At 47.8% G+C, this 70,848-nt stretch overlaps 2 protein-coding genes and 1 long non-coding RNA gene across 5 annotated transcripts in view; 2 read left to right on the forward strand and 1 right to left on the reverse strand.

The window, feature by feature from the left end:
* Positions 1 to 2,547, forward strand: part of DLX5 (distal-less homeobox 5) — a 2,904-nt gene extending 357 nt beyond the window's left edge. Inside the window, exons 1-3 of the mRNA XM_075746131.1 lie at positions 1 to 239; positions 1,427 to 1,611; positions 1,848 to 2,547. The exon at positions 1 to 239 is cut by the window's left edge and continues 357 nt beyond it. Coding sequence (XP_075602246.1) covers positions 1 to 239; positions 1,427 to 1,611; positions 1,848 to 2,180 — 757 coding nt within the window. The 3' untranslated portion in view covers positions 2,181 to 2,547. The remainder of the gene's footprint in view (positions 240 to 1,426; positions 1,612 to 1,847) is intronic.
* A 5,161-nt stretch (positions 2,548 to 7,708) lies between these two features.
* LOC142600795 (uncharacterized) lies at positions 7,709 to 49,143 on the forward strand. 3 transcript variants are annotated; one of them, XR_012834356.1, is made up of 3 exons: positions 7,709 to 7,832; positions 44,885 to 44,961; positions 45,337 to 49,143. It is a non-coding gene; the product is annotated as an uncharacterized LOC142600795 (long non-coding RNA). The 3 variants fall into 3 exon arrangements; XR_012834354.1 differs by lacking the exon at positions 7,709 to 7,832 and adding an exon at positions 9,372 to 9,603; XR_012834355.1 differs by lacking the exon at positions 7,709 to 7,832 and adding an exon at positions 16,210 to 16,378.
* Positions 10,762 to 15,262, reverse strand: DLX6 (distal-less homeobox 6). The gene is made up of 3 exons (XM_075747148.1): positions 14,413 to 15,262; positions 13,276 to 13,469; positions 10,762 to 11,495 (listed from the first exon to the last, which is right to left on the reverse strand). Exons 1-3 carry the CDS (start codon positions 14,771 to 14,773, stop codon positions 11,244 to 11,246), a joined length of 807 nt encoding a protein of 268 aa, XP_075603263.1. The 5' UTR covers positions 14,774 to 15,262; the 3' UTR covers positions 10,762 to 11,243.
* Positions 49,144 to 70,848: the final 21,705 nt, after the last annotated feature.

A 70,848-nucleotide genomic window follows, 5' to 3' on the forward strand; every position in this document is an offset into this window, starting at 1 on the left:
GTCCTCGGCTACGGATTCCGACTACTACAGCCCGGCGGGGGGAGCCCCGCACGGCTACTGCTCGCCTACCTCGGCTTCCTACGGCAAAGCTCTCAACCCTTACCAGTATCAGTACCACGGCATGAACGGATCTGCTGGGAACTATCCTGCCAAAGCCTATGCAGAGTACAGCTACGCCAGCCCCTACCACCAGTACAGCGGGGCTTACAACCGCGTACAGAGCTCCGCCAGCCAGCCAGGTGAGAGCCGGGGGCCGGGGGCGTGCGGGGAGCTTCCGCGGCGGTGGGGAGGCTGCGAGAGCGCTCCCCGGCAGATCCCTGCCCCGTGGATCGCGGGGATGCAGCTAGCCTTGAACCACAGGGAGAAATAAAGACATTTTTAAAAATTTAAAAAGGAAAACAAAATTTTAAATTAAATTTAAAGAAAGTTTCAAAAAAAAAAAAAAAAGGTGGAAAGATGTTTTAGTTTTCTTGACCAGCCCGCACGATCTAAAACACAAATCCTAGGACCAATGCTTTAGCGAAGCAAACGTCGGTCAGCTGCCCCCAGGCCCCCGCGGCTGCCTCCCTCCTCCTTCCCCCCGCAGGAAAAGGGGGAAAAATAGCCGAGCCTTGTTGCGTGTCTCAAACTCAGGTTCGCGGTGGCAAAGAAAGTTTCCTTCCCCCTGTGCTGGAGGGGCGGGGGAGGAGACTGGGAGGGGGAGCCCAGCCGTGGCGGGGCTGCGAAGCCGGGAGGGATTTTTACCAGAAAGCGCCGCGTTTTTAGCGTTTTCCATTTACTTCTTTGTAAGTTGTTGTGGAAAAGAAAGAAAGGAGGAAAAAAAAAAAAAAAAAAAGAGACGGGAAGGAAAATAAAGGAAGCCCGTAGCCAAGCCAAGCGGCTGGGGCTTGGCTGGGACCATCGCGGCCGCGGCGGCGCTTGGGGACACGCCGGCGGCGGCGGGGGGGAAGGCGCGGGCGTGCGGGGGAAGCGGTCGGTGCCCTGGGTAGGTCTCCGCTCCGGGCCGGCCTCTTCCCAGCAGGGCACCAATAATCCTCCTAATTCCCGCGGCCGGGCGCGCATGCCCCGCGCTCCCGCCCGCACCCGCGCAGCGCTACGCGCCCGGCGCCGCCGCCCTCCGCGGAGGATGCCCGGGGCGGTCGCGGGAGGCGGAGGAGAGCCGGGGGTGGCCAAGGCCCGGCGCGGAGGGAGCGGGGCCCCCCTGTCCTCACGGGGCCGGCGGCGGGTTCGCGGGGCCGCCTCCCGGCGGCGGGAGCCCCGGGGGGAGCCGCGGGGGCCCGTCGGGCCGGCGCCGCTGCCCTACCCGGCCCGGCCCGGCCCGCGGGCGGGACGCCGCCGGCGGCGGTGCATGCTGCGCGGAGCGGAGCCGTGACCCGCGCCTTAACGTCTGCGTCTGTGTCTCTCTCCCGCCCTTGCGCCCGTGCAGAGAAGGAGGTGGCGGAGCCCGAGGTGAGGATGGTGAACGGCAAACCAAAGAAAGTGCGCAAACCCCGGACTATTTATTCCAGCTTTCAGCTGGCGGCGTTGCAGAGGAGGTTTCAGAAGACCCAGTACCTCGCCCTGCCCGAGCGGGCCGAGCTGGCCGCCTCCCTGGGGCTCACGCAGACACAGGTACCGCGCTCGGCTCGGCTCGGCTCGGCTCAGCTAGGCCCGGCCCGGCAGGGCGCAGAGCCCTGGGACTCCCTTGGCGCGGATCTGGCCCCGCGGGGGGGGGGGGGCAGAGGGCGGCGGGGAGCGGGTCCCTCGCAGCCGCGGAGCGAGGCTTGCCAGGCGGGCATTAATGGTGTCGGTTTCCCTCCCCCCTCCCTCTTTCCTGCCCTCTCCTTTCCTCCCGCCCCCCCTTCCAGGTGAAAATTTGGTTTCAGAATAAAAGATCCAAGATCAAGAAGATCATGAAGAACGGGGAGATGCCTCCGGAACACAGCCCCAGCTCCAGCGACCCCATGGCCTGCAACTCTCCACAGTCGCCTGCAGTTTGGGAACCTCAGGGCTCGTCCCGCTCCCTCAGCCACCATGCCCACGCACACGCTCACCCTCCAAACTCCAACCCGTCCCCTGCATCCAGCTACCTGGAGAGCTCCGCTTCCTGGTACCCCGCTGCCAACTCCATCAACTCCCACCTCCAACCCCACGGCTCCCTACAGCACCCGTTAGCGCTGGCCTCTGGGACAATTTATTAGAATCTGACCTTTTTTTTTTTTTTTTTTTTTTTGGTTGTTCCTTGGACTCCTGTGTTTTACTGTTAAGGAATAATAACGAAAGGAATGCATATGGGGGATTTTTAAAAGGGAAAAGAAACAAACAAAAAGATTAAAAATGTGTAAAGCTTGTGCATGTAACTTATTGCATTTCAAAGGAAACCCTTTTTTATACAATACGGACATTTTTTGGCTCAGCTGTGGACACTATCAATGGTGCCTTGAAATCTATGACCTCAACTTTTCCAGAGACTTTTTTTCAATGTTATTTTAACCCTGTAAATAATTGTAGATAGAGGAATTAAACTGTATATTCTGAATAAAATAAAATTATTTCGACCACGAGAAACGTTTCCAAATTACCCCTTCTTCTATTAGTAAGAGGGAAAAAAAAAACAATGGCCATTTGCTTGCAGAGAGTGAGCGAGGAAAAAGGGATTTTTTTGAGGGGCCCGATCCTGGGGGCTGATATTCGGTCGCTGTGCCGTGCCACCGCAGCCGGGGCGTGTTGGCAGGATCTGACCCTTGTAGGTCTCCACGGGCGAGCCGAGGTGCAGCGATGCTCTCTCCTCGCTGGAAAAGGGGCTTTTGCAAGACCACGTACACCTTACCGCACAGTCATTTAAGCTGAAGCGAAAGCTGCCCATCCTAACGCTAGAAAGCCAATCTGTCGCCTTAAGCCGCCCTGAATCCTTCCCTGAGAGCAATTAGCGTCGAGAGCTGCACACTCCACAGCCCATCAGTCGCCCGTGTGCGCTCGGCTAATTATACAAATTACGTTTCCGTCAAAGGGAGCCACTAAATATGAGAAAAGGATAAAATGAGGGCCCCGCTCCCCTTGCTCCTGGTAAAAGCCTGCGGCGGCTCCGGCTGAAGAAGGGACTTCACGGAGGTACTTTTTTTTATCTCTATCTACACGATTTAGGGGGAAAGCCGGGCGGCAGAGCCATCACTAGCGCTGCCCGGTGCATCGGGGAGGGGATGGAGGCACAGCTTCAGCAAGGTGGCCGGAGCGATGCCCACGGGCGCGGAGCACCCGCGTGGGGGCACGTACTGAGCGTGGGCCCCTCTCCCAGCAGAAACCCCGGGGTTTTCCCCGGCAGCAACCGGCCCGAGGGGCCTCCACGCCGGCACACGTTCCCGCGGGCCCCCCACCACCACCTTTTCCCCCGCTGTCACGGGGGGGGGGAGCAGGGAGCCGCCCCGAGAATTCACGACCACGTGGGGAAAGGCGGCAGCAATTCATGTGACAAAGGGGTCGCTTGAAGGGTCCCCGAGATTAAAAAATTACCCCCTGTCACCCGAGGATGGCGGGCAGAGCGCTGGCAGGGCCGGGAGAGGAGGCCTGAAAAGGCACGCTCCTGCCCTGCGGCGCACTTACCTGTCTCTAGTCTTCCTCCCCGCTGCCCTCCCCCTCCTTTCTTCTCCCTCCGCTCCTGCCTGCCATGTTTTGTGCGTGTGCGTGAGTGTGAGTGCGTGTGTGAGTGTGCGTGTTCTTCTTCCCAAAGAAAGAAGCCCGGGGTTGCTGTTTTGTAACAGGTTTGGGGGTTGGTAAATGGCTTGCAGTACAATAGACCAGTTTGTTCGGTAAAGCTGCTCCCTGCACGCCGCGGAGGGGTGCGTGGGTGCCGGAGACAGGGCGTCGGGGGCCGCCGCCGGCTGCCCACCCGTGCCCGCTGCCGGGCGGGCGCTGCTGGCTAGCGGGCCGCCCTGCCGCCGCTGCCCCGCCGCTCCCCGCGTCCTCTCAGTGGCTCTGGGGACCGGCTCCTGCTGATTTCACTTGCAAGATTTCAGGCGCTTTCCGCGACTGCTGAAAAGCTCGGCTTTGTCTCTTCTGCTAAGTTCCACCCTGTGCAAAAAAAAAAAAACAAATCACCACACAACAAAAAAAACCCCGACCTTTCATTTTCTTCCGTTCTTTTCCTCGTTTCCCTCTAGACAAGCATTAATAATTTTTTCAACCTGCAGTAAGAGATTCTCCACTCCCCGGGGTCCCTTCCCTTTGCAGAAAGACTTGGACACAAGAGGTGGAAGTCTATTTCCCAGGTCGGTCCACCCACCCTTTTCTTTGAGGAGCTGCCGCGGGGCTGTTCGGTTACGGTAACCTGCAGGGGCCGGGAGGGCTCGGGCGGACAGCGCAGGAACAGCTCCGGGGAGGCGGGATGCCGGCAGGCAGGATGCCGGGCAGGGATGGGAATTCACACTGCTGGCGCTGGCCGGGCAGCCTGGGCTCTGGCACTGGTCCCCTCTCCGAACCAGCCGAGTCAGCTCGGCTTGGTTTCCACGTCGCTCCCTCTCCCCTGCTTAATTTCTCCTCCTCCCAGCTCAGGGTGGTGTTGGGCAGGTCGGAGAGAGCCTGGCACCTTTTCACAGGAGAAGGTAGCCAGACCCGGTTAGGAAATGCCCCTCGCCGGGGCTCCCCGTCACCGTGGCCCCGGCCCAAATACACACCCAGGGTCGACGGCTGCCCGCCCCTTCGTGAGAGCCCTGGGCCGAGGGGATGCTCCTGTCCGCCCCATCCCCGTACACCCAGGCAGGCACACCCCGGCGCCTCTCTCCCCGCCCGGGCGCACCCCCGAGGCTCTGGCGGCGGCCGGAGGGAGCCTGACTCGTCAGGGCCTCCCCGGGAAAGGGATGGGATGAACTGTCCTTTGTCTGACGCTGGGTTTGGGCTCGGCGGATTGCTGGCTCGGGGCTTTTTTTTTTTTTTTTTTTCCCCTTTTTTTTTTTACTACCACACACTTCCCCTCCCTTATCTTTTCCTGGCGGCCACTTCCATGTGGAGCCAGGGCAGCTCGGGGAGCCGAGAGGAGCCACATTCCTGTGGGTGCCGAGCGGCTCCAGGGCTGAGCCACAGGCCCTGACACACACACACACACACACAGAGACACACACACACACACAGAGCAGCCTGCAGCCCCAGCTCGAAAGCTCCTGACACTGCCTGCACCCCCGGGGCTCTCCCACCCACAGCAGATCCACCACTCCCCCCCGCCCCCCCGCTCGCCCCCGGATGGGGCGCACACCCACAACGCGCACACCCACAGCACCCACACCCAGACACACACAGCTCACTGCCCGCGCCAACCCCCAGCTACGGACACCGAGGGAACACCTTCTTCCGTCCCCCCAAAGAGCCCCCGCTGCTCCCTGCCCGGGCATCTCCGCATCGCTCGGTGGGGAAGAGCCTTCATCCGGGGGAGCGCTGCCTCCTCGCCAAGCGATTCGGTTTCCCTCCCCCTCCTCCCCGGGGAATAAAATACCCACCCCCTCCAACCTGTCACCGCGTCAAGGCAGCCCGCTCGTCAGGCATTTCTGTCGCCCTCTCGCTCCCCTCGGTCTCCCCCCATAAATTCGTTCCCCTGCGGCTCGCGCTGCCTGCGCGGGCCCCCGGGCGCTGCCCGCTCCGCCGCAGGCAGCGCTGTATCCCAAACCTGCATCGCACATGTGGCATCGATTAAAGATTTCTACCACGCAATTTTGCGACTGACAGACTTTAGGTGGTTCGGTTGTGGATTACGGAAAGGAGATCTATTGCTTCAGGAAAGTTGGGGCGGGGGGGGGGGGGAGAGAGAAGCCCCTCTTCTTGCTTTTAGTCATTTGAGCAGTTGCCTGCAGTAACGCAATAACCTGTTTTATAGCTTATACAAGAGCCGTGAAAATAGGAACCGCGGAGTTTACATCAAGCCTCCATTTCTCTCCTTTTTTTTTTTTTTTTTTTTTTTAGGGAGAATCTGTGTTGCATCAATTAAATGTTTCTGCTCTTTGCTCGGCGGTGCCTCTATTTACACGCTATTTGGGAGGATAAACAATGGTTTATCTGCCAGGAATACAGACCCGATAAATCCCGACACATATCCACGCCCCGGGTGTCTATATGAACACCTTCCACGGACTTGACCTCCCAGGCCGCGGGAAAACCTCCCTCGCCTCCTTATTTCCCTTTAGGTGAGGGCCCGGGCAGCCGGGCCCGGCCAGAAGCTGCGACTGATTCAGCACTTGGCAAGGAGGAGCCTGGGGATGGCTCCTCTCACTCCTCCCGCAGCTGCCTGCCCCTCGGCAGTCCCGGAGAGGTTGCCTAAACCTCAGCCTGGGCTTTGCAGCAGGGATCAGCGAGCCTCGCCGGGCCGGATCCTGACTTGGCTCCGTGCTCTGCAGCGGCATGGTCTGCCTGGCTGCGCAGCTGGCCCTCCATCCCAGGAAAGCTTTACAGTCTCCTCGACATGCACCATATAACGCGTTTTATAGGGCTTTCGCCTCGCGGTATCCACTGAGCTTTCCTTTCCCTTTCTTCGCGTTATTTTTATTAATTCCCGTGGAGAAAAGCGCGCAGAGGAAGGCTGCGGGCTGCCGGGTGCGGCTGCGGACGGGGGAGGCCAGCAAGGGCCGGGGACGGTACCCCTCCCGCCGGGCGCTGCCCCCAGCCCCCCGCACCCGGACCCTGCCGGTACCTGCCGGCGGGGCAGCAACCGCGCTTTGATGATTTGGCCCATTAAAAATGAAGCTGGTTTGTGTATTTCGTGTCCAGGGTTAATAAAAGCTAATCAGGAGTCGAAAGCGAACTAGCCCGATGAGTTAACCTCGCTAGCTGCAGGTAGTCCTGTTAGCCAGGCTCTTTTGGTTAATTAATTACAATTACAATCGGTTCTGTGATAATTTCCTTAAGGACCCCTGACGACTGGTCCAGCGGGTATGCGGGAGCGCAAAGGGCCGCGGGGTCCGCAGCCTCCCGCGGAGATCGTCCGGCCCGGGCGTCCCGCATCCCGCACACCCATCACCCCACCCCCCGCCCGGTTACGAGACTCCCGAGGCTTCTTGCCCGAAAGTGACGTTCAGTCACCTGAGAGGAGGCACACGACAAGGGCAAGCCCGCTTTTGGGGGGTGGGTGGGGAGCCCGGGGATCCTTCGGGTACCGGGGCGAGACTGCCGGGAAGAGCCGAGCCGAGAGGCGGACTGATGCGGGCGGGAGCCAGAAGCATCAGCCCCTGCCTGCACATCAGGCTCGCACTCGTTGAGATTTGGACACGTAACGCTGCAGACCACTGATTTGCTATTTTCTTAATTCCCGCTCTTCTCATTCCCTATGAATCAAACAGTCTTTTGTCCTTCAGAGTTTGATTTGATCGCTACTGTTCACATTTCACTTTTGTATTTTTCTCTCCCTATACCATTACTCATTGAGTGCCCCGTGAAATTACAATCGTACATTTTCAACTCAGCAACCCATTTGCAGTGCAAAAATAGGGTCTAAATAATGGCTGAATTAGCCCTACTGGACAGTTTCAGATGTAACACTCTGTAATAATTATATTGCAGGCTGGATTAGGATGCTATTATCATAATCTGGACGTTTACAATTATCTGTAATTTGCAAAGATGCGCCAGGTCTTGATTACAGCAGGTTTTTTTTATCAAGCTAACCATCACTAAACAGTGACAGTAATAACAGCTAATTTTGCTGGCAATATAAGAGGTGCTGGGGTGTGCAAACAATTTCACACCTGGATGTGCTCACTCAACCAAGAATATAGAGAAAGAGCTTCTGCCCTGAGACTCAGAAAAATATTCTCCACTGCTTCTGTTCAGTATAGATTTCTAGACCCCGATCCTTGCTTAGCAGATTTTCACAGGGGGTAAGTTTTGGGGCTCGCTTGGGTTTGGGGTCGGTTCGTGACTGCTTCGCGCCTTCCCCTTCGAGGCACGCTCCGTCTTAGCTCGTTCCCCCACTGTCGCGGTCACTCTTGCGCCGGTGGTTTCCCTCACCGGGCCGGACCTCGGCAGCTCCGCGTCCCCTTCCCCCCCCCCCCCCCCCCGGTGCTGCCGGGGGCGCCGGGCTGCGCGGGGCGGGGGGCTGGGGGGGGGGGCGGGGGCGCCGGGGCCCCCCAGGGCTCCCGGAGGGGCGGCGCGGGGCTCGGCGACCGGCGGAAAAAACCGCTCAAGCCTCTGGGCCAGCCCCGGCCGCCCGGCCCCGCAGCGGGGCGGCGACAGCGCGCCTTTCCGCGGCTCTCCGCGGCGCCCAGCCCGGCGGCCCCGAGGCGGCGGAGCCCGGCGGCGGGCGGGCGGTGGCGGAGCCGGCGCTGGCAGCCCGGCGGCGGGAGGTCTGGCGGCTGGCGTGGGGAGCTGCTGCCGCTCCATCCATAGATGACGCTGTTTCACGAGAGTCTCCCGGGGCGGCAGCCGCGCGAGTGGGAGCCGGCGCTGCCGCCGCTGCCATTCGCTCCCACCCCGCTCTCGGGAAGGCCTGCCTCTCGCACCTTCTCCCACTCTGTTAAGCTGTCGGGCTTTTTTACTCTTATTTATTTGTTTGCTTGCTTGCTTGCTTGTTGTCCGGGCTTTCTTTAAGCCTACCTGAGAAATCACTCGTGGGGGAGGAGGGCACGACGCACCGAGAGGCTTTCCGTGCCGGCCCCCACGCTGGCAGCGGCGAGGCGTGCGGGCGAAGACGAGCCCCCCGAAAGCCCACGAGAAGCAGCAAGCCTCCTCTACCACCCCCCGGGCCCGCCCGCTGCCGTTCCCACTCGGGGGCTGCAGCGAAAGGGTTAAGGCGGCTGCGGGGGCCGTGGGGGCCGGGACCCGCCAGGCTGGGCTCAGCTGGGCTCGGCTTGGCTGGGCCGGGCTCCCCGGCCTACGAGACTCGCTCACGGGGGCATCCACCGCCCTTCTGCGGGGGCGAGGGTGAGCCCGCACGGGGACCGGCTTGTGGAGGTGTAGAGCGGGGTTTTCTGAGAGATGCACACACTCGCGCACACACACACACACACACACACACAAATGCTGTTGGTTTAAATGTATGGTAGCTTTCTCTCCAGTGTCATTTGAATAATTCAGTGAGCCCCACTACCAGCTGTACTTCTGAAGCCTCTTCCATTCTTTTCAGCATTATAATTTTGGTTAATTTTCAATTTTAGGCCCTACGTCTCTGCAATTTGTGTATGAATAACAGAATAATTTTCCTCTTTTGTTTCGCCTTTCCTGTTCCTGAATCTAAATAAAGATGGCTTTTTAGTATTAAAAGTGGAAGAAAATTACAGGTAATTATCTTTGACGGTAAAAACGCTGTAATCAGCGGGCTACATGAAAAATTACTCTAATTATGGCTGCATTTAAGAGAATGGAAAAAAACCTTCTTGTGGATAAAAACCTTAAATTGTCCCCAATGTCTGCTTCAAATTGGATGGCACTGCAGCTGGAGGCTTTGTTCAGAATTGATCCTGGGGAGCTCTGAACCCAAAGTTTCACAGTGGGAAGGGGAAAAAAAGAAAAGAAAACATTTTTCCTAATGTAACAATACGAATGGTAGAAAATGACAAGACTGATCGGTTTTAAACCACTCTGAAGACTGACTGAGCGTGGAAGTTGCTCAAAAAAAAACAAAAAAACACCCCCCAAAAAACTGGTATATTGGTAAGTAGTCTTTGCTTTGTGTCTAATTATAGTGACTGTCCTTTTGCACGACTGTATGTAGCTGTCATTATATGGAGCACTCTGAGGATCTCTATTGACTTCTGATAAATGGCTCAGTGGTTTCAAGGTTCATAATTTGAAGGATGCCCAGGTCTCTAGCCATTAATTCTCGCAGTATGGGGCACCCAGCTTGGATGAGGAAAGGGCTTTTCATTGTCAGTAGTTGCTGTGCTTTCCACAAGCTGGTGAGGCTGGAGCTGGCTGGACAGCGTGTTGTGTGCCTGGGCACCTCTCAGGGCTTTGCAAAACATTCCTCAGCTTGCATTGTCTGCTCTTTTAAAAACAAAGGAGGGCGCCTCCTTTCTTAATAATTTGGAGTCTCCAACCTTTGGGAAGAAAGGCAGGGCTCTGAGCTCTGCCTTGGCGAGAAAGCTCAGCTCAGCTGAGCAGCGGAGCAGTGAAATCGCAGCAGAAATGGCCGGGTTATTAGAAACTTCTTCTAGGCTTATCTTTGCGGTCTACGATATCTCCTGTCTTAGTCGGAGCCTTAAAACTAAACAAACCACCCGCCTCCCCCCCCCCCCCCCCCCCAATCTTTTCTGTCTTTGCTCGCCGATATATGTTCAGGTGGCGGTGTCTGTGCGTGCAGGCAAGCGGGGGGACAGCGTCCGGCTGCCTAGGCTGAACTCGGGGGGCAGGTGGGGATCCGCTAAGGCAGAGAGAAATAGGAGCCAAGCGGGCGTTTTGTGGCTTTTACTCTATATATGAAAGAAGACAAAAACATACAAAGTATATGTACAACTAAAATTCAACAATATATACAGAAAGGTTGCTCGGGGGAAAGGTCCCTCTCGCTCGGTGGGGGAGACTGCCGTCGGGCAGCGCGGAACCTTCCTTCCCCGGACCGCGGCGGCGGGAGGTTGCCGCGGATCCCTCGCTCTGTCTTTCCTGCTCGTCTCCGGGAGTCTGTCCGGCTGCGTGCGGGTGTGTGCGGGTGCGGGTGAGGGGGCTCTTCGCGGGAGAGACGGTGGTTTCTTCTGAGCCGCAGCCCATTGCATTTTGAGAAAGCATGCAGGTTTTGCTTCGTGGTAATGTTCTAATCTTACAGTATATTTTCATTTCTTCAACCAGTTCTCCTTTTTTTTTTTCCCCTCTTCATTTCTTTCTTTTTTTTTAATCCCTTCTTCTCTCTTTTATATTTTTTTTTTCCCCATCCGGATTTGGTGAATAAAAATGAAGGAGCTTTGACTAGTCTCTCTTTCATCATGTAATGTCTTTAGCTCATTAAACAAGTAAAAACGGCTGCCATGGTAGATTCAGGTTCTTCTTGTGGGCAAAGTCTGTAAAAAGTTTGTTTTGACGTATACTCCACAGAGAAAGAGGCTGGTGCCTTGGAGTCCAAAGGAAAATATCCTAAAGAGAAGTGTCTTCTGTGCGCCAGAATGAAAATTGTGTCTTTCTGTTCAAGATCAATCGCTGAGGTTACTTAAAAAAAATAAAATAAAATAAAGCCACTCTGTCTCTTTGCCGCATCTACAAGTTCACACAGAGCCTGTTAGCTGGCACGGCTTGGCAAAGCAGGGGAACTTCTTGCCATGTCGAGACGAGGCGTTCTTGGGAGATTATTTCTCTTGGACAATTCACATCATTTGTGGTCTCTGCATTGTGTCTTGATGTGGAGAAGAATACCAGTGAGAATAGCCAGGCATGTAGCTGTTGGGAGGCATATTGACTCCCTTGGCAGAAGCTGAAACGTCCCAGACCGGAGGCAGAGCTGGAGAGCGAGGGGAGAGGGCGGCGGAGCCGGGCAGAGGGTCGCTCTCGTGGGGGTTGCTGCCCTGCTTCAGCAGCTTCTTGAATTTGGAGCGTTTGTTCTGAAACCAGATCTTCACCTGTAAACCAAAACGCAGCAGATATTAGGCTGCCGTCAGCACCCCCAGGGCACGGCAGGGGAGACCCCGGGGGCCGTGGGTTTGCTCTAGAGAATGTCTGAGAGCCCACGCCAGTCGGGTGTGGGGTTGGGGATGGGGAGAGGGGAAGGAGGGGAGCAGCTAGTGCTGCTCTCGGGCTCTGGATGCAAATGGAGAGGATGGGAGAGGCAGAGCTGAGCTGGAAAGCGAGAGGGATGCAGGTTTTAACCTGGAACCTTATTTTCCCCGGGCAGGCCAGATTGATCGAGCTGAAACAGAGTACGTGTTCTGAGCTCTCCTGCTTTAACGCCTCATTCAGAATTTTGGAGGTCATTTGATCATTTGGGCAAACTGTTGTCAAACACGGGCAATCATATGATTTTGTGCCAGGAGACAGGAGCCAATAGACAAAGGGCATCTTACGAGAAATCGTGCATCCAAAAACATGCACGATCGAGCGGTCCTTGCTGATGTGACGGGGGAGGAGGCACAATAGAACCAGGATTGTGGCTTTATTCTTAAAGTTATTTTTAAAGAAAGGAAAATTCTCTTCTCTCGGAGAGTAATTGCCTGTCAGGATTGCTTTAGGTCTCATCCTGCTCCTAATCCAGCGGAACTCCCGAGGAGGGAGCCTGAGATGTGCAAGGATCGGGCCCACCCTGGCAGATCAGAATTGTTATAGGCATGCTATATATGAAAGGCATACATCTACACATATTTCTTAAAATCAGACAAACAAAGAAAACAACTCCCACGTGTATTTGACCTTGCAAACTTCTCAGATGTAATGTTAGGGCATGAGCAGGGATGCTTGTCTAGTTGCATGCTCAGGATCGGGCCCCTAAATCTATGCGTGAGAGAGAGAAAGCGAGACAGCAAAGGAGAGACAGAGCATGCATGCTAAGGATACTAAAATCCCCTTTGTAAAACCATCAGGTCTATTCCCGTGATTAATGTTTGCCGAGTACTTAAAAATCGCTGGCTGGAAGCGACTGTTATCTATGACAATGACAAAATCCTGAACTTATTTGTTAAGCTCATAAATTCATATGATTACATTTTACCCGAATTGATCCCATCTATCCATGCACTTCTCCGCAAACCCCAGCCTGGGAAGCCTGTAATGCTTCATGTGTCTTTCAAGCTTAAATTAGCAGAATGGCACAGCTACTCCAACCACACTTAACTATGGCTTAACCTGCTATAATTTTGTACACGGCTGTCTTTGATCTTCAGATCTATTATCACCTTTTGTACATTTTGCCCAAGGGTAACCACTGCATTTGCGTTAGTCATCCATGATGAATTAACTATTGATTTTACAGGTATTTCCTAACGTGTTCCTGCTTCCTCTCTACCTATAGGTTGCTACGAGGCAGCTTTGCCTTGCTTTTAGCTCTGCCTCAGGCCCAGCGACTCCTTGCCTTTGTTTTGTTCTCCTTTCCACAGCTGGGCAATTGCAACTCGGTGCTGGAATTATCCGAAAATACAGGCAATTTTAAAATTGTATGTGCGGCATCAAAAAGGAGCTTTTGCTCGCCGGGCGGCTGAGGGAGGGAAGGGCGCATTCGGCTCCTTCTGCGGTAGAGCGGTCTCTCCCGTCGTGCGTTAGATAAGCGCTGCCGCATATAGATGGGGGACCGTGTGCGTTACCTTTTCTACCGCTCCCGTCCAGAGGCCAAAACGCCTAGGGAGCATCGTACTTCGCTTGGCCTTTATTGCTCGCGCAGGATTTCAGTGATTTGGGATTCCCAGTAATTACCTGTGTCTGGGTAAGTCCTAATGAAGCTGCCAGTTCAGCTCTCTCTGGAAGTGCCAGGTACTGAGTCTGCTGAAAGCGGTGATTTAAAGCCTGGAGTTGTAGACTAGAGTAAATGGTTCGAGGCTTCCGAATCTTTTTCCCTTTTCCATTGAATCTGATTTCACCGTTTTCAATCACCGTGGTTTTTTGCTGATCTGCAAGCAAAACAACACAGCTGAAACATCACTCTCCTTAGCTATTTAACGGGGGGGGGGGGGGGGTTTTGGCTGCCACGGCTTCTAAAAACCCGGCAGCCTGCCCCGACACCGGTTCAACACCACCGCGTACACACAGGCTCCGGCTCCTGAAAGGCACGCTGCTGCCTGGGAGCTACCGGGAGGAACAACAGCTGTCCGGACATCGTGGGCACGCTGCCTTTCCCCCGGGAAAAAAATAATTAAAAATAATAATAATAATAACAGAGTGCAGCGCTGGCTTCGTGAAGGGATGCCTGGTTCCAGGACCATCCAGGTTTTACCGAGCTAATTGACTTTGCGTCGCCAGTTTGGTGGTCGGTGAACCACCAGTCCGAGACTTTTAACAATGCTTTCCCCCCCCCCCCCCTTTACCCCCCCCCCCCTCCGTACCCCTCTGGATGAATACGTACAAATGAGCGGCTCCCTGAAAAAAAAAAAATACATAAATCAGACGGCCCCCGAGCGGAATGCGACCCGCTCGCCTGGAAACTTTCACTCCTCAGGTGTTAGCAGGAATTTTGCCTGAAACCGGTCCCGCCGTAACAAAGGAGCGCCGAGCGCAGCCCCCTGCCCGCCGGCCGCGGGGCGAGCGGGGAGGCGCCGGTGCCCAGAGCCGCGGTACCGGCGGCAGCCGTCGCCGGCCAGGGGGAGCGCGGCGGCCCCGCCGCCCGGTACCGGAGCAGTAGGCCCGCGGAGCGGCCGCAGGAACAAGCGACCCCTCCTTCTCTCCTCGCCGCCCCGCGCACCCCGCGGCCGGCATCTCCCTCGGCAGGAGCGGGGGGCAACGGCGGGGGTCGTTACACAGATGCCCGGGGGTGGCCGGGAAGAGGCCCGGGGATGGAGGGGGGTGGGTAGGGGGGGGACAAGCTGGCAGCGGGTTAGGGAAGCGGTGCCGGCTCACCTGCATCGTCCGCCCGCGTCTGGCTGGCCGCGCTGCTGTTGTGGTAGGACTGGAGGTAAGGGCTGTGCTGCGAGTGGCTCACGTAGGGGTAGGCGGCCAGCGAGCGGTGGTTGTAGGAGCCGGCGCTGCCGGAGTAGGGCGAGCTGTGGTGGTGATGCTGGTGGTGCGGGTGCGAGCCGGCGGCGGAGTGCAGGCAGTGCAGCGGGTAGTGGGCGCCGGCCATGGCCGGCGAGCTCTGCTGGGAGTGGGGCGGCGGCGGCGGCTGCGGCGGCGGCGGCTGCTGCTGCCCGAACTCCATGAAGGCGGATTTGGAGGAGTCTTGCGCGTCCAGCCCGTCAGCCATCGTAGTCATGGTCATCATCAAAGTTTGGGAGGGAGAGCGCGGCGCTCCCCGGCTCGCCCCCCGCGCTCTGCCTCCTCTCTGCCCAGCCACCGCCGCTCCCCTTACCCGCCGCGGCACCGCTGGAGAGGCGGCGGTGATTTAATTTAATTTCTTTTCTTTTTTTTTTTTTTTTTTTTTTCCGCCTTTTTTTTTTTTTTTCTTCCCCCCCCCCCTCCTCTCCAAGGAGCCGTTGTGCGAGGGGCCTCGTTCACTGAGGGAGGGGAGGAAGGGGAGGGCGGTGTGCGGGGTGTGTGGAGGGGGAGGGCGGGCTACTCCCGGCGCTTTTTTACGCCGCTGTTTCCCTTCATCCCCCCGGCGCGTGGGGTGGTTTTTTTTTTTTGGGGGGGGGGGGGAGGGGAAGGGGGGGCGGGCCGGGCGTGGGGGGGGGGGGGGGTTTAAGGTGGGGAGCCGGGAAAGTTGGGGCTCCGGCGCTTCGACTTGAAGGGCAGGGACGCGCACAAGTCGAATGGTTCGTCTCCGGAGGGCAGCGCCTCCCTCATTGGTCACTCAACCCCCTGACGTCACCGCCCCGCCGCGCCGGCAGCGCGCGCTGCCCGCGCCCGCCCCCCCTTCTTTCCCCCCCCCTTTTTTCCCCACCCGCGCGCGGGGCGCGGAGCGCGCCTTGCGCGCTCCGCGCCCCGCGCGCGGGTGGGGAAAAGGGGAGCGCCTGCCCCCATCCCCCCTCACCCCCCCCCAAAAAACCCCCCATGCATCCCCACACTACATGACCCCCTCCTCCCCCCCCCCACCACCCCCCCCTTGCGCGGTATTTTCGCTGGGGCGAAGCGACGCGCAGCGCATTTTGCCCCCGCTGAAAGCAACGGCAGCAGCTCCCGTAATCGCTTTCAAATATATGCAAATGGCTACGTGCGGTTGGCGGTTTTGGCAAAAGCTTGATTAGGATATAAACGACCCAAGGAAAAAAAAAAGTGCCTGCGCCCTAAATTTGTCTTTAGATTACAATTCCAGTTGATTTTATTTTATTGTCAACATTGTTAATGATAAAAATAGAGTCGTTTTACAGTTATTTTTACTTTCTGGAAGGAGGCAATTAGACTTCTAATCAGGAATACACAAAAATCTCCCATGATTAACTGCAGTACTTTGTTCAAATTGCTGCTATAAAATTCAGAACAATTTGCCTGTAATGATTATGGACTGGGTTTATTTTGGGAGGTGGAATAAAAGTGGATATAGCATAAATTATCCTCTAATTATACACCAGTGTCGCCTCAATTATCCTCTTATCAAAATGGTTGTCTAACTGCCGCATTTAGTTTCAATTCTCTCCTTTTTTCTATAAAAAGAACTTCATACCTTGTTATTATTAATCCATTTATTATTTGCAAGGGGATTTATATCCGAACATCCAGGTGGTATTACCACTTCTCTTTCAAAGATGGACTGGGGAAAGACATTAAGTTTGATCCAGCACGGCGGAGGATCTCTCTCTCTCCCCTCTCCTCTCTCTCCCCTCTCTCTCTCTCACTCCCTCTCTCTTTTTTTCCCCTTTCCCTCGCTTAAATCTCCTCGCGTCCAGCTAAGCATGAACTCCAGAGACAGACCCCACCGGAGAGTACTGAGGTAGGAAGGACTCGGCGGAACTCGCTAAGCCTAGAGAAATCCGAAAGTTGCTCTAGATGGGGAAACGGGCTTGGAGGCTTCGGGCTTTGAAAATCAACACCGGCACCAGCAGCCGCCGCTTGCAAAACCCCGCACAGCCCAGAGACATCCCCAGACCGAGCACAGGTCCTGACACTGCCTCTCACAGCGACATTGCATGAGGATTGGTTTCTAGATTTTACAGATTTTTTAAATTTTTTTTTTTTTTAATCGCGTCGCTTTTGGGAATACTTAGAGGGTTTTTATTTTTCTTTCTGGGATCTTTTTTTCTTCCTTTCTTCATTTATTTTTTTGGGTTTTGTTTCTCCACTGCCCGTTAGCTCTGGGAAGTTGGGGGATGCGAGCCCCCTGTTTGCATACCGCACCGTCATGGGGGGGTGGGGGGATGCGATGCTCGATCGGTGGCAGGGCATAACCCATCGTCTCTCGGCGCTTATAGTTCAGCTGCTTTATTTCAGGGGGGCACGGGGTGCGTGTGTGGGTTTTTTTCCCGGGCGGCTGGGATGTTTCGTGCCCCCTTACCCACTCCCCCATCGTTGTTTCACTTCTTGAGCCCTTGGAGTCGGTTCAGTAACTCTGAATGCAGTTGTAAGTGTCTTGCCTTGTTCTCCCGCTTTTAACAAGAGTTCCACTTTAACACGCGAAAGGGTAACCCGATCCAGGCGTTTACAAATCTACAATGAATAAAAATATAGAGCAAGGGGAAGAGAAGGGAAACAATTCCTACTGGGACTCTTTATTCATGGGTGTAGGTAATGTACTCAATAGGAACAGGTACATTTGGCAGTTTTATTGCTTTATACCCTCCAGCTTGCTGTTAACATCATGAAGGCGTTTTTTCCGCAGGTGCACATACTAGCATTTTCTCCAGCAGCAAGAGCATGCATAACAAAAGGTGTCAGAAAATGGGCTGGGGAGTGTTTGCAACACGGTGCTTTCTTATTTCGATCTAATTCCTGCCGCATAATGGATGTTAACCCGGGAATGGAGGAAAGTTGGGCAGGAGAGGAGACCGGTTTGAATTAATACCTAGATGCCGCCTTAGCGAGGGGAATAAGGCGTCTGAGTCGGGCAACGCGAAACAAAAAGGAGAAGACGAAAAGGCAGGGAGAGTCTTCAGGAGCTGCTCCCTTCGATAGGCAGCACACGGAGTTACATGTGCATCCCTCGCTCAGTCTCGCTGACGGACGAACTTACGGCGGGGCGAGCGGGTGTCGCACCCGCGGGACAGGCTCCGGGTGCGGGCCGGGGGGAGCGGCGGTGCCGCGGGGGTGCGGGAGCCCCCGCCGAGCCGTCGGTGGGCGCCAGGGAAGCGGTGGGCACCCGGCGTTGCTCTTCCCCGCTGTGCTCAGACATCCTCGTCTGTCGTCAGGACAGTTGACTCCATCCAGCCTCACACCGATAATTTTCCCCAATTTAATTAGGCAAATCTCTCGGTATGGAGCTGCCGGTGATTGGTCGATGTTAATGACTCGGCTGCAGAGAGGCACGCTGCTTGTCAATATTTATTGTTTTCTTTTCTTTTTCTCGCCCCCATCCCCCTTTTCCCCGTGGCCTCTGGCACGAAAGATCCGCGCCTGCGGGGAGGGGGAGCGCGGCGGGGCCGGGGCACGGCGGGTGGCGGGGCCGGACTGCGCGGCACGGCTCGGCATGGCATGGCATGGCACGGCACGGTTTATAACGGCACGGCTCGGCACGGGTCCGCTGCCTGCCCGACGGAGCTGCCCCACGCACCGTTGCCCCGCCGCCCTGGTCCCCTCCCGTTACCCGCACCGGGGGGCGGAGGGTAAAGGGGCCCGGGGCGGGAGGAGGGGAAGCAATAAGGGCCCGAGCCGTGCCCTGGGGGGGTAGCAGCTGCAGGGGTATTTCTTCTCCGAGGGCAGGCAGGCCCCGGGCCCACGCTCCGGCGGCGGGGCGGGGGGTGCCGGGGCGGCTGATAGGTCCCTGCCCGCCGGGAACCCGTGCTGTCGGGCAGCGGCCCTCCCCCGCTCCGGCTTGCGTGCAGCCGAGCTCCGTTACCGGCCTCCTTCTGAGGAAATTAGACCTGAATCAATAGCTCTGGACGCACCGGAGTAGTGGGGTGCTCATTTCCACGGTGGGTGACTCATGAACAGGGAGGGAGGGGTGTGGACACCCCGCACCTCCTTGTCCCTTCGCACTGAAGCGCCTCCGAAAGCGAGCAGGCAGCAGTCACGAGTGGGGCGCGGAGCAGCGGGGGCGGGAGCCCACGGGAGGAGCTGCCTGGCCTCGACCAAGCTCCCCGGGAGCTGCGCGGCGCAGGGCGGGCCGGGAGCCGGGCTGGCTGGGGCAAGGTGAGACTCAGGGGCGGCTGGGGACTGCCCCGTGGTGACAGCCGCACCGCCGCTTGGGAGCACCCGTCGTCCCACGGGGAAAGGCAGCAGGAGCTCATTGCCTGCGACCCCCCCGCCTGGCTTCTCCGCTCCTTCCGCGGCCAGACCCGAGAGGAAGGCTGCAGCCCTGGCCGAGGGTGATAGGGATGCGTCCTGCGCCTTGCTCCGCGCCCTGCCCGCTCCGGACCGCGCACAACACCGCGCTCTGCCCGCGCATCCCCGGCCGCGCTTCTCTTCCCCTCACCCCCCCCGGTTTAATCTTCCCTGGGGGTGCGCACCGTAAGTCACCCTCGCTCGCCTGGAGGGCAGGGAGGCCTCTGCACCCCGAGCGGGAGTAGGGCCAGTCCCTCTCCTCCCCCAGTCTGGCTGAGTGCCTTCCCCCCCCCCCCCCCCCCCCGGTGCTCCCCCGCTCCGCTGCCGCGGTGACGGGCGGAAAGCGTGACACCTCGCACCGGGCTCTCTGTGCCCCAGGACTGGGTGACTTCGTGTCACCTTAAACCGCGTCGCTTTAATGATGTTTGCGGGTAGTACTTGCAAAAGACCGAAGCGTGTGCGCGTGGTTTAAAGTCACATTTGGGAGTCGAAAGATGTCACACAACAGACACAACAGTTAGAAGGAGCTGACGAACAACAGGAAACGGGGTTCTATTTTTAGGGTATAATAGGAAGTTAATATAAGCGGCCAGAGGCTTCCTATATGCCTTCGAGCACCTTCTGTTCCATTCATTCATTCATTCATTCATGCGTTCAACAATAACAACAGGGGAAAACAAACATTCCCGTTCCGTCTCTCATCCCCTCCTGCCCGGGAAGTCCTGCTCTGGTGTTTGCCCGGGTGGGCTCTGCGAGCGGAGTCCCTCCTTGGGGTTGCTTTGCTTGTTTGTTGGTTTGTTGGGGGGTGTGTGATAGCTGGTGGCGTTCATCAGGCGAGGCCCCCCCCCCCCCCAAGGTGCTCTCGTTGGGGGGTTCCTGCCCGCAAAAAGAGTGCGCAGGGGCTGACGGCTGCTCTCCCGGACTATATATCCCCCCTCCCCAATTCACACCAGAGTCCCGGAGCGTGTTTTCTGTCCCACCCCGACCAGTGTGGCTGGGAAAGTCCGAGAGAAGCTCATTTCAGGAATTATGTTAGTGCTTGTGTTTTCCCTCGGGAAGCCCATGTACATGCATGAAGCGGATCTTGCAATAGGATTTTTTAAAGGGGCAGAGAAATGCTGGGGGGGGGGGGAGTGGGGGAGGGGCGGGGGAGGCAAAGGTTAGTGCGGGATACCCTGGTTTTTTAAGCGACAGAACGGAATGCACAAAGCAATCGAAAGGCACTCGGGAGAGAGTGGGGGTCTCCTGCAGAGTGGTGGTGGTGGGAAAATCTCGAGAGAAGTGGAAAGCCGGAGAATATTCCCGCTGGCGGCGATCCGCTCCGGATGCATTTTTGCGGAGAGGCTCCCTCCGCAGAGGCACGGGACTCTCCCCGGCTGGAGCCCGGCTTCGGCCGCCGCCGAACTTGCGCCCCCGCCCCGCGCGGCCGTGGCGCTCCGCGGGTGTCCGCGGCCACACGGCGCGGGTGTGTAAGGCGGCTGCCCGGCACGGCTCGGTAGCCGCCGTCCTGCCCTGGCAGCGCGGCTCTGCCCGCGTTATTTACAGCTCCCAGAGAGGCTACAACCAGCTATCTCGCCTTACATCTGCCGATGGCGTTTTTTCCCCCCGGTCTCTCAAGCCTGTTTACCCCAAAACACATGGCTCCTTTCTTTCTGCCAGCATGTCATATTGCCATCGTCTTAATAGCAGCTGAGTGGTGAGCAAAGGTTCCCGCAAAAGGAGGTCACCTCCTCAAGCTGGAAGCGAGCTATTTTAAGGAGAGACTGGGGAATTTGAGCGCTGCCAATGCGAGAGCAAGAGCGGAGCGGAGGCTCCTCTGGATTTCAACCCACTAACATTATAACAGACAGGCAGGCGTCAATGGCTTTCCATACCGCGAGTGTGAAGGAAGTGGCAGGGAGGCGGGGGGGGGGGGGGTAAACCCCAGCCCAGCCTCGCAGATGGATCACACACGCCGCTCTCTATTTTGTAGCGTGGGTCAAAATAATAGGAGTCAGAAGGGGAAAGATCCAGAGGGAACCAGCCACTGTCTCTTGTACAGATTTGTAGAGAAGCCTTCGCTGTAATTAAAACCTTACAGCCAGATTCATTCAATGTGTGGCTCTGCAGAGGGTCGGGGGCTGGGGCTTTTTGTTTAATGTTTTGTCGTGTTGTTGTCGTTGGTTGTTTTCCCTGATGGGGGGTGGGGGGCTGGATATCTGCTGTAAAATGGAATTAGGCTTCAGGCGAGCGGCTGCCCGGCTGTGGGACGGGCTCCCCGCGGAGGGGCCTGGCCGCCCGCCTCTCCCCGCACCTGGCCAGGTGTGCATCCACACCTCCTTACCGAAACCTCGGGGACAGCTCTCTCCCGCTCTGCCCTCACGGCGAACCTAGCCCCGGCATGCGGGATCCCCGTAAGGAGTCTGAGCCGTGTGGATTTGCCTCCTTCGCCCATCCGCTGGGAGCCTTACGTGGGAGCGGCGTGGGGGGACCTTCCCCTCCGTGGGTCAGGGGGAGCCTCCCCGAACGCAGCCGTAGTTTTGCAGACCTCCGCCTGTGAGGCTTTTACTTGGCAGGCGTCCCCGCCTGCTCGGGTGCTGCTGAAATAGAGATGTTGGTTTTAGCGGAGACTTTTGTTGTTTTGTTTTCTTTTCAAATGAAAGAAAAAACAACAACAATTTAAAAAAAAAAAAACCACCCTTCTTCTGGCAGAAGAAGAAGACGCCATCCAATTAAAACAAAAACAAAAAAACACCGCTCTTAAGTGCCCATCTTGGAAGGGCTCAGAGGCGGATGGAAACTCGAGGCTCTTTCAAGTCAGCGGAGAGGCTGCAATTTCTCCTGCGGTAGCGGCCAGTTTCTCTCCGGAGCCAAGCGCCGCGCCGAGCCCTCCCGAGCCCGGCCCCGCCGGGTCGAGCCGCGGCTCCCCGCCTCCCCACGGCCGCTCGGGTCCTGTCCCGGTGACACCCGCCGGGAACGTGTCACCCCGGCTGCGCTCGGGAAGCCTCGGATTCCGGCGAGCGAAAGCAGAGGCTTTAATTGCGGCGAACGAGCGCGATGTCCCCTCTCTTCAGTCTGTTTCGCCTTCGTTTATTTTTAGTACACTTCAAATGCCTACACATTTCCCTTGTTGAGATCAGTGCAATTATTTACTCTACCTTTAGGGATGCATTTACCCAAGCATTGAATGGAAATGTAGTAAACACTGCGCAAAGTCAATGCAGTTATTGAGGTTTATTTAATAGGAAAAGAAGTAAATATCTCGGCTTTACTTGTTTCTTCAGGCAGCCTCGTTATCTAGAGTAGATTGCAAGGAGAGTTCTTCACTCATTCCCGTGTAATGAGATTGCCTTATGTGTTTATCTCGTATCTATATCTAGCTACAGCCTCTTTTGTCAGGGTCTCAACGGACTATAAAAACAAATCTAAAAGTTAATTTAGAAAGGTAATCCGGAGGGATCCATTATCTGATCTCTCTATAGAAACTCAGCTAGGCGAGGTCCCGTATCCGAGGGCGTAAAAAGAAACAGGCAAACAGAGCATCGCCCCCAGGAACGTGAATTCCGCATGCATCCACCGTCCGGAGCGGGAAAGCTCTTGACACCGAGCGCGATTTCACTGGCGGAGTGAAACTGCTATGCCCGATTAACTGCTCACCACGACGCTATCCTCCACCTCCACTCCGTCAAGAATTATTTTCATTTTTCGCGAGTGGAGATCGTTACCTTTCTCCACCTGTTTGCCCTGACCCCTCTCTCTTCCTCCCCCCCCCTCCCCCCCGAGCATCCTTCGCAGGGAATCAACGCAGGAGGAAGGGACGGAGTGGAGGAGGCGGTAGGAGCACATGAGGTATCTGCAGCATGAGACGCGGGAGGTATCCCGGGGTTCTGACAGCTGGATCTGAAACAAATCAGATCTGGATTAACTTGCCGGTTTTGTGAATTGTCTGAATTTGAGCGAGCAGCTCTCGCCCACTCCGCTTCTGGCAGGTTTTGTTACACGTGCCTCTATAAATATATTATCCCAACCCTCTTTCCTCGTTGGAGCTCTCTCTTCAACAAAACAGAAACCAGAACGAGGAGAAGCGATTTTCTTTTTTAAATGAAGACATTTATAAGTAACCTAATTTCGTATCGTGGAAGTAAATTTCATGCTAGGATATATTTTGCACAACATGTAATCTTTTAGAGCCGGAAGACATTTAATTAAAGCCATATTCGGAGAAGTACAGCTTAAAAGCAGTCATACGACCACATACCTCATTCATATTCAGGATCCGACCGCGAATTCATATTGTTTTAATGTGGGACATCGCCTTTACGGCATAACTCTGCGAGGCCTGGGCAGCATGAGAGATAACACAAAGGAGAGCAGACAAGGAACAGCACGGGGGGTTTTACCAGGGGGAGAGGTGTCTGTTTAACTTAAAGACCACCGCTTGCTGCTTCCCAGCTCCCGTCTTGCGATCGGAGGAACTCCCAGCAATGTACATGCTGTAGCTGGGGCTGGGGGGGGAAGCCCACCGAAGATGGGCCGGGGTTAAGCATCCCGAGCTGGGTGCTCCCGCTTCATTTCCGCACGCTGCTGCCCACTGCACGTCGCCTTGGGAAACACGTGCGTGGGGCAAGGTTTGATCACGTCCTTTTGCGATCCCCCTAAGAGAAGGTCGGGGGGATTTCCTCGGCAGCCCCATTTCCTAGCACTTCGGGCTGTGCCTGGGAGCGGGTAGGCAGTCCCACACACCCTACGGCTGAAAGGGGATCTTTGGAGAAGAGGGGGTGGCACCCTACCGGCACCATTCACGGGCGCCTCTGAACTTTTGATCGCACCCGTGCCGTTTGAACAGAAAACACACTTTCTGTTCAAGTTTTTGCCTCATCTCCTGCTCGGCTGTTCGATTATTCAAATGGCGATCAGGGATCCCCGCGGCAATGAGGGTGCAGGGAGGGAACAGCCCAGCCCCGAGGTGAGCGCGGAGCCGTCCCACGGTCTGCGGGGCTCGGGTGCCGCCTGCCCCCGGTCGTTCCCGGCTCCACCGGCGGCGAACTCGCTCTTTCGTTGAAATAACTCGTAAAAACTGCCCTGAACTCGGTGCGAGTCGGATCGGGCTCCCCCTGCACTAATTCTCCCTATGGTAACTTTTGTGCAAGCGGTAGCTTGCTCCCTTCAGCCTTTCCCCCGCCGTCCCCGGGGCCGCCGGTGCGGGAGGCTGCTTTTCGGGGAGCCGGGGGACTTGTGCGCTCCGGGGTCCTGTCAGCAAGCGCTTTTATTTTCTTCTTCTCGAAAGGGATGGCAAAATACTTCCAAAGGCGCGGGGGGGGGGGGGGGGGGGAAGCGAAGAGAAATAAACCGAAAACAAATTTTCCCTCCAAACAAATACACACCCCCCCCCCGCCCGAGGCAAAATAAACGCGCAGAAACACCAGGCCCCCCCCTCCGGCTGCCCTGCCTCGCATTGGGGCTGCTCCGTTTCAGAGGGGATAAAATTCAGCGGCTAAATCAAATCAGAAAGGTTCTGGTTAGTTTCCTTGTAGCGGTAATTAAAAGTATTAATTGGTTGTGTCGACAGCTTAAAAAGACAGGTGTTGCTAAAAAAGCCTCATTAATCTTCTAGTCATTACTAAGCGGCGGTGGGAACCGGGCTGGGAGAAGGAGCCGATTGTTTACAAGGGTCTTTCAAGGTTTAAGAATGAAGATTATAATACTACCACTGCTAATCGGACGACTTTCTCCATTCTTTTGAAAAATAAAAATAAATCAAATGGTCTGCCTGCAGCCCTCAGCTAGAATAGGGCAAGAAGTCTTTCATGGACCTCGCCGCATTTAAAATAAACTTTAAAGGCTTCGCCTCATTTTATATATGCACCTATCTGGATTAAAAAATGAGGAAAATTATTCATACTTAGTGTCTTCGGGCTTCTTTTCGCCAGGTGGCCAGCGACCCGTGGATAAAATAAGTTTTAGACAAGTTCTCGGGACACTGATCTAAACTTCAAAGGCTAACCGAGTCGGGACTGATTGTTGTTCCTCTTACACCGTGCAAAGCAAGAGCCGGAGGTATTGTAGCCCACGTTTGAGAGAAAAAGACAAGGAGGAAAATCAAGGCCCGCGGCATGAGACCCGACCCCGGCTTCTTAAATGGGCTCTTTTGGGGTCTTTGGTGTTTGTTTCTGGAGGGCTGCTTGGCCATACCCGGCGAAGAGACCACCGCGAGTGGCTTCCCCGAGGGAAGCAGAGCTGCGGGTGCGGCGTCCGGAGCGGCGTGCCCCTGGCCCCGTGTGCACGTCGAGGGCACGGGCAGCGGCATGGGAGACCCCGGGGAGCCCACAGCCACCCTCTGAAGGCGATGCCCAGGGCTCCGGCCGGATACCCCTCTCGGGAGGGGAAACCCGCCCACCCTGCCGCCACCGGGCGCTTCGGGGCCGGGTCCCCTCCCTTCGCACCGGGCAGCGCGGCCGGGCCGTGTGCCGGGACTCGTCCGACGGTCTCCCCTGGGGGCCCTGCCTCCTCTTGCGCCCGCTTCCCGCAGCGCGGGTTGGCGCAGAGGCGGCTGCTCGGCAGAGGCCCGGCGGCCTCTCCTCATGGCCGTTACCGCCGCCCGCGCGGCACGTGACAGCGGCGCGGGGCATGCGCGCGGCGATGGGCCTCAACGGCCCTAACGGCCGCGCGCGAGGGGTATCTGCGGCGGGCGGGGGCGAAGCGCCTCGGGGTACCCCGCGGCTGGCTGTGCCCGCTCGGGGGGCACGGTGCTTCCAGCCCCCCGCGCTTCGGGGCCCTCCGCCGCCCGCCCGATCCCCGGCCTGCAGCCTGCCCGCCGAGGCGTTACGTCTTCACGCTGAGCAAAGCCCCGAAACGATGAAGCACCCTATGAAGTCATCCCCCCTCGACGGATTATTTGTAACCCTCCCAGTCGGGCCGTTCCCGTCCGCCAACCGGCGCAGGTGCCGGGGTGCGGAGTGTTAGCGGCGGCCCTCGCTCCTTCCCTCCTCTCCTAGCCCGTCGGGTACGCGGGAGAGGGCCAGTGCTGCCTCCCCGCCGCTCGGGCCGTGGCGGGTCCTGCCGCCCCCTGCCTCTCCCCGCGGGGCCTGTGTCACCTCACGGTGTGTCCGCCTCTTACTGCCATGCTGTCCCTGGTCCTTGAGCACGGCGGGCGGGGGGGTTCTCGCCACAGCTCCATACACTGTAATTCCCCCCCCCCCTTCCCCAAAATATCCCACATCGGGATTCCTGCAGTTTCATTTATTATCGAGGGTCTTTCCATAGCCAGACAGCGTCAGCTCCCCGGCGCTGGCACCCACCGGGGACGCGCGAGCGCTGGCAGCGTGTTCGCCCCCGTGTTGCCGGGGCGAGGAGCCGAAGCCCAGCGGCGGTTCCGGCACGGGGTGCACCGACAGAGCCCCGCGACCCCAGCGAAGCACCCCATTCCCAGCGCAGCCTCCCCTGACAGGCTTCTTGTGGGTCCTGGGGCTTAACCCCCTGCGGAACCGCAAAGACAGCACATGCCCAGCCTCTTCCTACTGCGTATCGGTAATGACTTTTTTCCTCCCCCCTTGCTCTAAAACAACAAAACACAGACTTACCTGAAGTGGTTTTTATTTTCACAACAAGGGATATTCCCTGCGTTACACACATACACACAACGCATGCACACGCACACGCACACAAACACACATATTAACCAATAGAAAAGCAAGATACGAGGGTTTGATGCTCTGCTGTGACATGAATAATTGTTGCATCGTGTAACTTCCTACATCTTGGTTTTAATTTGCAGTGAACCAAACAAAGATATTTGCAATTTTTAAATAAGCACTCTGTGTAATAAATGGGAACATTGTGCATGAATGCTGTTTCTTCCCCTTTTCTTTAGAAGACATTATTAGCTCTGACAGCATGCAGCTCAGGTTTGGAGGAGAGGATTTTGTAAAGGGATGACAGACAGGAAGGGCAGCAATCATGGGCTTCTTGGGCTAAAGCTTTTTTTCTTTTTTATCAGAATGTTCTGTTCGATGCCATTTATCCTTGATGATAGAAAATTGCTCTGTTGCCAGGACGCTGCTGCTGAAATAGAGGGCAGGAGCCACATTTCCATTTTGCAGCTTGAAAGCTATTCAAATGAATTTGCAGAAAGGGGGAAAAATCTAGAGATAAACAAATGAGAATAAATCGAGTTCCCCTTTCCTCTCCTTTTTCTCTCTCTTTTTCTTCCTTTCTCTTTTTTTTTGGGGGTGTGTGTGTATGTGTGAGGGAACTATTCATTTTCTACATAAGGATTTTGGTTCATCAGTGTTTGCAGTACCTGGGAAGTGCTCTAAATCAGGGAACGCTTATTTTGCTGCTGTTCCAGCCACCGAACATATAAACATATTAGAGAAATTTACGTGTGTGTGCAGATATGCAGCCACCTACGATTCCCTTACGTGTGTGTGTACATACAGACAGACGCAGAAACGCAGGGCTGTGCGTTCCTCCGTGTGCGAGGCGCAGAGGATACCAAAGACACGCACCTTTCGGCAAGGGTGATTTCTCCCAACGTTTACGAGTCGATTCTGGTGAAACACCTCGTCGTTTCAGAACAATTAAAATCTGAAACGCTTAAGCCATAGCACTGTCCTTCCATCATAACTAATTGAGTGGGAAATCTTCATTTTCCCTCCCAGTCCATTTAGATATTTCCGGAGTCCCAAGGAGAAGTAATAACGCATCTGGCTATAATCCAGCACGTAGCCCAAGGGCTAATTTTTAATCATTATTTTTAAATCAAGCATTGAATAAAATAAAGCCAGAAACATTATTTATAAATCGGAATGAATATAATGACAAGTAATTATGCTCTTCCTTCGCTGGTGATTCAAGGCTCAGCTCAGCTCCTCAGTTCAAATCCAAATAAATGAAACGTGTGAAGCCTGTTAAACACTTCCATTTCATTTACTTGTTCCGTCTGCAGGCTGCTGCTGTGTCAGGCTGGAAATGTTGGGCATACCTTGACTGGCGCTGTAAAAACTCTCAGAAGTCTGAGAGCCCAGTTACCACAAAATAACTTTAAATGAATCCTAACTTCATTTCTCTGAGCGAAAGCTAGTGCCAGTGAGTCATGGGGTTCAGAAGATTACGCAGCGTCCTCTTCAACGTAGGATTTTAAGCCACCATAATATATTTGATGACATTCTAAATTTGATCAGCCTGGATTTTTTTTTTTCACTATGTCATTTCAACCGAGTTTTACTTCTTATTAATCTATAATTAGCACGTTGGCTTCAAGCATGATGTATTTCAAAGTGGCACTTTGCTGGATGAAGTTCCCTTCTGCAAGGAAGAAAATTCTGGAGGCGGAAAAGAAACAAGCAGGACAGAGAAAGAAAAAGGAGGATTGATTTATCGGCCTTGGCCAACAGCTTTTCCATAAGTGGCCAAGCAGTCAGGCATGCGACTTTACTATTGATTTTTAAATCTCCCTTCAGCCGAAAAGATCAGCGCGCAAATAATAATAAAGTCTAATCACTGCTGCTATTAGATTAGGCTAAACGCGGGGATCCGAAGGTCCAGCCGTGCCCGGCTTTTCCACCCGCCAAGGGAAGCAGCCCCTCCAGCCGGCTCCGCGCGGTCCCGCCCGGCAGCCCCGCTCCCTCCTTGCCCGCGACCTGTCCGCGGGCGGGACGGCCGGGAGTCCTGGGGGCGGCGGGGCGCAACCTCCCGCCCTGCATCCCCTGGTCCGCTCCCGGCCAGAGCCCCGCTCCGGGGGCCGGGGCAGCGCGGGGCCCCGGGGGGCCGCACCCCAGGGAGGAAGAAGCTAGCGGAGCCGGGCGGGGGCGCGGCGGCCGGAGGCGGGCCCCGGGCGGTGGCGCGAAGCCGGCTCGCTCGCCCCGCCGCCAAGCTGCCGGGGAGCGGGCGGGAGCGGCTGCAGGGCCTCCGGGAGCGGCGCACCTGGGGGGACTTCCAGGGCCCCGCGGACCTGGCGCCTGGCGGGCGGCGGAAACCCGCCACGCCGGGGAAAGTGCCGACGCCCCCGCCCGCGGCGGCCGGGCTGCACCGCCCCGCCTCAGCGCGGGCCGGGCGGCCGCGCTGGGCCTCCTGCGGCCTGCCCCGGCCCTGCCCCGGGGGGCCGTGCTCCGCACAGCCCGGCCTGGCTGGCCCGCCCGCAGCGGTTGGCCGCCCTTGACTGAAGTCTCTGAGATGTCTGCAGCCCGCTTGCTCACCACCCCCCGCCGCCCCCCCAACACCCCCCCCAGTTTTGTCGTGCCTGGTGCAAGCGGCGGGGGATGACACGAGTCCCACTTTGATGCCAGCCGGGCGATCCCAGCAGAAACCGGGTCGCCCCGGCTGGGCAGGCCTCGGCAGGGAAATGAGCGCTTTGCAGGGGAGCTCCCTCGAGGAGTCCGTGCTTCCCTTGCCAGGTGCCTCACTGGCAATAGAAATGGATAAATTATGATTCGAGAGGCAAGATTAAAGCCACTCCGGCCCAGTGTCCTGCTATTATCTGGGAGATGAGAGCCTCTGTCTGGGCTTCCCACCCCCTGCCATCCCTAATGCGGTGACTTGACTTGGGCTCAAGGAAGCCCAAGCCTGCACATTGAAGTGATTGTAGAAGTCAAACCAGATGATATCTGTAATACCCACTGTGGTTCAGAGGGTGCTAGCGTATTTTCAGGCAGCAGATGATTAGAGTCGTAACAATTATTTAGAGGTCTTTTGTTTAAGAAAACTTCAGGCCTAGATGAGTCCATGCTTGCTTATGAGATAGTGACTACTTTGTTCAGAGGGCTAGAAAAGCAAAGAGCACTGGCCCTGGGTATAAAGTTTCAAAGGCACAAGACTGAACAAAGAAATATTTAGAGAAGAGGTGACAAAAGTCACGGAACTGCCAGCAAATGCCAAAACAACCAAAAAAACCCCCAAAACTCACCATCCTTATTTTGTCAGTACTGTACTTGTAATGTGAACCAGATATTGCCACGGAAAACAAAACAGGTCATAGGCTAGGGAGCAACCTCTGCTGCAGCCTGCCCCTTTTTGTCAGCGATTCCCTTCATGGTGTGTAGCATGCCACGCTGCTGCAGTCCTGGCCTGCCACCTCCCTTTCTCCCTTTCTCCTCACGTGTCCGTGCAGGAGGTTACTGGCTCGGCGAAGGGAAGGAACCTGTTGACATGGCAGCAGTGCATTTCACAGTCTCCCACCTCCTCCGTCCAGGGCAGAGCTGGGTTGTTCGACCCATTTCTTGCCATGCAGACCTGGTAATTCTGTCCTTCATCAGGACTGCCCAGCACAGCACATGGTATTACTCTTTTGTACTCTAATAAGTCAAGCTCACACTATCTTTGTTCTGTGGAAAAAGTGTATGTGGCCATGTAATAAAAGCATGTCTAATCGTGAGCTCACATAAGGAAACGAATTTGGGTTGCATATGTAACCTCACATCTGGCGCTTTCTACCTTTGGAGTGACTAACTTCACAATCTTACTGTTCTTTCACCTTTGCGGTGTATGTGTGTGAGAAAGATCTTTACGTAAACCAAAGCAAAATAAGCAAGTGTGATTTTTTTTATAATTTTTTTTGAAACAGTGATTGTCCATAGTTTGGATGTGCGCCATGAGAGCAGAAGCGTGTCTGCTGTTTGAATTCTGGCAGACACAGTACCTAAAAAAATCTCTCCAATTTGGGTCCAGACACAGCCAAAGTCTCATGAGAATGGCTTGAGACACAGCCTGGTTATCGCTTGATCTCTGGCGCCTTCTCTTCCCAAGAGAATTAGAATGCCCCTTTTCTGATTACTCTCATTTAAGAGATTAGGTGTTGGAAAATTAAAGACCTAAACATTTGAATATGCATCTGTCTCCTTATTACCACTTTCAAATGGCTAGGTTTTAATGGTACATTCCATCAGGAAACCATTGACTTCAGTTTAAAACCGTGAGGCTTTTGCTGTATCTTTTTAACAGACATTATATTGTTCCTGCAAGGGGTAAGAAATCCATGAAATGCCTCTTAGCCTGGCATGGCACCAGGGTAAGGACAGGGCATGTGCATCCTGCTTTCTGAGCTTGAAGGACATTCCAGATCCATCAAATGCACAGTTTCTACTTCTTGAACCAGATTCGTAACGTCATCTTTGCAGGAGGCCTGTTGTATGAATTCGCTATTGTTACACAAAAGCTCCTGGTTTGTAAATGTATCTGTTTTATACTGAGTGATTACAGAGAACTTTCTCAGGTGCTTTTTTAGTCACCCATCACCTAACTTTCCGAACACAGCTCTGTAGCAATCAGCTGTATGTAAAGGCTGATTTTTTTATAATCCAGTCATGTATGGCTCAGATGGACCTTAAGCAAGGTCAGACAACAAAGAAAATTTCATAATGGTTTTATTTGAAAGCATCTGTGGCAGAAAATTGTCAGATTGGCTGTGTCCAGACAGTCCAAGATCATGCCCGTGTTTCCTAAGTATTTAAAAACTGGGGAGTTAAAGAAAATTAACCTAGAGTTTGTAATGAAAACTTCTTTTCTCCATGACTCAGTAACTCAGTAAACTAAGTAATTGTTCCTAGCCCGTTAATGAAGAACTGCCCCCCAACCACCACATGAAAATGACTTGACCAATTTTAATGACATTTTATAGAAAAAAAGCATATAGGTACCTTTTGCAAAGGTTGATTGCAACATGGAACAGAGTTACTGTACCAGCTACACAAAAATGAGAGCTCCTCATACTTCAGGTTAAAAACCTGAAGATTTTTATCACTTGACCTAAAGGGAAGATTCCTCTGCTGAAGACAGTAGGAAAACCTTATGTTGTCTGTACAGGTATTTTCACATGCTTCCAGCTGACTGAGCAGTTCCTACACCACAGCTGAATGTTCCCACCCCTTGGCTAAGACACGTTCGCTCACCATCCACAGTGTCCTTTTCTGGTGCAAATGTGAAGGAAAGTGTGAGGTGGCTTTGCTTAAGCCAAACGCTGTTGACTGTGGGAGGATAAATTACATCTGTTCATTCTACAGATATTATAAATTAGATACAAATTGTAATAATTATGCTTAATTGCTACTTAATTACTGATTGAAAGAAATCTTTTTATTTTTCTTTATTACAATCCCATGCATTTTTTTTTCAAGGATGTTTAATCAGGCAGACATTCTGAACAGCCACAAATCATATTTTAGTGGAAGGATTAGAAAGATAGTATTCCATACACCATTTTGAATAAAGCAAATAAGAGCAATTTGCGTATGACCTAAACTTCAATACAGTTGGATCATTTTTGTCCAAGTGTTGCCAAAAAAGTATGCAGCTTTTCAGAACAAAGATGTTTTAGATGTCCAGGCCGTGTTAGTACAGATTTCCCCCCCCGCCCCATGCCCTGTATCATAGCCCTTTGTTAAACAGACGAACTTGCAGGCAGCTTTCAGGGAAAAGAAGATGACTTTTTAAATACGTCTGGGATTTTTACTCTTCACAGTAAAGTCCTTATATAAACAAATCAAGAGGAAGAGGTGGAGGAATCTTTTTGTGCCTTGTAGAGTAGGGAAGATGGAGATGCTGTAGAGACACAGAATGATAGTCTGCTTGAATTCAGAGAAGAGGCAGGCGAGTCATTAATCAAGATCATGCCTAGATAATTAGCTGAACAGCAACAGTAGGGTTGACCCTACATTTATGGCTTTGAGAGAACAGGTCATGGATATCAAAACAATTTTGACTGTGCAGCAAGTGCTGGTTTGGGCCAGTTCTTCTGTATGTGTGAATTGACTATCCCTTTTGAAGTCAGTGCAGATATGCTGGTAACAACAGCTGAGATCTGACCCTAGGTATTTACAATCTAAAAAAATTCCTATTTTGTAGATATGAAGTCTATTTGAAATAATTTTCCAGGCATTAGAGAGACCAACTGCTGCTAGCTGTTTAGAGGGTTGGAGTAATTATGCCCATGCACTGTACAACATAAAGCACTTATGACTACTATATGGATTGTTTTACTGAGGGGGGGGCGCTTGTCATTTGGAAAGGAAAAATAATCACCTATTCTCTTCTCTGTTTGCTTGTTACAAAGCCCATTGAAGTCAATGGGAGTGTTGCCATTGATTTGTGTGGGCTTTCATCAGGCCCTGTGTATGCTACTGCAAACTGGAGGGGGAAAAGTAGTGCAGTTAAAGGGAAGAGAAGCAAGAGGGAGGGAGTTAAAAACAGGCAAAGAATAGAGCCCTTTGTCTATTAATTAGGGTTTACATGGCTTGCGGAAAGCAGTGTTCCTCCAACACTGGATCCCTCTGCCCCACTATTTCATTTTTGCATTTCTCATGTTAGTTGCTTTTCAGATCAATATGCTAATAAACCATGCACTGCATAGCACTAACCATAGCACTCCGCCACTCTGATGTGTAGGAAAAGGTGGCATTGAATTGAATTGAACAAGCTTCTCTAGGGTCAAAAATGCTTTTTATTTCTGCAACTGATGCCCGCTGTCCCTGAAATGTGTTGTCTGGCAGCAACACCTACACGTGTCACAATAACTTTTCTCTGAGTTACTCAACAATGTCTAATCATTTGTTGTCTTTGGAGAGGCAGGACCTGGGGGAACCATGGAGTTTTTCTGGCGAGGCTCTGCCAACATGTCTCAGCTAAAGCTGGAAGGGCTCACTGGACAGTCCCAGTCCATTCCCATGTCCATTTTCTCCTGGTTACACCCACCAGAAGACAGCGACAATTGGTCGCAATTAGAGAAGAAAAGTGCCATGGTATTTGACACTAGGCTGGACTCCGGAGATGATGTTCAGTCGCTGGGTGTGTCTCAAACTGCTGGGTGACCTCGGGTAAGCCATTTGGGACTCAGACTTATGATAAGTTTATGACAATTTAACAAGCTATTGTGTCTCAGTTGAACAGCAGTGACTGTCCTTGTGTGCACTCTTACCCAGAGCAAACACAGGCGGTTGTGATCCAAAGTGTAGTTATACGAGCAAATTAAGCCAGTGCAACAAACTCTGCTGCCATGAGATTGTACTCCTGAGAAGGCAACTAATCTGGTTTAAAATATGGGAGGTATTTAGTTTTGCTTTTTTTCTGGATTATTTTTAACCTTCACCAGTTCCCCAGTGCAGGTCACGGCAGGAATACGCTACACACACACTTCCTACTGTTAGGGCAATGTTTTAGTCCAGTTTTCTATCTTTTTTTGGTGGACGAACAAAATAACAGATTTGTCTGTGTGAGTTAAGGATGACGTAGGACCTACTTGAGAACACTGAAGAAGGTTGAAGTAAAAATTAGCTCTTGGAGCAGGACAGGTATCTGCTACCACAAAGAGGAGCCTGGCTCTCAGGAGCTGCAAAGGTATGTCTCAGAGATCAAGGAAGACAGACCCCAGCCACCACTGGGTTGTGAGAATAAACTGCTTCTTGCAGAAGAGGCTGTACATCAATTTTACTACATAGATTTAATTTCACGTCTGCAAGCCTGCTGAATTGATATGCATTAGCTCTAGAGAAATTGTTCTTTGCTGAGCTGGTTTGCACTCAAAAGCAGAGTATTTACAGTTTGTTCTTAGGTGCTGAGTAATGACAACTATGTGTTGGTTCTTAAAATTATGATCACATTTTACCGTGGCAGTAAATATTGGAGTTAAAAACAATGTGCAAAGAAAGAGGTCTGGATGGGTCACAGTCAGGCTGCCACCCAGCTGCTCCTCTAACAAGGGCTTCACACCAGCGTGTTCCAGGTCTCTGAAATGATTCTCTTCTAATGTAGTAGCTACTAGCTAGCAATTAAATTTCTGTCTATAGAAAATGAGTCCAGCTGGCTCTGCTTCCTCTCCCTTGAGAAACTCTTCAAGGTTCTAGGTTCCCACAGCCAGGCTTCCATGGCTTCAAAGGCGTAATTTGGCACATGCCCACTGGGCATGCGTTTGTCAAAGTACACATAGAAAATTTCACTGTTGAAGATTTGTGCCCCAGGGAAACTTTCACTCTGAGGTGAAATTACTTCTTTCCAAATGCCATACTTGAACTATGTAAGCATACATCCTTTAACATAATAGTGACTTCCAAATGCAAAGACATAGCCTCTGATTTATCGCAAGCATACCCACTGCAGATTACCTCTTAGGATATCTAAAGGCAAAGTATTATAGCAAGAGCTGTTTACTCTAGATTCTGCCTCATTACAAATCATCCTTGTACATTATGCTAGAGGAACAATAAAAGAACCTCCTATTACCCCTTACAGAGTGGCAGACAGATCAAAATCCTCCCATTTCTTACTGCTCCTCATTCAGACAACCACAGTGCTCAAGTCTAACCTCCTAAACAAGCCACACCTTTTTGAGGCAAGTACTCTTTTTTTTTTTTTTTTTCCCCACCACACACGACTCTTTTTGAGGGAGGAATACTGAATGGCAAGTAGTGCTCCTTCATGGAAAGAAACCACGTGAAGTTTGTTCATCAGGTGAGGCACCAAAGCAGCCTGTGGAGTGGCTCTCTTCTCTGAGAGCTCTTCTCACATCTTTTATTCTCATAAGCTTGCTTCATTTGACAGTGTCCTTTCTGACACACACAAGAAAGGTTATGTGAGTAACCACAGATGCCCTTCAGAAAGATCTGACAATGTGCCATGTCCCAATACACAAGAAGTAGTGATTGTGTCACTTGACTTCTGCTGTCCCAAAGTAGTGTGTTTAGAATGACCAGTTGTCTAGACTCCCACTTCAGTCAATGAGGAAACTCAGACTGTACTATTTTTCAGAGATATCTAACTTAGACTTCTTTGTTAGGGTATGGTGGCATGTTTCTGGAAGTGAACATCTACCTCCAAAACTATAAAGGAGGCACAGACAACTGAGGTATGCTACATGTCCAACTCTGAGACAGCTACATCTGAGAGATGGATCTCATCTAAGTGGATGAAACAAGATGTCCAGAGAACAGCTACACAGGGACAGTAAAGATGTGTAAAAAAATCCAGCTGTGACTGGATGTTTGGCATCCTACAGATTTTCTTCTGTGCCTAGTTTATGAAGGATCAGAATAGCTTCCTATCAGACCAATTTTGCTTTTCAGTTACAGCTGTGGAAGTACAGTACGGTTTTGGCACTAGAGATGCAAATTAATTGCTCATCAGGAAGGTGACCTGTACTGCTTGATGCCATGGGAAGAGCAGAACATGTACGCTTCAGGTTACTGCAGAGGTCATCCCTGGTTACTGCAGAGGTCATTCCTGTGCTCATCTCACCAACTAGTTTTCATCTCATCTGACGGCTTCAGCAGAAAGGCTTGTGCAGGCAGGATTGAAACCAGCAAAATAGGTAGACTCCTGTCTGCTATTTTATGTACCATTTGGTACATAAAATCTGGTGTCATTGATTGTTTCAGGGGAAGGAGGGGAATGGGACCTTAGGCACCTAATTAGGGCTTAGCTGTCAAAGCCAGCTTTGAGGATGAGGCCTAAGCACCTACACATTGAGCTGGAGGACTTTGTTCTCACAGAAGGACGCTGCTCTGGAACTCACCTCCCATTTTGGTCTCACTGAACTTGAACCTCTTGTCCTGCAGAGCACTAGTATCTTCTCAGGCTCATTCCTAAGGGCTGGTTTAAGCTTCAGGAGTTTCTTTTAGTGAAAAGTGGCTAATGTCAGTGTTGCTATCTGTTAAAGCATTTTGTATTTGCAGTAATTTCTGTACATTTGGCTTTTGATTCATTACAATGTAATGTATTTAATTAATTACAACAAGATTTAATTGATTGCAACATCCTTAACTTTCTCAGGACAGCATAAGTTTGTCTGTAGTCTTCCCTTTGGTCTGTTTTGTTACCTATAATACTCCTTCCTTTGACACAGATGGCCACAAACCAGAGCTTGTTCTGGTTAGGAAGCTAAACCATTGACAGAGTCAGACCTTTCTTGGATGCAGTTCTACCTATTTACAAAGAACATGCAAACTCCTCTTTCTCTGACTGCAGATGCAATCAAACCACCAAAGACAGTATCTTTGCTTATAGCATCACATTTTTTTGTTCAGTACCCCCGATAAGCTCTCCCTTTAGGCATTTTTGCCTAGATAGCTTCCTTTTAGCTGCTGTGTTTAGAGCCCATTTCTGTCTGTGTTTCAGCTAGCTTGTTTTCTTGTACATGCATACCCACAAATACACCCTTACCCAAAGCAATAACCAGCAGTACCATCTGCCACATTATTCAAGATTTAGAGTGTACTTTTGCCTTGTCTTGGAAACCTGTATTACCTCATCAAAGAACTTACTTGGCTCTGTTATCTCAAATGAAGGGTGGTGGTTACTTCCATCAGCTTCAATGACTTTTCTCCCAATCTTCAACAGTAATACATCATGTTCACCCTGCCTTCGCCCTTACAGGATTTTCTACTTGCTTATCTTTCATTTATCTCTGTATTGCTTTATTTGGCATTAAAATACAGAATGGAGGTTCTGGGGCTAGATTCCTCTCTCACTGACGCAGCCACTATCTTCTATCTCCACAGATACTAGATAGTGGAGATGATAGTTTTGATGCACATCTATAAATGAAAGAAGAGATAGAGCCTTGGTTTTCATTATTTTTGTCAACTCCTGCTAGGTTTTTTGTTTTGGTTTGGTTTATTTTTTATTTTTCTGATACCTGAACTCTTTTTAGTTGACTTTCAAAGAGAGGTGGTAACTTTAAGCAGCAGTGAGGGAGAAGACAGAGCTATCTGAGAACCGCAAGGAAATTACATCTAAATTAAGAGAGTAGAAGTTAAAGCCATGTTTTTGTCTATCAAACAATCATCTCTGAAATTAGGCAAATAATGCTCTCACAGTTAGGAAGATATTAACTGCTAAAGCTTTTAGCTGTTTTCCCTGTCAAACAACATCTGATATCCAACAGCCATGCTGACAGGGATTCACTTATGTCACAGACTTTCTTTGGGGAGAAATACAAAGAAACATATGGGTCAGTATGACCCACCCCTTCATTACAACTGTGGAAATGCAGTTTTTTTACAACAGAATAACATCTCTGTGATACCTTGGTTGTCAAAAACCACAATTATAGTCATTGTTTATGCATTAGGGAAACCTCATCCTAAATCTGGCACCATATGGGGGTGAAAAGAGCAGCTGCTGACATTTCAGGATAATCATTATGATCTAGCTGCAGATATGACTCAGCATGATGAGCCTGACAACAAGAAGGGGAAAAAAAGCAAAGCTGCATGGGCAGGTTTCAAATGTCGCTTCAAGGCACCAGCCCAAACGCATTTCCAAGGGGAGAGACTTTCAACACACACAGAGTGGGACAGCTCCTTACGAGCTCCACACCGAGAGCCTGGACAGGACTCCAGACCAACATAACCAGAAGGGTTGTTTATATTTGTGTGTGTTGTAATCCAAGGGAGAAAAATAATTTTTAGCTGCCCGGGAAGAGTTTTGGAATATTGGTTTTTTGTGAAAAATGAAACTATGCCAAGCAAAACTATGCAAGCAGCCCCACCTCCTTGTTTTCAACCCCTCTCTGAAGCACTAGCTCATCACTTTTCAGTGAGTTTGAAGTTCAACAGATTCCTTTTGATCAGAAAATATCAGAGAGATTTGGTTTCTTCCGTGCAGCCCCACTGGTATTATTCAGCATCCCTGAGTTCTTTCACCAGGCCACTACCTTCTCCACTTTCGATCTACCTATTCCCTTCCTATGACGTCTGCAGGAAATCTCATCGTTGATGACCTTCTGAATGTTTTACTCTCTGGACCTTTTTGTGCCCCTCTGTTCTTGGACTGTTGATTTCCCAAGGCAGGGATGTTCTTCTTCTGCATATATCTGAAACACAGATATGCTTTCACTGTCATGGGTGAATCATTGTGACAGAAGGACTTCAGGAAAATACTAGACTGTTGCTACATATATCCAAAGCCAAGTTCTGGTGCATTAAATCTGGCAACAGATAATAGTTGTGTTTACTCCATAAATCTGTAATCCACAAACCTTATGTCAGTCTCAGGCTTTTGGTCTGAAAGATTGTGTCATTTTTAAGGAAGAATTCATATGCTCTGACCTCTGACTTGATGAGAGGCATATCCATTAGAAAACCAAAATGCAAATGCTTCCTTCAGAAAATGCTCATTTTGGCAATTGATGAGGAGGTTCAAGCAGCACCTGTCTCAAGGCTGAGATTCGCTCATACTTTTATCATAGGGCTGTTCACATCACCCATTCATCCTGTGGTGGGGGCATACCTGAATGAGGAGGGATGCAATTCCTGGTTTGTAGGAGGCCACAGGGCCTTGGGCAAAAATGATGCTAAGACCAAGCTTCTGGACACCTTTTTGCAGCTTGCAATTCATTGCCTCCCTCTGACTGAGGGCTTCAGTGAAGGATGTGACAGCAAAGTGTGGCTATTGGTTGGAAAGTTATCCTGGCACAGAAGCCATAGGTTGGGCATTTCTCCTTTATTCTTAAAAAAGAGAAAAAGAAAAAAAAAAGAGTCATATATAGAATCAATTGAATAATAAATTGAGGCCCACAGTTGTTTTGTAGGTACATGCTAAGTTTTTCAAAACACTGCAGGGCATTTAAATGTGTGTCACAACGTCTCCTGTCCCATTTTGAAATAAAGTGTTTGTTGTTTTGGCAATTTTTGTAGATTCTTCCGTAGCTCAAATATTCTTTTTGCTTCTAATATTATATAAATTTTCAGATACACATTAGGAGCTCAACTCCCCAAATTCCTGTCATGCCAATTTGAAAAGATACTGTTTACCAGCTAATAAATATATTTCAATAATTTTCCTGCCTACTTTTGGCTGTGTAGGAGGGAAATGAAGCTAAAGAGTCTATGACCTGTGCTCTTATAGTAGACAACTGAATATTTATGTGTTTATAATGGATACATGTTCGAGGTTCAGCATTGCTATCTGTACCTATTATTACTGTTGTGTTATCATCATTATTATTTTGCACTGTGGTAGAGATCCCCCTAAAGATCAAAGTCCCTTTGTATTGGAGTCTGCATGAAGAAAACGAGAGGCCCTGCTCCCATGCTAATCACCTCTGCTCATGCTTCCACCTCACAGGCATTTTACTTATGAAGTGGCCTCTGAATGTACAGTGTTGGACATCAGGGATGGAAAACACGTATCAGCTGAACTAGCTCTGTCCTACTGTTCACCCAGTTCTTTGGAGAATATGGCTGTGGCTGCATCTTTGCGGATGCATGGCTACGTCTGTTTTCCTATAATTTGACCTGTGTACATACTCTATTGGTTGCTCTACTCTTTAATGACTTGGACATTTTATCTAATGTATTCTTGCCCAACATTGAGATCTCATCGCTGTAAAGGCTAAGTATTATGTGACTTGACTGGCATCAGGGATTATTTGGAGAGAGTTCTCTGCAGTTCAGGACAAGGGATGTGATTGATTGGTGCTGAAGGTTGAGAGCTATATGAATATGGAGACTTTTCGTCCTGTGTGGTGTACTGCAATGAGCTGGTGCTTCACTGTTCTTCTGGAGAACCTGCTTTTCTGTGATGCTAGCTGGTTTTGGTGCATAAATGCAACAAATTTAATTTTTCTTGCAGAGAAGCAATATGTGATTCTAACTTAACATGGACCCTCTAGATAATTCCTCTCATTGTTGTTTGAAAACCAATATATTTCCTTCACAGTAAGATGACATCCATTGTGCAATCAAAGACCATTGCTTACTGGAAAGGCCATTTAGATAAAGCTGTGGCATACATTGTAGAACTGTTAACTCAGGACAGAAACACGTTTATGACTGAGGTGTCAAAAATAACTGCTGAGTTGCATTGTCTGTTCAGGAGCTTTATTGCCTCATATTTTTCTTGATCTTTTGTGTGATCTGTTATAAAGAATGGGAAAAAATACAATGCATTGGTTATATCTGTTACACAGGCAAGCGCGTGCGTTGTGGCTGGCTGACATACTCTGTCAGACAAGTGAAACTGATGTGAATAAAATATAAGATTTTTGCTCACCTCCAACAACACTGACAAAACTATTGCACTGTCTTAACTGAACCTTCATTCTCAATGTTCTCTTGACTCCACAGCCTACATTGGGAGAACTGTGTTCATGGCAGCCACGGTTTGAAGAGGCAGCTGTTTTTCCAGCTGCAATGTTGCAATCACCGTTTAGATGCCAAAGCAGAAAAAGTTGTTTTTTTAAAAACAACAATGGTAGCAAAAGCTGTCCTTCTAACAAATGTATGGTATTATTCCTCAATTCGTTTTTCAGACATTATGTTTCTCTTTCTACTTAACAGTATACAGAAGGAAACAATAAAACTTGCATCACAGATCTGAAGAGTAGTTTTTGGGCTGTGCCCTCATGCTGGTCTAGAGGAAAATAAGGAGCAGGAGGCTAAGCCAAGAGCATGTGTGGAGACTGGCACTGTGAAAATACTCCAAATTCCTGGTCCGATCCCCGCTGCTTTTTGTATGCCCACTCTAGGCAATGTGACAATGTGTTTGCTTACTGGTTATATCACCACTGGAGACAGAATGTCCTCTGGGGCTCCTCCAATAGGAGGATGATTTGTTGGTTTAGCAATCATTAACTCATCCCTATTTTTTTTTAACACAAATTAGAGTCGGCAGTAGAATAGGCTCATGCTGCTCAGTGGCAGCTCCTTGGCAGCTCCTTTATGCTCTCTGGTTAGGTCCCCTATGCCAACCAACACATGGGCTTCAGCAATTGTTTGGAGTGCTTCAGCTGGCTGGTAATCAGACATATCTTCCCAGAGCTGTGCTGGCAGGTAACTGAAAGACCTCTCAGAAAACATGCAGGGTTTTCACTCAAACCGCTAAGGCATATATTAGCTAAGTTATTTACAACTGGAAGTAAGCAGCTGGACACCATGTATGCGTTTATCTAATCATCTAGTAGGACAAGAATTTGAGGTTGCTGAGCAGTTATAACCAGAGTATTTAGGTACATGCAAGTAGTTTCAGTTTAGCATGAGGTCAGTAGTCTCCACTGATTTCTGAGGCCTTGATGGGAAGGTATCCGTAACATTCAAAAGGCTGCTGACAACATCAATCAAAACCTATTATGTGACACATTATTTGCTTGGAGATCTGCTGTGTTAAGGTTCCATGTGGTTGGAATCAGATCATTTTAATTGTTATCATATGTAATTGTCAGCCACATAATCGCGTCTGACCGATCTTTAACAGTGTTTGGTTTTCAAACTTCTTTCCTGAGGCCCGAGCTCTTTGTGGATTACTTCAGTGGTCTTTTTCATATCAAAAGAAAAACTACAGTTTTCAGAGACTGGACATCGCAGCGATCCTACATCTAAACAATAGAGTGTCTGATGTTAAACCAACATTGTAATCTGACTTCCCCAAAAATTTCAGAGCTCATTATAAAATGCTATTTAGCTGTAAAAGCAGCAATGGACCCTTTTGTTCTGACCATGCAAAAGGAAATAGACAGATTCTGCTTTTAGTCACATTGTTCTGAATGGATTTACTCTCTGGTTTTGCTAATGTAACTGGCTCAGCAAGTTTCCAGGAGATATAATATGCTACAAAATGGAACAGGGGGGAGGATGCTAACAACTGTTAATTTTTGTTATTTGATAGAAGCAGAAAGTATCTGAAGATATATTGTGGTTCTACCTATTTTAAAAATAACACCGAAGCAACTTAATGCAACCACGTAGTTCAAAGCATATGTGGTGGCAGTATTTTCATCATTAGTCTGTTAGCATTTGCTAAACTTAGATGAGTTCCATTCCTTCACTGTATTTCACCTCAGGTTTGTATCTCACAAATAAGGGCTGTTCTCTCCAGCAACTTATAGTGTTGCATGACAAATTGTGTTGTAGACTTTATTACACTTTCTAAATGTTTGATACATTTTTATTTCATAATAGCCCTTAAGGTAAGATTAAACAATGATAATCCACCTCCTTAGAAGATGGTTCTTAATAAGCAATTGTCTTAACGAGACATAACACAGTCAGATAAGGAAGTGTTGGCTCTGGTAAATTTGCATACACTCATACTCATAGAATATGATCAGTTTGTCTGCTTGTATGTCTTTACACTATCTCCAGTTATTCTTATGTTAAACAAAAACCTCTGGTTTTGGCTAAAGCGTGTCTTCATCTTGGCCTTAAGAGATCATAACATGTATCTGGTATATCCCTGGAAAGTTTTTCCCAACAGATAGGCATCTTTATTGTTAAAAAGGCACCTTACTTTCAGTCTATCTGGCTTAAGTTTCCAGCCCATGGTTCTCCTGCTAGATGGAAGAGTAATTTCTTCCTTGGTATTTCCCCCTCTGTGAATTACTCGTGTACAACTCACCTCTTCTCATCTTCTTTCTGGTAAACTAAACAGATGGAAGTTTAAAAAATTTTTTTTCTTTTTTTTTTTTTTTAACTGCAAGGAATTCTCCTTTGAATGATTTTGTGGTTCTTTCCCGTACCATTCCTGATTTCTTTTTGACTGCCCAGTCTTCACCATTGTATACCATCCTGCCAAACTCATGTCATTCACAGATTGTATTTAGGGATATGTTTACATGACCATTGGTGAAATTGCTAAAGAATATTAGGCCTTGTACAGAACCCAAGGGAACATTGGGAACATTCACTCAATCTGAAATCCCAGCTGATACCTAGCTTTTGAGATCTGTCAGCCAGTTTTTAATCCGTTTGATATGTGCTTTATTTCTATTACACAATGCTAAAATCATAATAGTGTGTCACTTTCTGTGGATATTAATTTAACCCTTCCTTTCTCCTTGTTCCTTCTGTACTACTGCAGTAGCTGAGCGCCTTCTACATAGAATGAATATCATTAAAGAAGTCCTATTGAAGAGACTTCACAGTATACCTGGCACTTTCCCTACATCAGGATTTAACAACAAATAGTTTATTTGACTATTGTGCAGATTTTGTTACCGGTTGAATATCTATTTGACTAAACTGCTATCAATAGAGGATCTGATGGTGTAGATGCTTAACTGCAGATATTAATTGTGAGTTACCTTCCAGTCTTCACTTTGATTTGAACAAAATATTATAGTATACATCCAGAAAGTATAAAAAGAAAAGCCATTAATGACACACACAAACAAAGACAATATTACATTTGAAACTGTGGCTCCGAATTTCAAAGCATGATGAATTTAGTGTGTCATGCTAAAAGCTGATCCATTGTAAGTGCTAAAACCAGCATATATACTATTGAAATCAGGAACCTATGTTGTTGGTATTCTTGAAGTTACATAATTGAATGAGACGTGTGTAACCAATTTAACTATAATGCAATGACAAGGAAATTAGCTTCTACAAGCTTCGACTATTCAGTGTGTTTAATGTACCTAGAGCCCCAAAATACATGTATTTATTACCAAACCCTGTGGATAAACAGAAGTAAATCATCCCCAAGAAAACCTGCTGATAACCATATGCTGTAGTTGGCAGTCAGATAAGTTGTTTTCAGTGCAACTACTGTAGAGTATTGTACCTGGAGTCTGAAAGATGTTACATACAAGACTAAGTTAGCAATGCTGAAAAACTTGGTCCTTTAGCTAATATGTATTAATACTAACAGTATGTGTAAAATAAATATGGCTAAATGCAGTGTAACTAATGTGTAATTAGTATAACAGTGTTAGGTAAGTGCAAAGGGAGCTGAGAGGAGTTAAATGTTCACAAGGCAAAGGTCTGTGTATCTTCATGACCCTGCTGAAGCTATTACAGGTTTTCTGTCCTCCAGGTTCTGCAGAGAAAGTGAGGAATCATTATCATATCTCTGATGCAAGACTTCTTCATTTGCATCCGATTTGATTTGCTGGGCAAGGAGAGGGGGGTTGGTTTGGTTTGTGGGGTTTTTTTACATGTGTATCTCTGGCAGCTCCTCTCTAGTTACTCACCTGAAGAAGACACTTAGATATGTGATTTCATCAAAAAATAATGGGGTAAATTAAGACAAAGTCTAGGAAAAATGGTGCTTTAGCCTAGAAGAAATTTCAGTTGTGAACAAAAATCTTCATTCTGTCCAATAACAAATCCTTTTTTGACTGCAGCCACTTAAAAAATGGACATCAGGCAGATCAAATGACTCCTGAACTCTGGAGGGCATTGAAGCTCTTCAGCTTTGAAAGTAAGTAGGGATATTGTTGCAATAACTTGGGATATTGACTACAAATCAGATGACGGCTCTTGATCATTTTCTTGCAGATCACTAGCATGAAAGGGGATTTGTGAAAAATAAACATTTCCACCTCCCTCAAATAGTAATAAAAAAATCCAGCAAAACAAAGAAGCAGTTGGCTAAATTCAGCATTCACATACATGTGCCATTTCCCATTTGTAATCAATGAAAAACTTCTGTATACACCCCAGGGCAAAATCTGGCTCATCATATGTAACGCTTTAACATTAATTTAGGATGATTAATGATCAAGTCAGTAGCTGTGTAATATTTGTGAATTCTATTCTACCACTGCTTAACTTTATATTATTTTTAAATTTACAGCTGCCATGGAAAATGACCAGAAATCTACAATCTGAGAAAATCCATCCATCATCTTCAGGCAGTCTTCCAATCTGTTAGCTTTAGCTGCTACTAATAAGTGTCTCAGTCCAGGAAAAGCAATTATTACGATGTTTCACAGAATAGCTTCCAGATAGCATATGATGTAAACTGCTCTTGGGCACCATTTCTTCTAAGGTAGCAGTCTTTTTTATTTCAGTAAGCAACTTTACCAATGCGAGTGCCATAAAAACAGAGGTTGAGAAGCAGAGCTGTTGGAAATGAGGATTGACCATAGCTACTGTGCCCATGTACACCTTCCAAAGACTCGGATCACTATGCCTTGTAAAGCCCTTGTTATGGATTTTATCGATGTGCAGACTCTTTGAGTAAGGATGAGAGTGACTACATGTGATCGAGATGTAGTCACTACCATGGTACATCACATAGGGCCAAATCAGCCATCCTGTTTTGACTGAAGGTTCATGTCCAGAAAGTGATATTTCATCTGCTGTCTAACATACATAATCCACAATACAAAACAAGCCCAAACTCAGTGCATTAGCATTTCTATTTTATTTCTTGCTATTTTGAGGCCCTTAATAAAAATGCAGCATTATTGCAGCTGCTGCCTGCATCAGAACCTCGATCGGTACGCTTGCACGTGGCAGTCACTTGCATTTTTTTTTTCCGGTGCTTTATGAGGGAGCTGCCACTTGAGAGCATCGCTGTGAAGGTGTTCACTGGCCTGGAGAGATGGAGGCCCCCTCAACGTAATAAAGAAGTGTTGTTAGGTAAGTTAGGTGGATATCCTGCAGATGTAGACAGGCCAGTGAAGGAACTCATCTGAGCTCCAAATGCAGAGAGCTTCCTCTTAGAGAAGGGGAAACCAAACAAGGAGAGCATCAAAGGAGCAGTGTGTGGTTTATCTAGGAGTAGCCTTCACCTACAACTATCCTCACTGTAACCTGGTTTCTATAATGAGGGATCTCTGGCAAGAGACTGAGGAGGAAAAATTGACAGCTTCTTTATGACAACAAACATACATTGGCAAAGCTCTACTTTAGGCCTTTAGAGCCAACGCATTTAGGATCAGTCAGATAATCATACGGTGGCATCTTACCAAGCCTCTCCGATTAGTTTTTATTGAAAGTTCCTTGCTACTAGTTTCTGGCTGTTCTTCACACGTCTTTGTAAGCAGATGTTAGCTCATGAGTAACTTTGGAATCAATTCAGTCTGCCTCTGCTAGACTCCTTGATCTTGATGGCTGTTGTTAGCAGATGACATTCAACATGCTTCCAGATACCCATCTACCTCATCAGACTGAATGACTTGTCTGTTCAATTCCACTTTTGTAGCATATTATAGATCGTCTTGGCGTGTTTGGATTTCTGATTGCAGACTTGCTTTCTGAACCTTGAAGAATTTGACACTAAGAGGAAAGCATGGTCTAGATTCCTTCTGAAAATTTCAGATGAATGTGCTAGATCTTTCTGCATAATATGTAATCCAAACCTAGATACCTATTTACTTTGCAAGCAAAATTTTGGTCTTGAATACCATTGTCGAGTTGTTTTTCTAGGAGAAATGAAATCAATGGGACCATGGTATGCTTATAATCTTGGTTTGGCAATTGGTTCTTAATTAAGGAGATACATATACTGGAGAGTTAGAAACCATAATTTACCTGGCTTAAAAGAAGCTGTTTGGTATATCAAGATATTTGTTTTAAATGATCAAAGCTATTTTGGCCAGCAGATGTGCGTACACATACCTGTTCTTAAAATATGTGTAAGCATTCATCCTAATATACATGCATTCCTTATATATATTATTTGGATATAATTTGTACATCATTGTTCCTTATAAATATGTAAAATTCCTTCTTATATGTACATACATATACACATGTTCCTCCTCAATATGTCCTCTTGCCTTTAATTGTTGAAGACTGATGGATGCCAGCAAGCAATCTAGTTTTGACATCTAATAATAGGGTAAGATACATTGCTGAAAGGTCAGCAGTTGGTGTTTGGGAGTTCTTGGTCCCCTGGACACCCTGAAAATAAGTGTGTGGAAAGGTTGATCTTGCCATAAGGCTTGTGAGCCAATCAGAGTTTGACTATAGGCAGGTCTACACTCTTCATGCAAGTCATAGGCAGATTAAAATATTCGTCAACTTAGTTACGTGTCCTTTGTTCTCCTGGGCAGTAGTTCTACTGTAGCGAGATGGAAGATGTTAAAATTAGTTATTTTTCCCTGGACAGGAGGAATGAGAGCTTCTGCCTTACCAAATTTTTTTTGCTTCATGTGAACTATTTTTGGGCATTAGTGATGAAATATATTAAAATGTGATGATGAAATTGTGAGCAGGAAACATTTAACGGTGCCTGCTTGATTCCTGACAGCATTATGCTATCTGTAATGATGAGAAAGGTAAAAAAAAAAAAAAAAAGACATTTCCTGTTTGCCAGATGCTCTGTAGCACTAACAGAAAGAAGTCTAACAGTCAGACCATTTCAAGGCTAGAAATTATTATAGGCCTAGTGAACTGAAAAAGCACTACTTCTTTCTGTCTATTATAGCAGAACATTCTTTTAATTAAATATGTAAATGAAGATGTGTATGAGCAATAAATATCAAGTTTAAAGTCATGCTTTGCCATTAGTTTGAAACCAGAAATCATGACTGCTTTCCTAGAGACGTCCATTTGCAGTGGGAGTGATTCTGGTCTTTTTGGTATTACTCTGTTATTTTACAGCAATGTGCTCAGCCTGTAAAGTACATGCCATTAACAAACAGATTTTTCTTTTTTTCATCTAGATATTAATTTTCTTCTATAAGACAGTCTTGTTCCCTAAATCTTTACAGACCTATCACTCAGGTTATGTGCACAACTCTTTGACAGTTCTTCATCTCTTCCTAAAGCAAAAAGTCAGAGAGAAAACAAGGAGTTCTTATGCCTCAGAACTTGAAAACTACTCTGATCTAGATGCCACTAAAGCACAAGTGTAACAGTACATATTTTCAACAGATAATGACTAGATGTAGAATACAACATTCCAGACACACCAGATGACTGTATTCAAATTCATACGAGTGTTTTGTCTGAGTAATATACCCTCCTGAGAGGTGTGGGAAAAGGGGTGGCATTTTTTCCATTTTCTACTTTGCAACTTATCGAGGTCCCCAAAGTCATGTTTCCTTACATTGTTCCTTTGTACTTGCTGGGTTTGTCAGAAGAGATGTGTGAATGAATACAGATCTGAATTCTCCACTGCTTTTGGGGCTTGGTTCAAAGAGGATTGGCAGCCATAGAAGGATCTCAGCAAAGGCTTCCATGACTTCTAGTTATGTCATTAATGAAGACCTTTTGAACATTTTGGTCTTCAGCCTTCCATAGGAAGAGGAATAATGATCCTGCCTTTGAAAAGGGTTTTGAAATTGCCAGAGATGGAGATATTAATCACTGTTATACCTTCTTACAAGCAGTAAGAAATGAAATAGCATTTAATGGAAAGACTGTGTTTTATTATATTTACAACAATAGAACTGGAATATAACCTTTTTATTTAAAAATCAAGCTGCAGATTAGGTTTTGATTGCAGTATTTTGTACTGAAAATAAGAATAATGGAAGCAATTAAGTATTCATAGTCCTGCTCTCAAACAAACACCTTTCATGGTGAGCCTGTTTATGCAACTGAGTGTGCCATACAATTGTTTTTATTACCTTCTTATAAAACAGCCTGTATAAAACACTTTTTTTTTTATTGTTTCTTTGTGTATTGTTGAGCGTGTTTGCATTCTAAAGGGCTTTGCCTCATTAAAGCAATTACTGTAAACTTGCTGTAGTTTGTTGCTTTTTTTTTCCCCTTCTCCCTCTGAGCACTAGAAATATTCATACAGAGCTCTTGCCCAGCCAGGATGTTCTGTGTCTCCCAAGGCTAGCAGTGGGAAGCTTCATTCCAAGGATAAAAAAAATCTGCGGAGATTTTCTTTATCTGGAGCATCAAACCAGCAGTGAGCCTGAATGGGGGGAGGGAAATATGGTTGCACTCTGCCTGCTCTAGCATCCTCTGCCCTCCCTCTTCTTGACACAAGCATGAAAAGAGCAGAGACTTCCATGTGAGGGGAGGAAATAAAAGAAAGATGGATGGGTCTGGTATGGGGCAAGATTTTGATCGATTCTCATATGGGTTTTGTTGTTTTCAAGGGGGAAGGCCATTCTTCACCCCTGCCCATGACAGTCCTCACCCTCTGCCCACATCTAGGATTCACTTAATCAGATGGAAGGGACCTCCAGCTCCTCCCCATAATACCTCAGTTACCCCTGCTCAGCTGGTGAGGTGTAACATATGCATAACATCTGCCAAGGATTTCAGCAATTTGTTTCCTACCAGTGGTGGGGGGATGAAGAAAGAGAACTTTCTAGAGTTGCACATGGGTGAGGATAGCTACAAGTTGACTGAAACCATGTTGAAAAAAAAAATCAGAGCCTATGCTGTGGAAAGGCTGATGAAGTAGTCTCCAATATTTTTCCCTGAATGAACAAAAACTTACTAGAAAAATGAAGACTCGCAGGTGGAGAAACCTACGGAAGATCTACAGGTAAAGGGGACAGGGAACACAGATGGAAATATGTCCTCAAATGCTAATTTGTCAAAGCCAGGACTTTCAACGGGAACATGTTCACTGGTCCAATGACTTTCTGATTGAAATAAGAGATCTTCATTTGCTACTTCAGGGCAGCCAGAAGTTCCTGGGTAGGATATTTAGATCCAAACCAGGAGACCACATGTAGGGCTATAGTCTCTTTAAGCTGACCCAGGGACATGTAATTCAGCACCCCACAGCCCGAGTGCGTTCTGGACTCAAATCTCAAAATGAGATTTCTCCTATTGCAGATGCTCCAGTTTGCATAGGTGATGAGGCAGTCATTAGGCAAGAGAGTGAAAGAACTTGAGCTGGTAGTCCAGGAATTAGATCACCGTGCTGGGAGGAGCAGATGGAAGTCCAGGTCTCTTCTCAGCTTGACATGTCATTACTTGTACAAAGTGAAAGAGCTTCAGCCAGGGAAATGAGCAAAAGCACCCCACCCTCCTCCAGCATATCGAGCTGATCTTGGAAAGCAGGTTTTATTCTTATTTCTACATAGAAATGTTTTTTACCCAGTTCTCCAGCAGCTCCAGTGAAAGTCTTAATCCCTGGCTGTTGACTGCCCTGAGCAGGCCCTATTTGAAAGGGTTCGGTAGCATCCTGAAGTAGAACAGCAGGGACCTTCTTGAAACTGTGAGATATTTCACTCTGCAGGGAAATCACTTTCGTACCCAGCTCTAATAAGGAACAAGGCATTGAAAAATAATAATAAAAAAAGATTTTAAGGCCAGGAAAGTATATAGCACTGTAGCACTCAATAAAGGGGCCCTTTATTTTCAGGAGTGTGCTGAAGTAACGAATATGAGTCTCTTGATATCTATAGAAATGCTAAACAGAGCCGCAGGGAGAAGAATTAGTCAGGGAGAAAGTTCTGCAGTGTGCTTGGGGGCAGCCCTGGGTGAGGAAAGCCATGATTATTACTGCTGTCAAAAAACATGCAGTGCCATACCCACAGAGGTTCCTCCCTTCAGACTGCAAACCCAGAGAGCTGGAGATGCTTATTCCTCACCATCCCATAGCCTTTTCAGTCCTTCACTTCTGCGTAAAGGAATTTTAAAAGCTCAGTGGTGCAAGCAGCTGCCTGACCCCACCAGGGTGCTGTGGCAAAACACGAGGGACCATAGAAACCTGATGGGCTTTGTTAGGAAACCCATAGAGAAACTTCTGTGCATGAATGTAGGAAAATGAACTTAATCCTGCTTTCCTGTTTCATGCAAACTCCCATTTAACTGGAATGTTACCATATTACATTCGCTAGTATCGCTGCAAACAGTAGGCTAACTCTTACTTGCAAACCAGACAGATATTCCAGTGGTGACTGCAAAGGGTTAATCCAGAAATCTATAATCTCCCTCCTTTCCTGGTGAGTTGTTGCTCATGCTGTTGGCTTTAATCCCTGGGAGGTGCCGAACACCTACCTTTCAGCATCCGACTCCAAATCTCTATTCTTTAAATAAACCCAAACCGTAAAACCATAAATAATTCTTTTCTTTATGATCATGTAACTTCTTAGAGGAAAGAATTCCCTCCAAATGCCCATACCAGTTCTGAGTTTGCCTTAATATTGTTTTTATTGCGGTTATATTACTTCGATGCAAGATTGTTCAAAACATCTGCATTGTTATCAGAGCTGCTATGATTTACATGTCAGTAACTGCAAGTCTGTCTTGCAGCTTTAAAAGTGCTCACGTCAGCATCACCTCTCCTTATCTTGACACCATCACACTGCTCCACTATATCTAACTCTAAAGAAGTGGTTTGTATTTATTTGTTGGTTGTCTCAATGATTTTGGAAGCTGCCAGTGACTTTCCTAATTCAATAATGCTGCTACTACAGCATTAATCATTCATCATATCCTGAAAGCAAAAGTGGAGTGATTTAAGAACAAAAGGATTTAAAGAAAAATAAACACATGACCCACTGCGGCTGCTTTGGGGAAAGTAGCAATATATGCATGGCAAAGGCAGTAATGAATAGCATCTGCTTTATCTGTGGAAGAGCAAACAGTTGTAGACATTGATCATTTCTCAAAAAGAGTGGTGTTGACCAAAAACATGGAGGAAAGCCATCCAGAAGCTATTTTGTGCAAATGAAGTGCAGATTTGTGTATATGAGTCGATACCCCATTTGCTGTTTCCTTTCATTAAAACCACAACATTAGCACTGGAAAATGATTATAATGGTTACAGTCAAAGCCACTGTAATGCTCAATTCACAAAGAACTCAGTGAGGGCAGGGGAGGAAAAAGAAATCCTTCAGATCTCAAAAAAGTGTGCTTTCATGTAATGAAGCTCTAGTGGAATAGGCTCAGGTATCTTATCTTTTCTTACTCTCACTCACCTATTGTGTAACTCTTTCATTGCACCCTATTACCACCTCGGTTTCCTTGCTGTACTGAGGCCAAATCCCGCTCCTCGCAAGAGGAGCTCCAGTGGGCCAAAGCAATTCATGGTGTCTCTTGGCTGACTTTATCTCGAGGGTTATTTTAGCCCCCTGGCTCCTAGAGGCAGAGTTCTGCAACCCCCCAGCAGCCGTGCATGCCTGGAGTCTGCCCGGTGCTTCATGCTGACCTTGTCCCATGCACCTATCCACGAACAAAATGAGTGTCCAGGAATTGTGCAAACTAATACTAGGGGGAACGGCTTTGCTTTACATCCTGACATGTTTCCATATGTGAAGAAGGGTTTCTGTTCAGGCATAAGTATCTGGAAATTGCTATTCGTTACTCAGTGTTTGTGAGGGGATTGCTCCGGTGAGATGCTCACAGGAGGAGGGATGCAGGATTATGCCCTACGACAGCGACGTTCAGCCTCGGAGCAGCTGACTGAGGAGCTCTTCTTTTTTCCCTATTTAATGTTGTCTTGTTGCTCACTTTCCTTGCTATGAGGTGACTACTCCCAAAATTACGCAAGCTTTCCATGTGGGGCCTGAGCTTTTCTCACAACAAAACCAAGAGCAAAACCTCCACTGGCCTCAGTGGCAGGGGACGGGAGCCCAGGCTCCACTGTGCCTACAGCTGTCCAGTGAAATCCTCCTCAAATTGCCCTTCCAAGCCATCCCTTTCCCTGGAGGTACTCAGGAGCAGATCTATCTTGGGTTTTAAACCCATCAAACCTCCCACCCAAGCCAACAAAGTCCTTGTTGTCCTGAGCAGCAACTGTAGCACAGTACCCCCTCGCTAATGAGGGACCTTTCAGACACACACCTTGATGATATTTCCAAAACAGTGATGTAAAAAGTCTATTAGCCAATTTGTTACTCAGGTTGCCCACCTCTTCGCTCGTAAGATGGCTATAAAGGGAAAAGGGCAAGTGAGATTTCTTGGCGTCACTTTTAGACCCGAGTTAAGTTCGGCGAATGGCTGGTCCCGAGAGCTGACTCCCCTCTTGCCTCCTGTAAAGCTGCAGCCCCACGCTTGAGCATAGCTGGGGTTTGGCACACTAATGCTCTACCTCTGCATTGCTGGGAGAGGCCACTGAAAATATACAATCCCCAGACGGGAGCGATTTAGTGAAATTAAAAACAGACAGGGGGCATTGAAACAAGGAGGTGTCAAATGTTCCCCCTGCCCCACCAAGATTTTGATGTGGCTGCTCTGTATACCTGTCTGTCTCCTCTTCGCTGCTGTCTAAGTTTGAAAGTTAAAATGCACAGAAGGAGTGGAATTAGAGCAAAGACACACCCCCCCCCCCTCACAGACACACACATGCGCTTTTAATTGTATGTTATTACCAGTTAATTTCAGCTTGTCCAAAGGCAGGAAGAAAACAGCCTACAGTGGGGCTTGGGCCTCCAGAGGTATTGTAAAACATAACATCCAAAGGCCTTCCTTGACTCCATTGCTTCCTCTAGCCCACAAAGAATGTATTAAGTCACATTGTTTGATTTTTCCAGATGCCGTTGCTTTCCCACTGTAGTCCTTCTATATTTTTTCTTTTTTCTTTCTGGTTAGAAAATATACTCTAATGCACGAGTGGATGATAACGGTGCTGCCTTTTAGCAGAGAACAAGCAAGAGGAAAACTAGGAAGTCAAGATTGCTTTTTACAGGCCCAAGTAACTGAATGTCTCAAACAGAATAAGAATGCTTTATTTGAATATACCACAAGCTTGAAGGCTTCAAGGGAATCACAGCATTGCTTTGGCTCACAGGAATTAAAGGGGGAGCTAAGGAAGATTTTTATTACATAAGGTTTTGGGAAGTTATCTATTCCCCACCTCCTCTTTTCTAGTAGTAATAATGGTACAGAATGAGAAACAAAGGTGTCACTGAAGGAAGCTGTTAAATTAAAAGCAATTGAATTAACATACAGCATAAATCTACCACTGCCAAGTGATAGGATAACGTTTACATTTCCTTATTAATGGTGGGAATAGGAAAAAATCTAGGAGATAGAACACATAATATTTAAAGCACTAGGATCGTGCTTAGACTACCAGTATTTAAAAATACAGGGATAATTTGGGATTCATGGATCAGTGGGAATCTTATCTGCACCCATTAAATTAATCAAATGGCAAGTAAAAACAAAATAGTAACAGGAATATGTGAGCAGCTAAGGTTTGGTGCAAATTTGGCCAGATCATACCTCCCTAATCTCTCTGAATCTTTGCTCATGCCTACAGGGCGGGGGTGGACAAAGGTGAACCAGACATCCATCCTTCTAGACTTCCAGGAAGCCTCTAACAAAATACACACGTGAAGCTAAGGAAAAAAACCAAATCATCATGCAAGTTAAGCTGAATACTTCCATCAATCAAAACTGGCTAGAACATAGGAAGCAAAGTACTCTTTATGCCTAGTGAATAAACAATTACTCACATAGGGATTAACTGGCTAGCTGTTGTCAAAGTAAAAGGTTTACCATTGAGATGCTCCATTTATTAGGATCAGTGTCATTACTTACTATACTGCTATTACTATATTACTATTACTACTGTGCTTACTATACAAGTGGGCAGTGTGATGAAAAATAAATAGAGGACAGCATTTTTTTCACTGTGTGAAAAGAGCATTTAGAGGAAGTTCATGTGGTTACAAATAGACTAATGAGTAATAAAATGACAGCTGAAATTCAGTATTGATAAAATATTTATATATATATATTGCAAGGAAAACCCTCCTTTTTTCAAAGAGCCCGAAACTTAAGCAGTGATTTAGAAGGGAATCCTAGCTGGCAGTTCATTGAGGATGCTCTATTAATGTGAAGCTGTGGATTAAAGCCCTGGATGGGATTTTATTGGATGGATAAGGAAGAGGACAGTAAAATGCTGTTACATAAATCACTACCACCACTTCCCCTGGCACTGCATAGGTGGGACTGGTTGTTCTGTGTGCAGAAAGAGAGCGTGTTTGGAAATGAGCTCAGAAATTACTCGGGCTCATCGATGGAGAAATTGGAAAGCTGGGATTTGTTTCTCTTTGAAACAGAGAGAAAAAGAAAGGGACATGATAAAAGTAGAGAAAATAATCAATGTACCCTCTCATACACAGCAAAAAGTGGACACTTGATGAAAATGAAAGGCAGCTAATTCCATAGCACTAGCAGGCAAGTTTCCTGCTCCCTGAGGGCTCACGCTGACTCTGGACCGCTTTGCCAGAGGATACCACGCAGGCCAGGAATTCAGCAAAGTCCGAAGAAACACTGTGCTTTCTTTTGGGCCATAAGGCTATCTGGAATTACAATAATTAATGCCAAGAAAAATAACATTAGAGAAAAATATAGGAACTCATCCTTCAAGCCAGTGACTCACTGTCTTAGGGATTATTCTGCAATCTTCATTAGACCATGGTCAGGGCAGGTAATACATCAGGTTATTGTGAACTCTATCAGATACAGGACAGTGAGCTGTGATCAGGGGGCTGGTCCAGAAAAGCAGTTCCCATATTATCATCCTGCCGAAGCTATAAATGTACATTTTTGTAAGGCCATCTGATAGCAATTGAGTGCCAGTTTTAACGGCCATGGCTTTCCTCCTGTATTTTGTAATTCCTTTTTATTAAGAAGTAAATAACTAGGATTTTCCAGACTGAAGTTTGAGCATGCTTTCTATCTGGAGAGCTGTTGATAAATGCATATATTTTTTAATTACTATCCTCATTTTAAAATCAGATTGGTTCATTAAATGATGGAAAATGGCTCAGGAAAGACAGAAACCGCTTTAAGCCCTATGCTTCTGTTCTCTAACTTTTTACAACACACAGGATCCAGGATCCAGACAGATCGGACACTTGGTATCTTTTATTTTCTTCAAATACTCTGTATTTAAAATACTACTCCAGTGGTTTCTGACAACTGCTTAGGGCAATTTTGCTTAGCCTAGCGGAATGTCCTGGAAACTACTGGCAATGATTTAGCTCCCAAAATTGGAACACATTTAGCAGAGACAGAAAGCCTACGAACAAATAATGGACAAATGCCAGAGTAAATAAATGCGGTTCATGAGCTGTGGTCAGAAATGTCTCTCTTTCAGTATGCAGTGCAAATCTTTTGCCAACATTTACCATAAAGTTATTACACAAAGCAGTTTTTCCTCTCAGTAAGACAAACTCAATGAAAGACTGCTTCTAGTCTAGCAGCCTACCATTAAGGCTGCGATAGCCTGTCATGCCAGAAGAAAACCTGTGTGCAGTGGGCTCGTTTCAAGCTGCGCTTTTGATTTTGTTAGTCGGGCTTCTGTGCAAACAAAAAGATAGCGAGCAAGAGAGAGACTCCTCACGGTTCAACACTCCTTCAGGAGCCCACGACGAACCACAGGGAGAATTCTGGTCCTCTCGTCTCCCAAGCCCACCTCTTGGCTCGCTGCACGAGTCCTTCCAAAGCACTTTATGAGGCTGTCATTATGGAGAGAGGCATTGCAGGCACCACCACCACCCAGCAGCCTCACCTTCCTTTTCGAGCGCCCCGCCAGAGGCTCCGAGAGAGGAAAGGGAAGATGTAAACTGATGGCACGCTGTTGTCGGTGCTTTTTTCTGAAGCTCCTTCATCATGTGTGGCAGGATGATTTCAAGTATTTGCATTGCGAAGTCCCCAGTTTTCTGGGTGCTTTCTGGTCATGGGTCTGAGTGGGTGGGACTTCTGCTCTGCTCTGCTCTCCCATAGTCTTTGCCGTCTTTGGAGGAGGCGACTGATGTCATCCTCACAATTCTGCAGAAGGAAGCAAAGAATTCGCAGAGCCTCTCTGTACCGTTAGGAATCCTGACTCCAAAGCTAAACAGCCAGAGGTGGCTGGGTTTGGCTGTTCTCCCACCAAAAAGGCCTTTCCAGCTACCAACCTCCCATGCAAGAACAGAAAGAAAAGAAGTTCGGAGGAAGGGCTCAGTCATTCTCAGGCAGTTTGGGGTTCAACCAACACCAGGGTAAAATAGATGAGGGAACCAAAATTACATTGTTCTGCTCTGCGTAGTTTTCCCTGCATTAGTAGCTGGAAATGCAGAAACAGAGACTAAGTTAACCTCTGCGTGCTGCCTATCGGTGTCAAGCCTCAGAGTGTATCAGCCCAGGCACGGTGGCACACAGAGCGACTCTCAGCTCCATCCCTTGGCACGTGAATGAGAGAGCAGCTGGTTGAAGAAGTGACATCTGAATTTTTGTTTCAAACCTTGCCCCACCTCTCCTCCCACAGATGCAGATACATAACCACACACTGCTCCCCAACAGTTAGGGAAGCACCCGAGTTAAAGCAGAAGAAGAATCCTAATAGAAATAGTTAACGGGAATCTTGTCATTTGCAACTTTATGAAATCCTTAATGAATGTTGTTCTAGCAGTTTCCTGGATTTTCACCACTGACAGGATCCGGGCAAACAAAGCTAAATGATTTCGGTAATGCCAGCCAGAAGCTGAACTGAAGTTACAGGGTTAGAAACCATCCCACTTTTAAAATTTGGACTATTTCTGTATCTGAAAACCTCTAAGCCCACTCAAGCATTCTCTGACAGGGACTGAACGAATTTGCTTTACTCTAACCCCATTCCTTTAATGAACATGCATCATTCTGTGCTGTGCCCGGCAGATGTAATAATAGCAATGTCTGGCGAGCTTCTGCAAGGAGCCCTGCAATAAAAGCACCTTCCCCTCCCGCCAAGTTAAAAGAGAACAGGCTGACATGTATTGGAAATGCACGGGCAATATAATGATAGCAAATTGCTTTGAAAAGAAAGAGGTTCCACGGCGCACATGTCATTTCAATCCCCGGCTACGAGGCAGTGCTTCAGCTCCATCCTTTGTGTCTCCCTCCAGATCTACCCCCTCCCTCACCCCTGCCTTTGGGGAGAGCTCTTCCAGCACTCTGGATGAAAAGCAGCATCTTCACTACAAAGGAGAAGACAGCCCACGAATCCGTACTGCCCCCCCCCCCACGCCTCGGAAAGGGGCAGCCTCGTTCTCCCCCTCTTTTAAGAGCATATTGGAAAAATTCATTCCTTTTGGTCTCTGCCGATGAATTCCTCTGACTGGGACGTTCCTGCTAGTGCCTGTTTCCCTGCTCAGCCCTGTCCGGGCTGTGCCATGAGGCTTTTGTCACAACAATGGCTCTTCTGAGATGGTGACAGAACATCTTCTAACACCCAGGAAAATGGGGCTTAGCCATTATTTCTAGAATATATTTAAGCCCTTTGGGAGGTTGCTATTGCAAAGGCCAGGGATGCTGATTATCATTTTTTATTCTGATGTCTAACAAATATAAAGATTGTCTGCTGCGCTGACAAGGAGCTTAGTTTTCAATACGCTGAGTGGGCTGCCACCGTGGGTCCAGAGCTATCAGGCACGGAGGGGGAGATCACGTTATCCCCTCATTTATCCCTCTGGACTCTTTCCTCATCCACCCTCTACTTCCTTGACCCCTGGGCTGTGTTTGTGCAATTCCGAATGCATTTTACAAAGCACTGCTTTTATTTTTGCTCAGAACTCTTCGGCTTTTTCAGCTGCGTGAAAAAAACCCCAATTGCGAAATGGTGTAAATCACACTCATCCACCTTTCTGATGTGTAATGCGGTCAGAGTATCTGGACATTGTCAGGGCATTGTAGCGCATATCCCAGAGTGACTTTGTTATAAGAAAGGAGTTTAATTTTTTCCTCTTTTGTAACCTTGTGAAATTTCCACATTAAAAAGCAATCACATCTTTCAAACCAGCAATGATTGTGTTTGGCATAATGGCTGCAAACCCCCAGTGTGCAGGGCTGAGCTTGTTTTCACTAAAATGAAATCAGCTTTCAAAATAAATGATCTGCAACAACATTATGTTCCCCAAATCTTATAATCCTATTAACAGAGTTGATTTTTTTTTCTTTTTTTTTTTCTTTTTTTTTTTTTCTCATTGCCACCAGACTGACAAGATTGGCCTGGTTTCAAGGGGGAGAAACAGAAAGTCGGTTGAGGATGTAGCCAAGACATGCACTGCAAGCTGAGGACCAGCCCTGCCAGGGCCTGTGGTTAGAAGCTCTTAACGACTATTGTAAGCCCTTAAATATAATCATCTGTATTTCACCTCCACCTAATGTACTTCATGTGTAGCATGTTTATCTGTTCGCACAGTCTTGCAAGAGACTCAACAAACAGCCCTGTTTGCAGGAGCGAGAGGCGAGCGGGTTGCCCCGACTCTCCCGATGAATGAGACTTCTATCAAAAATGACACGGCGGTGCCAATGTGGTGAAGGGAAATGTCTCCAAATTAGCCTGGGCAAAAATCTCTTTGCCAGAAGTGGAAATTACGTGGTAATATCAAAAGGCAACTTTACTTACATATAATTCCAGGTTTCTCTGCAAGTATTTTTTTTGGAAGAAAGTCAGAAGGGCTTAATCTTGCACCGCTTTTGCTGGTCCTGCCCCCCGTGTCCTTCCCGCGGAGGGGACGGGGGGCCCCTCCTTTCGCGGGCACCTCGCACCTTGGAGTCACTTTGCTGTCTTAAACCCTGACTAAAAAGGTGTAATAATTGGCCCAGGAGGAAGAAATCCTCGTGATCGTGGCAGAAGTTTTCTTTTCCTTTTGGGAGCGGGAGGGAACACCCAGAAAGTGCTGAGACCATAGAGAAGGAGCACGGGAGGGTCACGATCCCCGTGCAGTGCCTCTGCACTGATATCTATTTGGGGGTTGCGCCAGCTGGGAAACTATGTCCCCCCCTGCAAACCCCACATTTCTGACGGAGTGAAAGCTCCCACGGGCATGGCGGGTCAGCAGCCGCCGGAGGCTGCCAAGTGCTGGGGTGCAGCGTTTGCAATGAAAAGGCATCAGGCTCCTCCAGCTGCACTTGGGGTGCCCAGCAAAGCCCGGGGAGAAACCTGGGGTGTGCATGCAAGTGTGCACGGGACTGCCGAGGCTCAGACACCCCCGGCCCTCCCAGACACCTTTTACCGCAACAAAATGCTGACCGGGGAATGTAAAGACAGCCTTTATTTTTTAACGTTTTCCTTTTATTCATCCAGCAGGACAGTAGTGGTTTCTTTCTGCTTCAGATCAGGAGCTGACAGGTCCCCGTGGCCGCAGGAAAGCCGGGCTCTGCACAGTAGCCTCTAGTCAGAAGCTGCTGTTGCGATAGCAGCTGCCGCCTGCCCGAACGTCGCTGCTCTCTCCGTTATTTACTAAATGGCTTTGCCATAGCTTTATGTGAAATTTAAAACTATAAAGTAAAACCATTAGATGATAAAGTAAATAGGCACAGTCCTCTCTATTAAAACATAACACTTGCTTCTCATCCCCTTGCCTGTTGCTGACGCTGGCAGCTGAAACGTATTTTTGACTAACTCTGTGTTGAATAAATCACTGACATCAGGCCAGATCTGCTGCCACTGGAAGCCAGGAGAGATGTGCCGATGATGGTGCGGGGAACCCCCCAAATTAGTATCGCAGTCCCAGTTATTTAAAAAACAGCACTGAGATCCCTGCAATAATGAGCTTGGCTTAAAAATGAGGAGATTTTTAGATCTAGGAAATAGGGACTTCATTTTATCTGATTTCTGATTTTTAAGCCTCTAGAAGATTATATGGCTGAGCTTTGCTCTATAACCAAGATGATTTGAGGCTTCAAAAAATAAACAAAGGAAAGCTGATATTCTGCCAGACCGCTTCTGCCAGGATTCTGGGATTTTGATGGGGCAAACTATCACAAGACTTGTGACAAAATCTTCAGGGCCACAGCATAAGTAGGTCCACAGGCTGGTCAAAATGTTCACATCCAGCTGCAATTTGGCAAATATACGAACTGCTTAGGAATTGCGGGCAAGTTCCTGGCCCTGTGGATGTAAATGGGATCTGGTATGTAAAATTGCTGTTTGGGCAGGTAATTTCAAGATCAGACTGAAAAATTATTACAGTCTCTTCCACTATTATGATTTGAATAACTGCAGCTAGAGGTAGGAATTTTCCATGCGAATCACTGTTAGGATGTTATTAGCCTTCCAATAACAAATAGACATACCTGTCGAGAATAGATCCAAGCTGCATCTGTTCACTGTGTTCATTAAATGCCCATATTATTCCTCAGATGTCAGTCCAGATACTAAAATCAGTAATATGAGTAAGGTACAGATTTGCCTACAGTTTCTGCAGTGCACTCTGCTTAGGCAGGGGTTCTTTTCTGACCAAATATTTTATTATAATGTAAAGGCAGATTCGACAGACATCCATAGGCATCTCAACAAGTCTGCTCTGGATTTGTCTGCCTTCCACTTACAGGCCTCCTGGTGAAATTTCAGTGCAGATTTGTTTGGAAATTACATCTAGATGGTGCCTGTTGCATGGTTACTTTTCTGTTTACAAAAGAAATTATTCAAAAGGCTGTCTAGTATTAAGTATTGAAAGAGTTATTAATTCCAGTAGTATCATTGCAAACACCTAATGCTACGTATAAAATAGAGCAGATCCCTCTTCTGGCTTCTGCCCTCATTTTTGGGGAGTTCCACCACTTGACATCCGGATCTGTTGAACACTGCCTCGTTTCTCTGACTGCCAGGGCAAACCCCTCGGTGCATCTTAATGCTGGAGGGGGCAGAGCGAGTGTAGACTGCTGCGCACAGGAGTGAGCATTTGGATAAATATCTTGCTGAACTGGAATCTTTCTGGGAAGGGCTGGATGTGAGCACTGAAGTGCGATGCCGACAGTGGGGTTGTATAATCTTTTTCTTTTAGGAGCTCTTTGCCATCCAAGAGAAATGTTGTAATAACAAACGTATGTAGGCAGGCAATAATTTGGGAAGAAATCTAGGTGAGATTTGCAGAGGAACAAGGGAGATTGAGGTGCACAAGTCTCACTTTTTATTTGGGATGGGGTAAACTCAGATTCTTAAGCAGGTATGACAATATCAGTTTATATGCTAGTTCCTAACTATCGAGATTTTACCATAAACAATGGTAGAAAAAAGTACTGGAATAATTATGAAAAATATACTGACATTTTCCTTTTAAGAAATTTCAGCCTTTTTTTTTTTTTCCTGAAGAAACAGTTTTCTAAGACAATTTACTCAGACAATAATAGAAGTGTATTTATGTAGCTGAAAAGATTAGTAACTCTCTTGAGAGAAAACAACAGATTCCATCTACTCATCGGGGAACTACCGCAACTCGCAGTTGCAGAGGGAAAGAATAGGATCTGCAAAAGCTCGTGCCAAGACGAGCTGCCTTGCACCCCAGCTCACAGGACTATCTTTTACTGGCAGCCCTTCTGCAAACCTGGACTGCCATGCCTATAAGCTAGAAGTCTAACGGCTGGTATTTGCACTGCAGAAGTGTTCAGTCAGCATAGCATAAACTTATAAAGTGCTCTCCAAACAGGCGGAGGGCTCGATGAAGTTTCCTCTCCAGTTGTTCCAAAGCCCCAGCCAAAAATCTCAGTGGGATTTCCCGGAGGAATTGCAGATCAAGCGCAGCAGGGCTGCAGCCGAACGCCAAGGCTGGAGGTTTGTGTATTTGCCGCTCTCTTCCCCGGGCTCCTGGGACGGACCCCGCTTGCCGTGGGTTAGCCGAGACGGTCACCAGCCCTGCTCAGCCGCTCTCACCGTAGCCTTCGCACTGATCTCGTCGCCCCGCTTTTCTCTGTCGGCTCTCTCGCCTCAGCATTACCATCTTTCATCGTTTGAAAGCGATCCTGTAAAGGGTATTTTTTTAAGGCTCAGTGCCTAGAGCCTCTTAATTACATGTTAATCTCAGCTTTTGTTCTAAAAGAAATGCGCTAGGCCCTTGTGATGGCAGGGGGATGGTTGTACATTTGAACCTTTGGGGCTTGTAGAAGGCAAATAAAAATACCTAGTGCAGATATATTTAATTTCATGGTTTGGGGGTGAAAGATGAGCGTTTTACGGTATCGCAAGATTGGCGGTGGCGTACATGGTTTCGCTAAAAGCTAAGGAGGCTTTTTAAACGTAGTTCCAACAGGACTGACTTTTCTTCTTTTGGCCCTTGTTTATTTTTGGAGCATGATGTGCTTGTGGCTTGGCAAATAAGTCTCTCTGGACCATTGTAATACTTTGTTGGTGCATATACAACTATTGGGACAACAGCTGTAAACCAGAAGCGAATTCTTATTTTCTTTTTGTTTCATACTCTGGCATGGTAGGCATTATAACCTTGGTATTTTCTGAAAAGGCAACAAAAAGTCTTACATTTCCTGGTATGAAAAATATGGGTAGAGAAAACAAACACCTCCAATCAGCAGCCTTTTTGGCTTAATGGCCCTTTCTAGGGTGGATACCTTAATACCTCTTTGTGCTTGCAAGGCCACATATTTCTTTCTGAATCTTACTCTAAATGTAGGGGTCATATTAGGCCAAATATGATTGTCCTCAGCTAGATTTTATCTGCTTTCTGTGGTAGGAGAACAGGCTTCCAAGAGCTCTGTCTGGAGGGCTCACTACCTTTCTGCAGCTTTCTCAGCTTACGGGGTCATGGTTTTCTTTTCTCCTCCTGTTTCCAGTGCATGATTGTGCTTTTAGATGATGACAAAAGTCAGCTTTTCATTACAAACAGAGGCAAAATACCAAAGAGCATGCAAAGGTGCTGAGGAGGGAGAGGCTGAGGCTGTGTGCCTCACATGGGCTCCGTGCTCAAGAATGACATCAGGAATGCTTCAGAGGGTTTTACATGTCACGTTTCCACCCCACATCCTTAATGAGAGGGTTGCCCATAACTCTTTCCCCATTTGTTGTTGTTGTTTCTGTTTTTTGCAGATGTCAGGGTATTAGCACAGAGGAGATCGATGCCTGTGGTTTGTAAGTCCTTCGTGGTAAAGCTGTACCTGCATGAGGTGGATCAGGCCTTGGGGCACGGATACAAGGTCTTTCTTATACTTTTGTCCCCCTACATAAGTTGTTGCACTTCAGAGAAACCCTTAGGTATCCAGGCACACTAGGAGGGGATCACAAAGGGTTTGAATGTTCTAAAGGCCGTTGCCCTGCATTAGCCAAGACAGGTGCATGTTGTAATTTGCCATAGATACTTGAGGTGCGGCTAGCAGTGTCCAAACTTCACCAGCTACAGGCACACAAACATGGAAAAAAAAACCCCAAACCAACAAAAAGTAACAATGTTCAAGCATCAACACTGCAGAAAACAGTGGGTATCTTCTGATGAAAAGGTGCACACCAACATGACAGACCCAGATGGAGAGAGGACAGCTTAGCTATGGGGATTCCTTAATAGTCCTTATGCTCCTATGATCTGCTACCCACCAACTATGGCCCTTTTCAGGAGTGAGGTATGGTTTTGTGGTTTCACTCCTTCACTAGGTTGGCAGTGTCTTGCCCCGCCACATTTCCCTCGCTGTTCACTCTTTCCCGAGAGTAGTACTGTGGAGACATGGCTCTGGTGGGGAAGCTGCAGTCATGGAGGGAGCAGAGGATATCCGGCTGGGTGACACCAGCTGTAAGGGAGATGTGATTTATGGAGACGCCCTCCTTTTCCACCGGTGTGGTGGGAGGAAGGCAGACCCCAGCGTTGCTGGAAAACGTTCTGAGAAATCTCAGTAAGTGGTTTCTTGGCCTCAGTGTGGGCTTTTTCTACTTAAAGGTACAATTTAACACTTAAACTATGAATTGCTTGGTTCAGAAATTTCTGCCATATGCCTTAAACATTGATGGCACTTAATAAATAAAGTGCTGCCTCCCTTCTCTGCTCCCCACTTTTTTTTTTTTTTCTTTTCTTGTTGATCTCTTGCTCTCACAATACAGCTGCAGAACTCATATACCTTCACTCCAGGTAAGCTCTGATCACCTCTCAGTCTTCCCCCATGATAACTTCTCCCTTTGAGTTTTCATTTTTCATTTTCAGTCCAAAAATCTGCTGTGCATGGGAAGTGACAGGATGAAAGCAGGATGACTGGAAGGAATGTAAGACTGAAGGAAGGCATGGGATCAGCTGTGTTGGCTTTTGTTCAATGCGTATTTATTAAAGGCCTCCATGTTTAAAATCTAGGGGAAGCTCCTGCAGAATGTGCCATGTCCTGCACCAGATAACCTAAGACTGCTGAAACTAGTTGATAAAGCTGGTTTCAACTTTGTAGAGTATGCTCAGTTTTGAGTATGTTCATTAATTTTGGATGGAACTTCTTTTCATTTAACTTTTAACTAGTTGGCATTTGTTGCTACTTCATTAAGGCATCAGCTGAGATCAGGCTCCTTTGCACCTGACAACAAGCATATAGGGAGTTCTCTGTCCCAAAGAGCTTTACCTCTGGATACACAAGACAGCATGAGATGGGGAAGGAAACAGAGGAATAAATTGATGCAGGAATTTGTTCTAGGACAAATGGCAGGACAGTAGCAGTGATGTGATGAGAAACTAAGTCTCTGAGCACCTAAGTCAATGCCCTTTCCACCAGGCTACAGTAATAACAGCAATGAATCCTGCTAACAAGGAGGTAATTTTGGTATTCATAGCAAGATTAACCAATGCACCATGTCCAGCAGAGACAACTCAGAATTCATATATACAAAGGGCACATTTGTTACAAATTCACTGAATCCTTTTAACCTTTTTCCATTTATGTCTGAATATTAACACTTGGAAATACGCAGAACCAGGGCTTAACAAGCTAGAAGAGTTAGATTATGGATGTTACTGTGCTCCTTCAATTTCATTAAATGGCATGCAAGGTAATTATCAGTCATTGAGTTTCCCCTCCTCAGAGAGAAACCAAAGGGGCTCAATTATTGCTGCAAAATGCAAGAGGAAAAAAGAAGAGAGACAGATTTTAAAAAAATAAAAGGAACAAAGCCACAGTGCAAGTGGGCTGTTCCAAAAGGACCACGGGCCACACAGCCCTGCAGAAGATAAGCAGTGACTCCACATGGACATGAATGAGCCACAATGTCCAGAGATCAGAGTGAGCAGAACTTACTCTTGGACGTGACAGAGGGAAAATGACTGTTTCCTTACCTTCCCCCGTCTTGCAGGTGGGGCAGAGAAGGATGGCAGATTGTTCTGTGGCCTGGCTCGTAGAAGAGCCGGGGTTCATTTTCAGCTTGGGCGAGTCCCTTTGTGTCTCAGTGTTTAGCTCTGTAGAAGCAGCTCTGGTAGCTGCATCCTCTGTAAGAACTTGGAAGTCTCTATATGGGAAATCTGTGCCACGTGTACGGACTCCTAGTAGTATGATCTGGTTTTGTCCAGGAAAAACTCAGAGCAGAACTTTGTTCTCAAACAGTTACCATCTAACTAAATTGCTTTTCTGCTAATAGTACTGGTTGTCTTCTTGATCAAAAGATGCATTTTAAAATAAAGCCTGGGTTATTTTTTGGGGGGCACAAGTAAAGCTTTAGACCATTTCCAGATGACCACTGTCTAAACAATACTGTAAGGAAAACGGCAAATTTTGAATGTGAAGTTTCAAAGAGCTTCTTCACAAAGGAGAGAATTTCTGTGAGGAAATTGGAGGAGCAGGGCACGGCCACCTATCCTGAATGCAGCCCCATTTTATATGTCTTTTTCCTTTTCTTCTGGCAGGTCATTCGTCACAATGGCAAAAGTATTTACCAGGTACCTTGAAACAGGCAGTATTCACAGCAACCGGGAGGAATTCGACAAGCTTTCCAAATCAAGCGTCTTTCATCTGATCCCCTTCACTTGCCCTGAGCACCTGATAAGAGCTGTCTGTGCTATGGGGACAATGTATCAGGGAAAACTCCTGCGTTGTCAGAGGGTGACCCAGATGATCCACCAGCTCTTCTTCTCTGATGTGTTTGGTCATTCTGAAGCACACACCTGAGTGTGCTGTAGCGAAGCTAAAAGCTCACACACGGACAGAACAACGTGAGATGTTTCCACACTTGGATGGAGCAGTGTGGAGATGTGGGATGGAGATGCATCCAAAATATGGCCCTTGCTCCAGCAGGAGCCGAGCCTTTTGTGAGCCCCTCCATGGCAAACCAAAGACTTTTGGCAGAACTTCAGAGCATAAACATTATTTCCTGACAAGGAAATGGAGAGAAGGTTGCTATGGCCATCTGAGTAGTGAAACCAAACACAAGTAGGAGAAAACTGAAGAAAATTCTCCTTCTTTTCATATCTGTGTCCCTTGTGGATGTTTGCTCTGAAACCATTTGTTCAGCTCCCTGTATGAATTAGCATGTAGATATCTGGCCTTGAAATTCTGCCTTGAGTACTTGATTCCACCATTTGTACTACTTGAAACACAGGCTTATGCTGTCCTTGTAGATAGAATTAAAGCCCATTTCCAAAAATGTGTCCTGCTGAAGTTAGGCGTTGCCCTTCTCAATATCTCAACATAAGGTATTTTCCATGTGGAATTGGCTGAACCTTGTCTGACTGTGATCACTCTATATCTAACATATTTACCACGGAAAGATTACTAGACCACTAAGAAGGGATACAGTTCAAAAGCTCAGCTGGTATGTGTTCAGATTTCATTGTGTAAGTATAAATAGCCCTGAAATAAATACTTGAATCCAAATTGTGAAGCTTAGTGAGGGCAGCTTCAGGATCCAAACCTAGAACTGTGTAGGAATTTCATGGCTGATTCCTCTTGTGGGTTGCCCTGCCCTTGTCCTGCCCACAGACAAAAGTCAAGAGAAAAGGGCAGATTTCCATCACCGATGCCTGCAGCAGCCTTTGCCAGGAAGAACAGGCTTGTGGCCATCACAGCACACCGGAGGTCCAAAGACCTTTGTTCCCTTCTGAACATTTGGGCTTTGGGGACTTACTTTCTCTGCAAGTCGAACTGTTTTCTGTCTGAAAATGGGAGATAATACTTCCCTAAGCAATAAGACTAAAGTCTGTATGATACTCAGTTACTCTGATAATGATTGCTATTTTAAAGCCAAATAGGGAAACAAAAGCTCTGGTACAAACCTATACAGTCTTCTCAGTTCAAACATAACTTCCTGTATCCATACTACTCGCTTGAAGCTAGAACTCCACAGAGAAGCCAGCCAGGGTGGTCCTAATGTGATAATTTTGGGTTTCTGGTGGCAAAAAGTTCCTTTTCTTTTCCAAAAAAAAGTATTTTTCTTAATGTATTGAAAACCAGCCACACAAAGACCAACATTCCCTAGTGTTTGCATTAAAAAAAGAGATGTACTCATAAAATGCAGACAACGGGCAGCTTTCCTGTAGTCAGAAGTCAGTGTATTCAAAGCACTAACATATGTTATGTGCTAAAAGCAAATACCTAAATTCAGATCAGTTCTGGCTCAAGACTACTTTTATTAGTCATTGAAAACATGACACCTTGTTCATCATCCCTCAGATATAATTTTAAGTAGATTCAAAGTTAATCTGAATGCCATAAGACCTCTCAATTTCTTTTGAGTTGATTTTTCATCTACATTCAGATTCCCCTCTAATTAAGATTCACTGTTATATCCCCTGTTTACACCCATGTTTTGTGACCGTCACTGACCAAGATGATTTTTCTTTTTTTGTCTACCAGGTCAGCAATCCCATCATAATTGCTTGGTTTATGTCAACAGCATTCATGATCCCTGAGTGGGCTTCCATCCCAGCACTGTTCAGGCCCACATCATTTAAACTTCTAACATCAGGCAAAGATGGAGCCATTATAGCCAGTAATGCTAAAGCACAAATAAGATTAAGGTAATAAATATCAAATATCAAAGCAGCTTCAACACAGCATATATCAGAGACGTGGAAAGAAAGAATTTTTCTGATTCATCAGCAGCTCCAAAGAATAAAAAGCCTTTCTGACCACTTAAATGAAATATTCTGTTTGATCCCCAAATGAACTGCTTTATTTTGAAATTGAGATTTTAAAAAATGTTTTCAATTTTATTTCAAAGAAAGTTGAAAGGCATTTCAAAACAAAAAGTTGTTTTGTAAAGAAACACCGAATCCTTAATTTTGAAAATGTTACAACAAAAGATTTAATTTTCAGGGAATTTCTCTTAAGTTTTGTTTGTGGAAATAAGTTGGTGAAATGGGACATTCCTGGAAAGTTTCAGTTGACAAATCTGCATTTTTCATGAAAAAATATTGCCCACTCTAATTAATTTCTTAAATCCTTCATTTTTCCTTCACTTTCTCAATAACGTTTATATTTTAAAGGTGCATGCACAGCTTTCATCAGGATGAATACAGTCCTCAGCAAGACAAACTTCTAAATATCACTGTGTTCAAACCCAGGATGGGCTGTCCTGTACCTTGAGCTATCGACATTGCACTGACTCCTTGGGAATGGTGCAACTCAAGCCAGAGTTTAAAATTGCACAACAGTTTTTATCAATGCTAGCTCATTGAAAATGTTTCATATTCTAAAATTAGACAGGTAAACCATCAGCTGATGTCACCGAAGTTTAGCTAAAGTCAATCTGGTTTCCTGTTGCCCTTAAAGATCTGCTAGTGTCACCGGGCCTTGGTAGGACAGCAGTGCAGCCTTACACTTGTGACGCTCAGTCCTTCTCATGTCTCAGCTATGGGGAGCTTACAGAGCGATACTAACCTCAGCCTACTCAAGAAATACAAGATGCTGCATCATGCCTCCTTGTAGACAATTATGCCATTAATCTCTTAACTATGTCTAATGTAAATAAAATTTATGGATTTGCTCTTTTTTGGCATTACACTGATTACTTTCTTTGAAATGAAACTCATTTTGAGACAGGATCAGTTCTGTATTTTCCATGAGTATGGCAGCTGGAGAAACATCATTTTCCTTCAGTGTCTTGAAGAACAGAAAGGTACTTCCTAAGGATGATGTGTTAGATATTTTTTGGTATGGAAAGCCAAGCTGAGGGTATTACTGAAATAAAAAATGGGTAAATGAGTAGTAAAAATAACAGTTATATGTTTGGTATATAGTGTTTTTCTTCTGAGAGTCTCAAAGAGACAATCATATCTACCCCTGCTCCTCTGCAGAGGCAATGCTTTTGCTGGGGTGTTTCATGCCATGCGTGCGTGGAGGTGTAGAAGGTTTAGAGAAGAAATTCTGTAGCAAGCACACTCATCTTAGATAGCAATACACAACAGCTGCTTTTCAGATTTGTTTTTTTCCTCTGTTTCCAAGAAGAAATACTTTATCTGTAATTACATTAAGTTATTTGTATCAGGAACACCGATGTGAAGATTTACAGACAAATGTTTTTATCAACTTCTTGTCTGTGTGAAAGAAATGCACCCTGTGCCTTTGCATCCTTTGCCCCATTACCACTCCATCTCTCATCAGCTCTCCTGGAGAGATTTGATTTGGTGCTGGGTAGTCGGAGAACCACAGCTTTGATCTGTGATTTCGGAATGTGGGCAGAAAGCATGCCTAAGTGCTTATCGGTTATAAACTGGAGGTTAGGGATAATATCCAAGTTATCACACTCTGTGGCCCATTATGTAGCTTAATTAGTGTTCCAGTCATAGTCCCCTGAGATGCTTTAGGTGCCCCAGAGAGCTTACACCAGATTGGA

Source organism: Balearica regulorum, chromosome 2, assembly GCF_011004875.1.
Source record: "Balearica regulorum gibbericeps isolate bBalReg1 chromosome 2, bBalReg1.pri, whole genome shotgun sequence".
Taxonomy (NCBI): Eukaryota; Metazoa; Chordata; class Aves; order Gruiformes; family Gruidae; genus Balearica; species Balearica regulorum.

What these genes read in the sequence shown, in the direction of transcription:
- DLX6 (XM_075747148.1), bottom strand. Translation starts at nt 14,773, where the DNA reads ATGATGACCATGACTACGATGGCTGACGGGCTGGACGCGCAAGACTCC. An exon ending in GACGCGGGCGGACGATGCAG is followed by an intron (nt 13,470 to 14,412) that starts GTGAGCCGGCAC and finishes TTTTGCTTGCAG; the next exon opens with ATCAGCAAAAAACCACGGTG. An exon ending in TAGGACTTACCCAGACACAG is followed by an intron (nt 11,496 to 13,275) that starts GTAATTACTGGG and finishes TTTGGTTTACAG; the next exon opens with GTGAAGATCTGGTTTCAGAA.